We start from the raw sequence: 50,738 nt of genomic DNA, 5'->3' as shown, positions 1-50,738 counted from the left end.
AAGGAGGGGGGCGATCCAGGTTCTATGAGGAACTCGGCGGTCTCTTCCTTTCCAGCTGTAGATGAGTGAATGCTGTCCCCCGAAAGATGTGTTTATGTCCTAACTCTTGGAACGTGGGGATGGGTCCTTATTTGAAAACAGGCTCTTTGTAGCTATTGTCAGCGTGAGGTGAGATCCTACAGGAGTAGGCTGGGTCCGAATCCAAGATGACTGGTATCCTTCTAAGGCGCAGTGATGGAATGTGCAGGGGAGAAGGCCACGGGACGACAGAGACAGGGGTGGTGCGGCTACCAGCCAAGGAAGGCCAAGGCCGCCGGCCGCACCAGCAGCTGGAAGGGGCAAGGAAGGAGCGGCCCCTAGAGCCTTCGGAGGGAGCGCCGCCCTGCCGACACCTGGATTCCTGCCTTCCGGCCTCCGGAGCAAGAGGAGGGGGTAACTGTCTTGTTATTTTAGCACCCCCCGACCAGTGTGGGGTACTTCATCAACTCCTACCGGGCTTCCTCAGACTCCCAGGGTGCACCTCTGCTCCCGGGGTGCTGCTGGGTGGTGAAATGTTGGCCAAGCTTTGTGAAGGGGTGGGCGTTGTTACGCTTCCTGGCCTCAACTCATTTGGCTAAGTACCATTTTTTTTCCACAGGAACCTGTGTGATATCTGATAGCAGGAGTGGAAAAGAGTCTCCACAGGCAGAAATGAGCAATCTGGGGGGGAGGGCACCATCTCTCCATAAGGTGCCAGCTCTCTGGACATGGCGTTTGGCCCCATGTAGACTTGCTCAGCCTTCGGGTTCAAGGTGGACACACACATCAATGAAGCAAGGGCTCTTGGCTATTTGTCTGCTGTTTTCTGTTATTTGTCTTTTTGCCTTTTTTGGAAGCATGGACTCTGGTGGTTGGGAGGGAACTTAGAAGCCATTTTCCTCCTTTCTTGGCAGCTTCCCTGGAAAAGGCATCCGCTGGCGTTGCCAAGTTTGAAAGGGTGATGTGTGGAGTGGAGAAATAGAAACACAGGGGACGGAGATGTGGGTAGTCTCGGCTCTGTCCCTGTGGTAGTCATTTGCAAGGTTTGGCCCAGAGCTCCCTCTGGGCTGCGGAGCACTGATGCCCCCCCTACAGGTGCTCAAGGACGCCCAGTGTGCGAAGGAACGGATAGGGGGATGACCCGGCGAGCAAGTGAATGACTGAAATAATGGGTTTTCTTTCCCCCGCTTTGGCTTAAAGAGGAAGTCTGTGATTACAACCCTTGTGCGCTGCTGGGGGCAAATTTAAAATGGTGCAGCCGCTTTGGAAAACAGTTTGGCAGCTCCTCAAAAAATTAAACCTAGCATTACCAAATGACCTGGCTATCCCACTTCTGGATGTAGACCCAAGAAGACTGAAAGCAGGGACTCCAACAGATGTTTGCACACCCATGTTCAGAGCAGCATGACTCACAGCAGCCAAAAGGTAGACGCAACCCAAGTGTTCCCTGACGGATGAGTGGATAAAGAAAATATGGTCTAGCCATACAACGGAATGTTACTCAGCTTTAAAAAGGCAGGAACTTCTGACACAGAGAGACAGAAAGGACGGCAGGCACCAGGGGCTGGGGGGCACGCGATGAGGAATTAGGGTCTAACGCGAACGGATTTCAGTTTGGGGAGATAAAAATGTTCTGGAGACAGATGGTGGGGATGACTGCACAGCACTGTGAAAGTACTTAATGTCATCGGACTGTTTGCTTAAAATTGGAGAGTGACTTCTATGTTGTATATATTCTGCCACAATAAAAAAAAAAAAAAGAGGGAGTCTGCATGCGTGCATTTGGGTTGGTGGCCCCTGCCTTCACCTTCCTTTGAGGATGCCGGCCTGGGCCTTCAGGCGAGGCCCCTCCAGGTCCAGACAGTTCGAGGACCAGCATGCAAACCTCTGCTAGCATGCCTCTGACCCCATGGGGCAGGCGAGCCCTTTCTTCCTTCCATAAGGACTGGACAGGTGGCTGCACACCCGGGGGGAGCTTGGGCATTCCTGGGGCTCTCAGCCTGGTTAAGTGGATGAAGACACCTCCTTTTCATTCCAATTCATTCAGAATTCACCAACTAATAAATCACACATGTTACCCAGACTGGGACTGTAGGAGCCTTTCAATTTTTTTTTTTTTTAATACACAGAAATTTTGGTCTATTCTTTAAATTAGGAAATTCAACTACAGACTTTAAATTATTATGCATCTGGTCTTCCTCATTAAGATAATTTTTGTTCATCTTTATAACAGGCAGATAAAAATGTAAAACATATTTCATAACTGAACACAGTTGACCAAGCCATTCCGTATAATATGCTTTATAGAGGGGGCTTCCTCACAAGACAGGTCCCTCGGCCTGAAGACTGTACAGAAACCAGAGCGACAATCTGAGGTCACGGCGCCCCTTTCTGAACCCCACACCCCGAGGAAGGGCAACAATGGACACACACAGTAGGCAACTTCGTACGGCAGCAGTGAGGGTTTTTGTTTAATCTATACGGACCGTTTGTTCTACCAAGGTGTCTCTAACAGAGAATGAAAAGAAGCCCATGAGCAGAGCATATGCAGCTTACCTTCTTCAATTTGAAAGATTTCCAATTTTATTTCTAGTTTAAGAACACACAGACCCTCAACAAATTGAGTTGCCCTTTTTGTTGTTTAAACAAGGACATTAGGGAACAATTCACAAATGGGTAACATTCTCAGTGTGCCCTTTGGAATAAAGGGATGGCTTTAAGTTATCTGTAGCTGGCATCTTAAGTGGGATTTTCTTGTCTAACTGGAATTCCTTCGCCCGAGATTTGACTACTCCTGCTCAGGGGTGACATGGCCTTCAGGTTAGCGGTAGGAACTGAGCATGTTTTGGATGTCGACCCAGATGCTCACAGAGGCAGGTGGGCTTGGGCGAGTCCCCTGCCAGTGGGGGTAGCACAGGGGACATGACGGGTGAGCCGGCCTTGCTGCTCACCCACACCTGCATTTCCATTCTGACCCGTGTCCCTCAGCTCCCAGCTGTCCCTCAGTGGCTCAGCCTCAGGCCCAAGTGATAGGCACATGTTCACGCTGCGGTCGGACTTCAACTGCGTCTCTGCAAAATGCGACAGATGAATTCAGAAGGTAAAGGAAACTCTGCTTTTGCTGCATTTCCCTCCCTGGTCAGCGTGCATTCAGGGGAAACTGAGGCTTGGCACAACGGGTGCCCATACGGCAAGGAGAGGTCCCCGAGGGAACCGTCTGGGGAGCCCAGGCCCAGCTCTCCCTCCTGCAGACAGGGTGCTCAGCCGGCACGGCGAAGCTGACCTCCTCAGCCTCCCGGGCTCGTGAGACAGAGCCACAGCTGTGACCGGAGCGACGGCGGCGAGGTGCCATCGCTCCCAGGGGCTTTGCTCCTGCGCCTGCTTCCCCCATGTCACCGTAGGTGGCTGCAGACACAAATCCATGCCTTTGTGGGTCATAGTTGTCCTTGAACGAGAAGCCCCGGGTCGGAAGAGTGCTTTGGCGGGTGGTGACTGAGACCTGGCCCCAGTCACTCGGCAGACCCCTCAGCCCAACTTCTCGGTTGCGGTCACGTCAGCTCCTCTTGGGTTTGGAGGGTACCTCTTCCTCCGCCACGTTCTGCCTGACTCTTGGTGGTCTCCCCACCCCCAGCCCCACCCCCACCTCCAGACCTGGCTCTCCTGGGGCTGCTCCCGGGTTCTGGGTGTTTCCAAGGGGTCGGCGTGGCAGGGGGCGGCAGCGCTTCATGCTGTTGAAGTTGGGGCGTGGACAAAGAAAGCCCACCAGCCAGAATTCAGGACTTGGAGTTGAAACCGAAGGAAACTGAAAGCAAAACTCCCCTTTCCACCTACTGGAGGGGATCATTCTTATCAATACTTTGGTATTTTCCTTTTAAATAAAAAAATTCCATTGAAAGGTTTTTGTTTTTTTTGTTTGTTTGTTTTTTTCCCTCTATAGGCAGGGGTCTCAAAGTGCAAAAGTTCTAATTCTAACCGCTCCGGCCTCGTGTCTCTCTCCCCGACCTTCTCAGGAATCTCCACAGCAACATTCCCAGGAACTGTGCGGGGAGGAGGACCGGGATGGAGAACGGAGGCTGGGCAGAAGGTGGGGGGCAGCGGTGGGGGGCGGGCAAGCAACCAAAAAGATATTCTTGCAGTCTCGTTCCCTGAAAAAAAACCCTGCCACAATAAATAATGAAATTTCAAAATGAAAACACCTGATAAGAGGAATGGAAATATCATGCTGATAAATAGCTCCTTATTCTTTAAATACGCATCTGGTCATATATGTACGTACATGTCTATACGCACACGCATATCTATGCACACACGCACACACATACAGACCGCACATGTGTCCTGGGGGAGGGGCGCTCGGCGGCGCAGGTACATTTGCAGGCGGCTCCCAGCGACAGGCTGTCCGGCGGGGCATCCTTCCGGGCGCTGCCGAGCCACGGTCATCTTTTTTCTCTCTGTATGAACCTGTCGGGCCAGCTGCTCTCCGGCAGGTGCAGGGAAACGCCCAGTCAGCTGAAACCAGCCCCCCGCCCCACCGCACAGCCCGAACAGCGAACGTGCGGAGGAACTGTAGTGTTCGTTAAAAAAATGCTTCGATAGAAAAAAGGGAAACACGGCTCTTCTCACGCTCTAGTTTCTCCCTCGTCCTCCTCAGTCCCAGATAAGAAGCCTTGGGTGGAGTGGCTTCTTGCTAGTGCCGTGCGAGCACCATCTTCAGCCGCCTTGGCCGTGCTCTCCTTGCAGGCCTGTGCCATCCGGGCCGAGTGCGCGTGTGTGCGGTGTGCGTGTGCCCGGAGCCCTTCCCTTAGAGGGACGTCTCCACGCTGTGGAGCGGGCTCCCGGGTCTGGAAGAAAACACTGACGAGGTAGCTGACTTGGTGCCGTGCGTGGTCAGGTAGATACCGCTGTCTATGGCGTTGTTGTTCTGGTTGGGGGACGGGGGTGGGGGGGCCCGCAGGCGCTCCTCGTTCTCATCCACGTCCGTGTCATCGATGAGTGGGATGTTGTGGGTGTAGTCATTGATCAGAAACTCGGGCGTTGCCATGAAGTTATGAATGGAGGTCTTGGATTCCGGTTTCTCCAGGCCTTCATAGAGCGAGCTACGGAATGCTTTCACCACCCGGATCTGGAGCAAGACATGGAAGGACAGGGGCCCAAGGTGGGAGGAGGGAGGGAGGGAGGGAGAAAGGAAGGAAAGGAGGAAGAAGGGAAGGAGGGAAGCCAGGAAGGAAGGAAAGAAGGAGGGAAGGACATAGTCAATGGCTGGCTGGTGCTGGCAAGTTCCACCCACATCAACAGCACCAGGTTACTGCGTGACAAACGTTCGTCCATTGGAATGGAGCAACTGGGACAGCTCTGCCTGGTTGCGCTAAGGGTTTTCAGGATTGGGTCTGTGTCTCATCAACTGGGCCCTCTGCCAAATCTGAATTCCAATTCGATAGAACAGAAAGATGATTCCAAAAAGGGAGAATGCTAGAGAGGGGACTCTCTGCTTCCTCTTACCACAAAGTCTGCATAACTTTCGGACAAGAGCAAGTCCCCAGCCTATGGGCACATTGCCGGCCTTTCTCAAGTGGGTCTCCCTCCCTGGCTTCTCTATAGACCTTGTCTCCGTCCCACCAGCTCTCGTGCCTGTAACCAGCACCTGCCATGCCCAGACCCACATGGCCATCAGTCTTCCTGCTGCGAAGTCCAGTGGCGACTTCTGTGTCTCCATCTTATTTGATTTCTCCGGGGCCCCCAACACAGCTGACTGTCCCTCTTTCTGGAAACTCCTCTTGATTTCCCTGACATCACCACTGCCTGGCCCTCCTCCTACCTGGCCCTGTCTCCTGCACTTCTCCTTCCTCTGGCCCATGGTGCCCCAGAGCCCTGGCCTGGCACTGGTCCTCCTCCTCTCTGTTCGTACGCCCAGGCCCACCTCCTAGCCCTGACCGCCACCTTGGGGCTCATCTGGCTGTAATCGGGGGCCTGAGAGCTGGCCACTCTCCCATCTGGAGGCATCCCACACTGAAAATGGCCCCACTTTTGATTTGCACCCAGTAAGCCTGTCCTGCTTGGATGCCCTGCTCCAACGCAATGGTTCCTCTCGCCTCCTGCAGGCCCCCTGGCCCGCAGCTCGGTGCCTCTGATCGGTTGGCATTTCCCTTCGCAGACCCTTTTGCCATCGTGTCTCCTGCCATCACAGGCATTTTGCCCCTCCAGCCTTTCGCACCCTGCACTCTCCTCCTCCTCTTCAGTTTCCAAGCCAGATGACTTCTTTTGGTCAGTGGAATCTGCCGTATCCTTCCTCTACTCAGGCTTTTCTAGATCTTGTTCCCCGGCTGCTCCACTGGCATTGGCAGACCGCAGGGAAGAGCTTCCCACAGTGCCCTGGATCCCCGGCTCTGGTGGCCCTTGGCCCCAGCCGAGCTCAGGCACCCTCTGACCCCCATACCTCCTGCAGGATCTTGCTCCCAGAACTAGCCCCTTGGTCTCTTCGATCCCACCTTCACTTACACGAGTGCTCAAATGTCATCAGGTTTATGAGCCACAGAGCTGCTGCCTCACTTTGTTCCCTCCCTGGTCCCCTACCACCTGGGCTCCCTCTTGGTTCTAGAAGCTCGAGTCCATGGGAAGGCCTTTGCTGGGCCCCGCATGAGCCAGCTGGCCTTGTGCTGAGATGGGGAAGTCAGCTCTTCCCTATGTGAGTGGGTGGACATAGCATCAGTTCTAAAGTCATTTCCAGGTCAAAGCTTCTAGGACTTGGTTTTCTTGGTTTAGACTGGGTGTTGGCAAACTGTGGCCCAAGGGCTAACACTGGCCCTCAGCTTGGTTTTACAAATAAAGTTTTATTGCCACACAGCCACGCCCATTCATTTCTGCTTCGTCTATGCCTGTCTTCAAGGTGCCGGAGCAGAGTTGGGTAGTTGTGGCAGAGACCTGGCCTGCAAAGCTAAAAATAATTACTCTAAGGTCCTTTATAGGAGAAGTTTGCTGTCCCCTAGTTTAGACCATGAATCACACTGCGGACAATGAGTCCTTTTCGAGCCTCCAGGGTCTGGAACCCCGGGACAGTCAGTGCGTGGCCAAGCACAGTGCTCGTAAATCAGTTTAAGCCAGGTGAACCTCACAGCCACTCGAGGGCAAAAACAGTCAGCCAAAGAGCTCCGTAAAATTGGAATTCCCTAACTCCAAATCTTAAATCTGGCTAGGATTTTCTCTGAATTTGGTGAAGTCACGTCTTCTGGATTACAGATGGCCAACTATTTGCCCTCAGTTCCTTGACTCCCCCAGACTGGCTCCTGAGAAAGGGGTAACCCAGAAATTGAGGGGAGAATCATTTGATATTTTTAACGAAAAGAAATAGAAATCACTTTTTGTAGTCATTGAAGATGTGGCCTCATTCTTTGGGCCTTTTCTGGTGCCAGAACTGGGGGGGAGGTACTGGGACAAGTCACAGAAAGGAAAGTAAGCTGGACCCTGCAGCCCTTGACCCTAGGCGCCTTCGTGGTAAGTTTGGCAGCAATGATCCGATGACCCTGGCTACACCCTTTCCTCTGGCTGAGCTGGTCCCCTCACTTGGATCTGGGTCACATGCTGAAACCCACCTTCAGGTCTCCCTGTGCCTGGCTGAACTCCAAAGTCTTTGCCCAAAACGGGCAGCCAGCCCTTCTTCTCCAGCTTCTGCAGCTCCGGAACTTTCCTTCAGGGTGCTTGCTCCTCCCAAGTATAATCAGACTTACTTTAATGACTGTCTTGTCACTGGTCTGGTTTGCTGCCTATCGACAGAGTGTGGCACAGAGTAGTTGCTCAATCACCAACGGGGCGGGTGGGGGGGGGGCGGGCTGCTCACGCAGACATGCGATTTTGGGCTCTAAGCTAGGCTTGTGTCATCCCTAGTCTCGTCCACGTCCCAATTCCCCGCATTCAAACCTTGGGCTGTTAACAAATTGCTTGGTATTGCTGTCATGATGGGGTGTTTTCAGGCCACCCGACACTGAAGAGCACAGCGACTTCCTGGGACACGGGTTTGGTGAGAACCGGCAAACGTTTCGAGAAGAGAGGCCTGCTCTAGAGAGCCGAGCTCATGCACGGGGGCTTCAGAACATCCCCACGGCAGAGTTCAGTGTGTCCCAGCAAAAGAGTGACCAAGGCTGAGCGGAAACAGTGCCCTTCTCCATCTCTGCCACTCCCCGAGGGACCTTGCCACCCTCAAGGCTGTCAGTGTCACCGAAAGCCCACAGACTCCAGGGACACCATATAAAGGGTGTATATATATATATACACCTCCACCTATGCCTGCAGCCAGCACGCACTGCTTCCCAGCATGCACTGCTGCTCCCTCACCTCCCCTTGGATGGCTGAAGGATCTATCAAACTGAAGGAGGCTGAGGGTCAGCCCTGGTCTTCCGGTCCTAGTGCAGGGCTCTGGCCAAACCACAGAGGCACCTCGGTCCCCGACCCCAGTGCCCTGCATCAGCATGTGCCCCAGCCCCGAATTCCCCAACCTCTTCTCAGCGGAGCCCTCTCTACCTCCACGGCTGCTGCCGTATCTGCCAGGGCCCTGGAGGCCCCTGGGACTCAGAGCCTGACTGCCTGGTCTCTTGATCCTCCCTGGCTCCCACCTCTGTGGCTGACATCGCTGGGGTCCCTCGCAGCCTCCCTCCTCTCTGATTATTGAATCAGGCCCGGCCCTCCCCAACCTAGCTGGTGGGGACGCCAAACATTCTAGCAGGTGAAGGAGCTGCCCTGGGTCCACTCTGTGCAGTGTGGGAACTCACCGAACTGAGCCCCTGCCCGCCAAAAGTCCATTTTACTGTGGGATAACTTAAAAGTAAAAGAAAGACATGAAAAGCACTTTCCAATAAAGCTGCCTCTTAGCGTTGTAGCCAGGGTGTCTGGGAAGGCCGAGGAGGATCAGGTCAGGCTGGGGCTGGAGGGCTCTCCCATAGCTTCCTGTCTCGCCCCAAGTGAGGCCGGCTGTGCCCCCCATTTCCTGATGTCCGAGAGGCAGCCCTGCTTGTTCCCGCACTGCCTGGGGGCCCCACCCTGGCCTCTGCACCCACTCAAGGATGTTGCCCCCCCTCCCTTGCCTAGCCTACTCATTTGTCTTGTCTTACAAGAGACTCTCTCTTGGGGCCACAGTCCCCTCTAGCTGCTGTCAGTGGCCGGTTCTTTCCTGACCCCCTGCTCCCCAAGGACCTCCCCAGCTGGGCACTCACTGCTCCCCACGCCACACCCCTGATTCCTGGCTGTAGACAGGTCTCCAGGTTCTCTGTCCTCTCACCATCCGCTCACATCCGAGGGCCCCAGGGCTCATCTTTCGACCTTTTCTCTTCTTCATCTACACCCACACGTTTCCCAGCTGCTCTTATCTGCTGTGGTCCTAAATACCATCTGTCTGCTGACGAGTCCAACACCTCTATCTCCAGACTCGGGGCTCTGCCTGCCACTTTAACTTCACCCCCACCCTACGCCTCCTCCCTGGTCTCACAGCTGCTGCCCTTTACCTCTGCTGTCCAGTCTCTGCAGGGCAGCCCAAGCAGTCCTTTCAAACAAAAGCCAGAGCATGTCACAGTCTCCACTGGTCTAAACCCTTCAATAGCTGCGTCTCCTGCAAAGTCAGGGCCCGCCTCAGACCATTTTCTTTCTCAAGCCTCTTTACTGTCTCCAGCCTCAGCTTCCTGGCTTTTCCCGAATACTGGCACACTCCTGCCTCAGGGCCTTTGCACAAGCCGTTCCCTCTGCCGGGAAGCCTCTTCCCCAGTGAACCTCATGGCCCCCCCTCACCTTTTCTGTTTACAGTCTCAGCCCCCCCGTCTCCCTCAGCAACCCTGTGCCTCTTCTTCATTTTCTTCCCAGCATGGCTCACCTTCAGTTCACCCCACCCCTGCCATTATTCTCTCCTCTGTCTCCTTTCGATAGGCCCCTGAAGACTGGGGTCTGTCTGATTCGCTGACCTCCCCAGCTCCCAGCACCCAGCACAGTGCCTGCACCCAGCAAGGGCTCAGTGGGCGGCTGCCGAAAGTACCTCTAATCAGCTAGCTTGAGGCTCCCTCAGCAACATTACACCTGCCCTTTCCCCTGTCTAGACTGTTCTTCTGCCAGATTGTCCCATGCTAGCTTTTTCTCTTTATTCAGAACTCGGCTCACATATCCATCCTTCGAGAGGCCGTCTCAGACAACCTTTACCCAAGATAGCACCCCCAACATTTCTCTTACTCTGCTTTCTTCTCCTCTGAGGCTTGTGACCATCTACACTTAACATGAGCTTACTTCTCTGTTCTTTGCTGTCCGCCGTCTGCTCCCACAGGTAAGCGCTGGCCTGCCTTCACCGCAGCCCTGAGCTTCGAAGCCTCACCCACCCTGTCCGCCCTGACGGAGCAGAGGGGCTGAAGGTCACGGCTGAAAGTGGGTGTGCTCCACTTTTGTTCTGACCTCCAATCGCTCAAGTTTGCATTGCAGGTGTGATGGGGGTGGGGAGGGGATGTAAACACCGGGAGGCAAGGGAAGGACAGAGGGAACACCCACCCAAGTAAAGAAACGCAAAAAGGGAATGAAAAGAGAAGAGAAGAGAAAAAGCAAAGCAAAGGCTCCCGAACAATGATGACAACAGTGACCACAGAAACTGGCCTTTTCTCCTCTGTACCGTGGGACAAGCAGGCTGTGGATGGGGAGGGGTCGTCACGCTTTCCGCCCTCTGCTTCTGTCTCACTGCTGCTCCCTCAAAGCCCCCTCATGCTTGATGGGCATGCCTGTCTCTGTGCCAGCCACTAATCCAGAATCTTCTGCGGGAGGGAGGGGACTTTTCGGCTCTCCTGGCATTCGGGCTTTGGGTTTACAGCAAATTCTGAACATAGCAGCTGGGGAGAGCCAGGGGAACTGCTTTCCAGGAACTTTGGGGTTCCCAGGTCCCAAACCGTCCCTGTAGGCATGAGGGTGGATCAGGGCTTGCAGGCGACACAAAGAGGTGTGGGGTGACTTACCCACAATCAAAGAGGAAGGTTCCCTTTCCTCACCATGGAATTAGGAAATGTGAAAATGCAACTCCAGAGCCGGCCCCTTTCACTGAGGGAGGGCTCGAACCCCAGACCAACGAAAGACAGGGCTCCGTGCGTGTTGGCCGGTCAAAAATGCTAACGGTTGGCAAGTTCTGTGAAGATTACCTCCCATCCTGTGTGCATGCATCTGTGCCCAGGACTGGGAGAGTCCAGACTCATGCTGCTGATGTCAACAAGCAGTTGCACTGAGCTGACCCAGGCATGGGGTGAGTCCTGGGCCTTTCAGGCGGTCGGCCTTGCTTTGCATCCTGGCCAGGTCCAGCTGCAGGGCCTCGAATAAGTCTTGAGCTTCCTGGGCTCCGGCTCCCAGCCCTGGGAGTCAGCCTGGAAGTGCCTACTGGGGGAGGGCTCGGAGCAGGGGTTCTGGGGTCTGCCTTAGGCTGCGAGCTGGCATGTGCTTTAGGAATTGGCTGGACGGTCCTTCCCTGTGGTAAGGCCCATGGTTGCAGGAAGGCTCGGGCCGGGCAGGGCTGATACTAGTCCTAATGTGGAAACAAAGCTGTCAAATAGCTGAGAAGAAATGCCAGCACACTGTTCGCAGAAACCCAAGTGGAGAGACTTGGCTTGAAATCAACGAACTTCCTGAGAAAGGCGCTTTCACTTTGCAAAGCTCCTTCCTCCGCGGGCTTGGCTTAATCGTGGGAGCTGCCGCCCTGCAAGTGTGTGATGAGCTTGTTTCCCCAGGCTCCAGGAGGGTGTGTCCGAGGAAATCGTTGGGGCCTACCTGGCATTGGCTTTGCCAAGTTGGATGGAAGGCTTTCACGTTGGCAATTAAAATAGAGCAACTGCTACGATCTGCTTCTGGCACGGTCAGTCAGAACTAAACAGCCCTGAGGGAGCCTCTCTGGCCACATCTGACCAGATTTGCTGCCCGCCCCTGCCCGTCGCCTGGCTGGGTTAGGAGCCCTCTCTGAGTACGGAGGCCCAGTGCTGCTGCCTGATGAGATGGGGGAGCCATCGGGGCACGCTGGTGGGGAGCAGGCTTTGGAAGTGTGGGTGGGGAGGGGGTGCTGGGGCGTGTCTGTGTGTCTCCGCTCACCCCCGGGGGCAGCCATCTATCTGGCACCCAGCTTGCTGCTTGGGAGTAAACCTGCGTGCACACAATAGCCCATCTCTGGCCACACGTTTGGATCCTCGCGCCCAGCCTGGGGAGCGGGGCCAAACATGGGTGAGAGTGTGACTGGGGCAGGGGCAGGGCTAACTGGCATAGCAGCGGTGGAGCGGGGGGGATAGGCTTGCGCTCCGTTAGTTTCCATCAGACGGAGAGTGCTGATTAATCGAGCCACTCACAGGGGCTGGTCTCCGGGCGATGGCAGCCGTGAAGGGCAGGTGCGACACCCCAGCTGAGAATGCAAAGGCTGAGTGAACCATTCTGGGGCTGCAAGGTCATTGTGTGTGGCCAGAGGAGTGGGTGCTGTGTGGGGCTCCCAAATCCAGAAGCAGCAGACATGTGGGTGTGGGAAGCCTGGGGGGTCAGGTTGGCTGGAAAGGGTAGGTGGGTGTGAGTGGGGGTGTGCTGAGCCCCAAAGACCTCTCATCTCTAACCCTCCCTGGTCACCCCTCCAGGGAGCTCTCCTCTCCCTCCTGCCCCGAGGATATCCTCCGGCCACCTCCTGGCATTGGCACTACGTGCTGGAACCTACGTTGGTGAGCGACGTCACCCACCCCTCTGGCCCTGAGGCTCCTTGTATGCACCCTGCTCGGGGCCTTCCACCCGGAGAGAATGTCAGGCATTCTCGGCGGAAGGGATGTCAGATCAGAGGCCCTGGCGTGCTGGAGAGACTTGTTCCAGCATGGGGGTTAGGGCCAGACTGGCTGGACCGTGGGGAAAGAGGACAGGAACCTTCTCATAAGAGCTGGGGTTTTCCTTAGGAAAACCTCATGGCCTGTAACCATTGCACCCTCTACGACGCGGCCTCTCGGCTAGGCTTAGAGCTCTGTTGTGATCTGCACCTTGCCTTCCTTCTGGTAAGTTCCAAGAGAGGGTGAGAGCCTTCTTCTGCTTTGTACAATGAGGGTGCTGGGCTTAATGATTTCTCTAGGTCCTCACAGCTTGGACTGGGGGGCCAGTCCAGAGTTCCAAACAAATCTGCCCCACAGTGGTTTTGGTTGGTGGCTTCCAGAAGCAGGCGTGTCCCCTGGTCTTGCCCGGTCCTCCAACCAGCTCCTTCCTCCACAGTTCGGGAGGTTCCTTTCTGAGGTGGGTCCCTGCTACCACACCAGCACCCTCCTCAGACAGAAGGTGCTCAGCTCTCACTGGGCTCCTGTCACCTGTTCCTCACCCAGCACCATGGGGTGTGGACGGGACAGCGGCCCCCCTTTTTTTGGCCAGGCACTAGTTCTATCCCCCTGGAGTGGCTCGTGACCAGTGGAAGGGGTGGTATGTCTCCAACTGTTCTTACCAGGCACTGCTGGGCTCCCAAAAGTGGGAAGTGGGGTGACAGATGGCTGCAGAAGGAAGGAAGGTGCTAGGAAGAGAGGAGAGAAAGAGGCTACTGCCAGGGAGCAAGCCCAAGGAAGCCAAAAGGAACCAAGAGACAGCAGGCCTCACCACGTTCCCAGAGGGGAGGCCCGGGCTGGCCCTGGAGGGGAGAAGGCCTGAGGGGCGTGAGGAGTGGGGGCTCTGCCAGCTGCCTCTCCCCGTTCAAGTCAACAGACAGATGGACAGACAGACAGGAAGTGCAGCGAGAGATGGCGAAGAAACACGTGGAAAAAGTCAAGGGAGAGGGAGGGACGGGGCAGGGCAGACCCACGCCCCGTCTTGTCCCTTCGTTTCCAGGACGGAAGGTGCTGCTGCCTTAGCCAGGCCCTAGCTGAGGCGCCGCTGGGAGGCCGCGTACCATTTCTGTCCTCAATTGACTGTAGCTGAGCCTCCTGCAGACCTCTCTGGGTGGTGGCAAGACCCTCTGAGACGAGGCCGGGCCTTTCCAGCCGATCTGTGGTGGCTGACGGTCAGGATTTGTGGCCCAGGTGGGGAGGCCCAGTGAGTGTGCAAGGGAGCTGGAGGGGTGTGCGGCCTGTGGTTTGGGGAAGGGGTGTGTGTGTGTGTGTGTGTGCACACATGTACATGCTGTTTCCGAAGGGGACAGGGTGGTCCAGCGGGGACTGGTGCGGCCCACATCCCTTCCTTAAAGGGCAGAGTGGCCTGAAACGACAGTGTAAGCAAGAGGTGGGATGCCCCCCACTGGGGACCTCTCACCAGTTCCTAAAAAAAGAAAAAGAAAAAAAAAGACGAAGAAAAATTAAAAAAAGAGGGTGGGGGAGAAGACAAGACAAAAGAAAAAAGGGAAAGAGAAGAAATCAAGAGAAAAGAAAATCCGAGTCTGGTGAGGGAAAAAGGCATAGTTAACGGCTCCCGTCTGTGGGGAAGTCATGTGTTCACGGAGGTGAGAGTTGCCGGGTTTCACTGGAAGGAAAGGAAAGAGGTAGCAGCGAAGCAACCCAGCAAGGGCTCTGGGCTCATACTTGAAGGTTTACTGTTTGGTCTTTGAAATCTCGAGTTTGTTACAAGAAGCAGGAGGTGCTGGGAGGGAGCAGGGCCCACACCGTTCCCTGCGTTCTCGCTCGTTAGGGAAGCCATGGGGTGGCGGGTTCAGGGCTCTAGTAGCTTTCCTTTTGTTTTTGTAAAAAGATGTGAGCAATCATGGAAGTTTCTACCTCTTTTAGGACAGCCCTTGGGTTCTCTTTAAAATGTGACCAACATGGTGGGAAGTTTTCATTGGAACATATAGAAGGAAATGTACTTCTCCCAGCTTCTCAGAGGAAGGAAGAGAGAGAATGTGGACCGGATCAGGCTAAGACCTTCCAATCCTGAGGCCTGTTCAGAAAAGAGCAAAGGTGCTTTGGGAACAAGTGGAAACGTGGCAGAGTGCAGGCTCCGGGTGTGAGGGGGACTCCAGTTCGAGGCACACCTCGGACCCCTCTAACACCGTGGGCTCAGGGCAAAGGCCTACGGGGCAGGTAGCCCCTGAGCAGAAGCAACTGGCCACCACCGAGCCCACCTGGGGACGTGTGATCGTGGCTTCCCGAAGCCTCCTGCCTCTGGAGACCACCTCCAGGGGAGTTCTGGAAGCTGCCACTTGGTCCCAAGTAGGCGGGCTGGATTATTCTGCTGTGAATGATGCCGGAAAGGCACTTGCCCCCCCGCCCCCCCCCGCCCCTGCCCTGGAAGGCAGCCCTGAGTCTGCATGCCTCCCCTTGGCTGCCCCACAGAACACCGACCAAAGCCCCTCCCTGACACCAGACACCACCAGAAGCAGCCCAAGTTCATGAAGAACCATCGGCAGAGGCAGACAAGTTCAAGAAAAGAAAACCAATGACAGAAGGAGTGCTAAATGAAAACCAAAAAAACCAAACAAAGAAAAGAACAGAAGGTCCAGCAGTGCCATGGATTCAATACATTTCGTAAGAGAATATGGCTCTGGAGAGACACACCGTCTGGGCGGGAAGGACTGGACAGGGCAGTAAGGGAAGAACGGAAAAGCCACGGTGAGCAGAGGATGCAAGACTGGAAAAAAGAGAAGGAAGAGGCGGGGAGGCTTTTTCTCCCCGAGAGATGCCATTTATGAGAGAAAAGGGGACTCAAGACTCACTCCCAGCGGCACTGGTGGGATTGGCAGCAGAGAGAATTACGTGAGTAGGGGTAGAAAGATTGGTTACGTCATGGAGCTGGCTGAGGACCGAAGACCGCCGGCGCACAGCACCCTGAAATGAACCGCTTCTCTTGAAGGTACTCACTACCTCCATCTGTGGGAGAGAAAATGAGATAAAGTTTGGCTTGCACTGTTGTCCCGGCTACCGCACGGGGGTGGGGTTGGGTGAGGACAGGGGCCACGCTGGGGACATATTGTGACAGCAAAGCCTCATCTAGGTGGCCCCGCTCCCCGGGAGCTGACAGTGCTTCTGACGGGGCCGTGGTCGTGGCTGAGGCCAGCCTCTCTGTCACCACCAAGAGAGGGAGGGTTTGCTGAGTGAATGATCAGCACTCAGAAGACCAGGAGGGCGGGGGGGGGGGGGCGGTGAACCATCTGCTCATGGCAAGCCACTTGTCATCTAATACCTGAGGCTGGCAATGCTTTGTTATCCTAGGTCAGTAGTTCTCCACCCCGTTTTCTGCCCCAGTAGACCGGAGGGATAGGACACGCTCCCATGAGGACGAGGCTCCCTGCGGCTGTGCTCGCCGAGGATGTGGGTACGGGGGCCCTTCCCCAGCCTGTCCTTGGTTTACATCGCTCTAAGCAACAGACGTCCACTGCTTCTCACTACGCCGGCCTGCCCTGCCTTGCGCGGAGGTGTAGACATCACTCTCCTTCTGTGGCTCATCCAAGTGATGGAGGGGGCGCCCCTGTGGGCAGCCTCAGTGAAAGAATGGACTTAAAAAGAGAGAGGGGAGATTTTGCAAAAGCACCTGCCTTGTCTTATCAGGCTCCCTTCTACGGAGCCACGGGCACGGCAGGGGGGAGAGCGGAGAGATCGGAGGGTCCTGGGGGCAAAGATGGATTTGCTTTGTCTCCCACCCTTGAAGCTTCCCAGGTGTCAAAAGGGACGTGGGTCTATGGGAAGTGAGACCCATGTGGTGAACTTGCTAGGAGTCCCATTGTCTTCTGACTTCCTGACCCCATCTTTCCCTGGCCTGGACGTCTGGGGGGTGAATCAGACCTGTGGCCGAGTGGCCGCACTGAATGTTTTCCCCCTCGGAGACTGTGTGCCTAGGTTCTAGGAGGCCAGCCCAGCGTGGCACCCTTTTGGCTGCCTCTTTGGGAATGCCTTCCAGGGGTGGGGTGGGGCGGAATCTTTTGGCCTTAGAAGGCGGATCTGATTTCTGGGAAGTGCCATATGGTTCACTGGATGACATGAGCAGCAAAGCAGATATGCCATTCTGGAGCCTGATGCCCACTGGCTACCTACTCTCGGCCCAGAGCGAGGGGCCCCGTGCCACCCCCAAGCCCTGCAGTGTCTGACACGGGGCCAGGCTTCTTGGAAGCAGGCAGCTTGAGTGCCCGGACCCCCTTCACCCCAACCAAAATGAAGATGTGCATCATTTCAACTCCTAGACGCACGGTGGAAAAGACTTTTGCCATGTACTCTGCCGTCGAGCTCCCTTCCACCAACACAAGCCGCTCTTCAGCAAGGGACTGAGACCCACGTGTAAGGCACACTGAGCGGCCACAGGGGGCTGCCCCAACGCACTGAAGGAAGATGACCCATGCCGCATGCCACCCTCTCTCCGGGGGGCCTCTCCTCCCTAGATTGCCAAGAGGTTTCTAAGATCTGTCTCGAGAGGGCACTCATCAGGCAGCAAAGGCAACAAGGGAAGGAAAAGATGCTTTTTCTGCCTCTCATTTGACCTCTCCTCATGGTGTCCCAATGGGATGACGGTATCAGTCAAAATACCTCCAAATTGCCCCCCCACCCCCCAAAAGCCCAGTTGCTGCTGAAGCTTCTCATTGGTTCATAACGGAATGGGGGGTAGACCGCATCATGGCTGCTTCGCAAAGCTCCGCGTTCACAGTTCTAAGGACTCTTTTTTTTTTTAATTCTGGAATGACGCCCCCTAAGTCTTTGGTGTATTGATATGTTAGTGTGGAATGGTGGTGAGAGCAGGCAGCAGGTTACAAAATGCCTTCACTTAGCTACGTGAAAAGCTGTGCTGGGGAGCAGTGTGGGGAGCAACTTTGTTGTTCGCAGAATCCAGAAATCCAGGGCCAGCTGCCTAGGGCAGGTTTCCCTTGGCTTGGGGTATTACATGCAAGCTGGGGGACTTTAGTTCTGCTTTTCAAGCAGGTATTTTGAATCAAAAAGAACAGATGCTCTTAAATTAGCTAAAGTAGCCAACTGGCTCAGCATTCTTGAGGAGCGTGAATCTGATGTGACAATGTGACGGTCCTGTGGAGGGAAGCGTGCCTCTATGGAGAGGACAAGGCATATGCTAGCGGATCAGGGGACGGAGACTCTCAGTGGGTGACCTGGGGCAAGGCCCCTTTTCTCTGGGCCCCATTTCATCATGTACAAAGTAGGGACCTGACTGGCCAGGGTCTATGGGGGTGTGATAATCAGAACGGCCTGGAACTCCAAGACTCTGACTGAGGAGACCCGTTCTACTAGCCAGGCTGCTGGGCAGGCCCAAGAGCCCCCAGGCACACAGAAGACTCGGACACACAGCCCCCAGATGCCTCACACTGGGCAGGGCTGCCGTCTCAGCTGCTAGAAAAGTGACCACCATCTAGGGCTGGCTCTGGGCTCTGCAGCTGAACTGGGGCATGACAGACAAGAGCCCATGGGGCCAGGATGGGGTGCGCAGGGGCTCAGAGTTGGGTGTGAGGCAGTGAGGGGAGACCGGGACCTCTGGCTACAAAGTTATTCCTGCTCCTCCCCTGAGCGCTCAGCGTTCCACTCAGACCTAAGACACTCTTCCCTGGCCATGCTGGCCTAGGTGCTTGGGCCGTGAAGAGGAATGAGCCAGAGACCTGGCCTCCTGCTTCTCCACTGGAGAAGCTCCTTGCATCCCTGGGGAGCTCCTTAAACATGGACTTATTGGGGACCACCTCACCCAGCCCTACAGTATCGCAAGCGCTGGGAGCAGCCCAGGACTCTGCCGCTTTGGAAAGTTGCCTGGCGTACTCTGCTCCTCCCTGATTCCAGCGCCCTGGGCTGAGAACCCGGACAGCTGCCTGGGGCCTACAGGGGCGGGAGGGAGTGGACTCTGAGAAGGCTTCACGAGGTGGTGCTGCGGGAGGAGGAGGTGCCCCCAGGGAACACAGTGGGAGCTGGGGCGTCCTGGGGCCCGGGAAGTGGCCAGCATGGAGGCAGAGCGAATGCATGTCTGGAAAAGCAGCAGGGGTTATAGGGCCACAGTGGGATGACGCTAAGAGGCAGGGGCTTGAAGGCCACGGTCAGGACTCTGGACTTGACCCTAGGACAGGAAGAGAAGCTGGACGGGGTCGTTAGAGGGCCCAGCTCAACAAAGGCTGGAGGAGCAGGCGGGAGGCTGAGAGCTTGTGGTTGAAGCTGAGGCTGGGGCATGGGGAGGAAAGAAGTGGGGGGCCCTGAGCCTGAGCCCCATGAGACTTCCAGGGACTGTGTGGCAGTAGGTGCGTGTGCAGGAGCGTCAGACCCCGGGCAGGGTAGGCACCGGCTGCTGAGGGCGCTTTGGGCGAGTTGTGTAAAAGATTCTTTGGGATGAGCCTTTGGTGCTGTGTGACAGGCTGGAGGCGGATACTGGGGAGAGCTGTGCTCGCTGGTCATGCCCTCAGCAGGCATCTGGGGCCCTCAGCAGGCATCTGGAGGAGGGCGGGGCTAAGTGCATGGTAGTGTTCTTCCCACGGGTGCGACCCCCAGGAGGAAAAGCAACTGGAGCTAGGTCAGGGGCATGGGGGCTGGGGATCCTGGACAGAACATGGAGAAAGACTGGAGGTGGGGCTTTGGGAAGCACAGGAGGGGCGGAGAGTGACAGGTGTCACTGGGGGCTAAGGAGGCAGCAGGGAGACTTGATCCAGGCAGAGACACTGGTGGCTAGGCCAGGAGGATGGGGGGCAGGGGTGGCTGGATTGGGGGCAGAGCTCAGCTGATGGGTCATGCTGCTGTGGGGGGACAGGGAGAGAGTCTGGGGCTCTGGCTTGCTCAGTGGAGGTGACAGAGCCATCGGTCAGGTGCTGTGGGGCTGGAAGGAGGTGGGCTCAGGGACTGTGGTCTGGCCCAAGCCCACTGTGGGCATCTCGGTTCAGGTGTGGCACTCTGGGGATTTCCGGTTGGGCACAGAAGGAGATGGGGAGAGAGGGGGGCACTGGGTCGCCATCTGAAGGCTCCAAGGGAAGGAGCAGGCAGTGGGGAATTGGCCAAGAAGTGTCCATGGGGCTGAAGGAGAGGCTACAGGAGATGCTGAAGGAAGGGGGCGCTGCAGTTGAGAGGGACCTAGGGCTGGGGCTCAGCTCTCACCTGCTCTTCCTTCCTTCCTTCCGTACACAGTCCAGTGCCCCCAGGTCTGTGGGATTTTCAGCATGTGAGGGCCACAGCAGGGTGGACCAAGGTGTCAGTGGGAAGTGGGGGAGCCAGGCAAGCAAGGCTGAGGAGCAGACACTGGGATGGAGGGGACAGCAAGCCACCAGAGAGAGCAGGTGCTTATGCCCTTATGACTGACTGCCCTTATGGAAGGGTGCTGGGAAGAAGGGACAGCACGAGTCCAGGAGCTAGGGGTCTTACAGGCCTTGGTGACAACTGCCTCTGGGACGTTGAAGGCAGAGGCCAGGCTGTGGTGGGATCACAAGTGAGTGTGAGGAAAGGATGTGGAGAGACAGTGAATATGGAACATTCTGGCAAGAAGGCTAACTGGGGAGGGTTGGAGGCAAAGAACAGGGTTTGCTCTGGCAGGCGAGTCTCGTGAAGCCTTGGAAAGTGCCCATGGCCGAGTGGTCATTGTGACCATCTGACCTTATGGGGGTCTTGGTCCCCACCAGTTCTGATACGTGGCCATTGAGATGAGCAGAAAGGCCCAGCTCTGTGGCCCGAGTCTGCTTCCATAGAATACCCAATATAACCCATGAACGGTGAGCTCACCAAAGGCTATTTGTAATGGGCATCTGTCTCATCCCAAGAACGTCACCTCCCTGTGACTGGGCTGTTTCCAGCGAATCAGGCAAGGCCCAGCAGCTACGCAGACAGTGGGCGGTCTGTGCCCCCCAAGAGACAACTACTGGTCACAACACACACCAGCACGGAGGGGGGGGGCTGGGCTCTGAGGGAGGTGGCAGAGATAGGCCACCTGGCAACAGGCGCACCTGGGGATGGCCCGTGTCACCGCGGCAGCGAGACCCAAGGGTTTCCCTGTTGGTAGGGGGCTCACCTCGCCCACTCTCTGCCTCTTGCTTGCTTGCCACCCTCTCAAGGCGGGAAAGCCAGAGTAGCCAAGTGGCCCGGCGGCTTACCTGCGTCTGAATCCGATTGAGGCCCCGGAACCAGAGGATCTGGCCTCTGCGGAGCTCCCGCTCGGCGTGGTCAATCTCTTCCTCCCCCTCGGCCAGCTCCTCGTCAGTCATCTCATCCTTCCCGGGCCCGTGCCCTGCTTCCTTCAGGCACTTGAGCTGGCTGGTGGGGATGGTGGCGATGACCTGGGGGGCCAGAGGTGAGGGACAGCAGAGACAGGTGGCTGTCAGAGCAGGGCTGGTCCTCTCAGGGCGGGAGCTCTGCTGGGGCCGGCAAGGGACCCAGACCACCCCCCTTCCTCTGACACGGGCAGACCCGGGGATGGGACGTCCTTTTCTGCTCCCCGAGGCTGCATGCCTGGGCCACCTCTGCCTGGTGCCAAATCCTGCTCTCCAGAGAGAGATGCCAGCCTCTTTCCCCTGACTGGGAGCAGTCCCTGGGGAGCAGGGTGTGGAGGCCGTTGGGAGCAAGGAGTGTTTTCTAGCGAGGGGAGGTCTGGCCTTGGCCCCCAGCTCCTGAGAGGGGGCCTCTAGGCCCCTGGCCCATCCTGCCTGATGAGAGGGTCTCAGTCTCCCTGGGGCCGAGCTGGGAGCTTCACGTCCCGGGGTGGGGGTGGGGCGGTGCAGGTGCAGAGACTGAGTTTCCGAGCTCAGCCCCGCGGGAGCTCCAGGCCCACGGGACCGACCCCGCACTGAAGTCCCCGGACAGCGCCGCGCAGGGAGGCTTCCCTGGTGGCCGTGCCCGGTGCGGGTTGTCACACAAGGCTGCGGGAGAAACGGCACTGCCGCACCCCTCCGCCGGCCAGGGACCTGGAAGCTCACGCCTGGTCTCCCCCGGGCCTGGTCCTGCGTAGGCTCAGTCTTGGACTTCCAGCTTCCAGAGTGTGAGAGAATAACACCTGCTGTTTAAGCCCCCCAGTCTGTGGTACTTTGTTGTGTCTCAGGTGACTGAGACACAGGGCAAAGTGGATCCTGGACTTGGCCTCCCACAGCAATGTTCTAGAACTGCAGAGCAATGCTTTCAGAAGCCTCTTGTGTGCCTATGGCTTGGGCTGTTTCCTCCTAACATAATCTTTGGGTGCCACAAGCCTCCCTCTGCACGTGGCTTTAACTGCCAAGGCCTCGAAGGGTCCGACTTCCGCTTTCTATCATCTCAAAGTATGTCTTCATTTTCCTTCACGCTTTCTCTGTGCCCCTCGGAGGATTTAGCAGGGTGTTGTTCAGTTTTAGCTATATGGGGATTCTCTAAGCCACCCCGTTTTAGGGGATGATTTTTGGCTCCTATCATGAAAAGGGGAGTGCTGGGTGATTTTGCTGGGGCTTCGTGACATCCCAGCCATGGCCCTTTGTCTTTTCTCTGCTGACACTGTCACCTGAGTGGTGACATGGCCCAGGCCTGAGCCCTGACGCGCCCCGATCCCCCCACCTCATGCCCATCTCTGGTGCTGCTGTAGAGGAGACAGCTAAGGGGTGGGGCCGCGGACGGTGACCAGGCAGCCACTCACCTGTCCCCAGACCAGCTCCCCAACGCCAACGAACAGGCACCAGAGCCACTGCTCCGTGGACAGGGGGGAGCAGCTGAAGGGCTTTCCGCCGAACTGCACGATGATGATCTGCAGGGGTGCGGTGGGAAGGAGGCAGGCACAGCTACTGAGGCCCCTCCTCCAGCCCTCAGGGTCCACATTTCCAGCTTCTGTCAACTTAATGCTTTAACAGCTGCCTGGCGTGTCTGTGCTGGACGCCCCAGCGACATGCCCGACGCGCCTTGCCTGGGCCTCCTGCTGGCTTGTTGCCCCTTCCTAGGGAAGAACCTCCCTCCCTGGGGTGAGCTTTGTCCATACAGGCCAACCACCCCCGTTACCATGCTCTCCTTTCCAGGCCACTGCCCCCGCCTTAACCACCCAGGGCCAGGACCCAGACAACCAGAGACAATCTTATGTCCCCCAGAACCCTGAAATTACTCATACTAGTGAATCCTCAGCCAGCTCACCCCCCCTCAGTTTCTCCCCCAGAAACCACAGTGAGGGCTCCCTGCTCCCCCTCTGTCTCCTGACTGCCCCAGAGGCTTCCCTGGTTGGTCCCCCCGAGGTGTGGCAGGTCCCTCCTTCGAGAACTGGAAGGAGAAACTATCTTGGCCTGTTGCCATCACTATACGTCATATTTTCTATCAATACACCCTAGTTTTGCAGTCAAATGCTCTACCCCTGAGCTATACCCCCAATACACCCTAGTTTTGAATGCTCAGCCTCTCCTGAAGAGTTCACTGACCAGCCTGTCCACAGCATGGTGGCAGGCAGAGGCCGGTTTGTCAGCACTGGGGATAGAAAACTTGTCCAAAGGAACCTTCTGGAGTTTTGGTGGCTTCCCACCAGGGAATCAAGTGCTGGAAATGGGACTCAGAGGGAACTATGAGGAGGTTCGTTCTCAGTAAGGCACACTAAGGCTCTCTGGAACCCAGCAGGTGAAGCCAGGGCAACGCCATGATGTTTTGAAGATGGGGACAGAGGACACAGGTTACAGGGAATGCCAGCAGGGGCTGGGAAAGCAGGAGGGGCAGAGCCGCCTCTGAGCGGGACAGGCAGGCCACTAGTGGGGGCGGGGCACGGTCCCCTGCCTCCCCAACTGTTGTAAGAGTGGGGTCAGCGCTCCTACCTGAATTGCAAAGGTGCCCAGGACGATGGTGCAGAAGATGGGGTTGCTGAAGATGCCATGGAAGACGTTTCGCTCACCGTGGATCTTGCGGGCATTGATCTCATTGAAGAGCTGCATCATGACGAAGGTGTTGAAGATGATGGTGTAGTGCTCTGAGGGTGGAGAATGCAGGGGTGCGTTCCTCCCGCTGTCAATGTCGAAGAAGAGCTCCCCTGCAGGCCAAGGGGCACATGAGGGAGTGGAACCCTGAGCGGACATGGCTCCCGGCCAATGTCGCCTGAGGGGTGCTGGGGGGGGTGTCTGTGGTGAGACGGCCGAGGGAAAGGAGCTCATAGCCAAGGCCTGGCCCACGGCTCTGGTGCAGAAACCCCAGGGCAGGAAGGAAGAAGCCAAGACAAACTGTGTGTGCCAGGGTGAGCTGGGGGTGGGCTGGGGAGGGATTGGAGGCTGCTGGCTGCCCTCCTCGGCCCTGTCCCTAAGCCAGGGCAGCCAGGCAGAGGCCCTCAGGCCGGGCACGAGAAGCTTCTGCTCCCAAGATATCAGAGAAGGGCCCGCTGAGGAACCCTCTCCCCACCCCGGATCCTGACATTTGTGGTCCCCCCCACACTGACTCCTGTCTCTCAGCAAACACTGTCCTGGAGGATGGCATCGGTGGCCTGCCGAGAGTGCCCTGACCTAAGGGAGAGGGGCCACAAACACCAACAAACCCAGCCCCGGTCCCTCCCCCCCCCACTCCTCCTGCAACTGCCTTCTCTTCCTGCCCAGGCCTCCTTCTTGCTTCCTGACCCTCAGTCCTCCTCCCCGCTCCTCCTCTCTCCATCTTCCCCTCCCTTCCTCTATCCCCCTTCTTCTTCCTCCTCCTCCTCCTCTTCCCCTTCCCTCCTCCCCCTTCAGCTCTCCCTCCTCCTCCCTTTCTTTCCTCCTTCTCTCCCCCTTCTCCCTTCTTTCCTCCGGCCTCTCCTTCCTCTCCTCTGCTTTACCTCCTACTGCCTCGCTTTCTCCTACCCCTCGTCTTCCCTCCTTCTCCCCCCACTTCTCTCCTGATCATGGTTGTTGTCCCCTGGAGAAATGGTCATGGGGTGCATGGACGGATGGGTGCGATCTGGGTCTGGGAGCATGGACAGTTTCTCAGCTGCTTGGGGGGGGCACACACAGAGAGGGACAGCAGGGAGGGGAGGGCAGAGGGGTCCTCACGGGGAACTGGGTTCCTAGTGCTCATCCGTCCCTTCCACCGCCGGACAGGGTCTGAGCCTGCGAGGCCGGCAGCCGTGCAGTGTGCCCCAGGGCGGACCTACCGACGAACAGCAGTGTGAAGATGATGGTGAGCTGGTACACCGCGTGGCCCAGGATGTTCTTCATCATGGTGCGCGAGATCAGGGGCTTGTCCCGGCCGTACGGTTTCCGCAGCAGCAGCGCCTCGGTGGGTGGCTCTGTCGCCAGGGCCAGAGAGGCAAATGTGTCCATGATCAAGTTCACCCACAACATCTGCACGGCTTTGAGAGGAGAGTCCTGTGGAGAGGAGGCAGTCATCCTCACACGGGGCCAGGAATCCCCGGCGGAAACTCAGCTTGGGGGCGGTGTCACTGGCAGGACATGCAGCGAACCCGCCCTTCCCAGAAAACTGTGACATCCCCCATCCCTGTTGTTAAGGTTACCAGCGAGCTTTCGCGGCACTTTCAGATTCCTGCTCTTAAAGTGTTGCCAGTCTCCCTTCTCTCACCTGGTGGCAGTGATCTAGAAGGTGTGGTCCCAATTGTCAGCAGGAGGTTCACAAGCCCGCGTGTTGCCCCAGACTGCGATGGGTGCTCTCCTGACCTCCCACACCCAGGGGGTCTGCCCTGCACCTTCCTTCTCCTCATCGCCTCTGAGTCGGTTAGAAATCAGCCTCACAAAAGGCAGACACAAAGGGCCACATACTGTATGATTCCGTTCCTATGAAACTTCCAGAACTGACAGATCCAGAACTGACAGAGAGCAGGTGAGTGGGTGTCAGGAGCTGGGGGAAGGCAAGGGGGCACAACATTGTGAATGTACTGAGTGTCACTGAGCTATGCGCTTTCAAATGGCTATTGTGATGTGAATTTTATCTCCATTAAAAAAACCGTTCAAAGGGAGACAAATCCTGGACACTCACTAAGGGGGAGAGTTGGACTATTGAAAACGGGGATGAGGCTCCTCGAAAGGAGCAGCACTTCCCCGCACAAAGACTTGTACACGCATGTTCACAGCAGTGTTATTCAGTCACCAAAAGGTGGAAATGACCCAAATGCCCATCGATGGAGGAAGGGACAAATGAAAGGGGCTCTCTCCATACAATGGCGCATTATTCTGCCACCCAGAGGAACGAAGTCCCGATCCATGCTGTAACATGGATGGACCTTGGAAACACGATGCTGAGTGAAAGGTGCCAGGCACAAAAGACCACATGTTATTTGATTCCATCTGTATGGAATGTTCCAGAATGGGTAAGTTTGTAAAGACAGAAAGCAGATCCGTGGGTGCCAGGGACTGGGGAAGGGGGACGGGGAGTGGCTGCTACTGGGGATGGGGCCTTCTTAGGGGCGATGAAAATGTTCAGAAACGAATGTATGAAATGCCACTGAAGTGTGTCTACTCTCAAATGGCGAAGGTTTTGGTATGTGATTTTTATTTCAATTAAAAATAAAACAAAACATGCAACAAAGTAAAGACCTGGCTCTCACAGCCGAGCCCTCGGGCGGGCGCTCATCGGCCCACACAGTCATGGGAGTGGGGTCTCCTGGGCTTGCTCTCCACACCGGGCTCCGAGTGCATGAGGCAGGAGGGGCCCCGGAAACCGGCTGCCTCCTGCAGGCCCCATGGCTTGCGGGAGGGAGAGCCCGGGGTCTTCCTCGGGCACAGCGGTCCCCAGTGCCCACCTGAGTAATGCAGGCACCCGTGAAGGCCACGATCACGGCCACCACGTTGACGGTCAGCTGGAACTGCAGGAACTTGGAGATGCTATCGTAGACATTGCGGCCCCACATGACCGCCTTGACGATGCTGGTGAAGTTGTCATCGGTCAGGATGATGTCTGAGGCCTCCTTGGCCACGTCAGTCCCTGCGATGCCCTGGGGGGGGGCACACACACAGTGTCCACGGGCCCGTTCCCCAGCCCCCTTGAAGACTCAACCCACTGGGGCTTACCGCCCAGGTTGCCTTCCAAACAGAGGCTCCCCACCAGCTAGAAACAGACCTTGTTTCATCCGGCGTGACCTCCTACTCCAGGTGGCAGGTTGTCTCAGGGCAAGCTAAGGGTCTTTGCTCATAGACAAAGAGGGGGCCACCACCATGGCCACCAATGTGGCCTCATGTACAAGGCCCGGCTGCCACCACGTGGCCACCACCAGGCTTCTGTCCAGTGCCAGCACGCTAGAGTCCGGGGTGGGGGGGGATGCCTTCGGCAGAGCAAGCACACGTCTTCCGGGCCCACACACGGGTGCCTGGAGGAGGCCCTCCTCCATCCTCGGTGCTCAAAGCCCCTGCTGCAGGGACAGCCACAGCCGCGCAAAGCTGCACACCCCGTCTGCTGCCCTGAGGCTGGGTCCCATGCAGCTCTGCCCGGTGCTTCCAGTGCTTACCCCTTCGGGGTCCCAGCTTCTGGGCAGGACTGGCCTGGGCCCCTGGCGCCTGCCCGTGGTGGGCTACCGTCACTGCGGCAGCGCGCGGGTGCTCCTTAGTGGAAGGTGGGGAAAGGGGCTCACTGGGTTTCTGCGTAGCTCACTCTAGAAGGCTGCAGGGTCAGGGTTTACAGAAAGAACTCGCTCCATATAAGCAACAGGAGAGAAACACAGAGGACAAGCTCACTGGGGGGCTCCAGTCATCACACTTGGGGCTGTGGTTCGCTGAGACTGGACCGGGACTGGCTGAGGCAGGTGCACAACAAGGCCCACTGTCACCAAATGCCTTTGAACAAATCACACGTATGTCCCCTGGCCAGCAGGGCCTGTGGAGGCCCGAGAGGCCAGGACGTGAGAGAAAGAGGCCTCAACACTAGCTCCCACCTTTCTGCACGGAGCTGATGTCCTTGAGACGCGAGGTCCTACATGGTGTGCCGAGCCAGGTCGGCCCCGGGTGGCTTACCATGGCAAAGCCCACATCTGCCTTCTTGAGGGCTGGCCCGTCGTTGGTGCCGTCCCCGGTCACGGCCACCACCTGCCGCTGCTCGCCAGTGCTGCTGTCGATGATCCCTGGAATGCAGAGTGGGGCGCCTGTGCCCTGGGCTCCTGCCTGGGGGCTGTGGGTGACTGCTTGACTCAGGAAACCCTTCGGGATTGCGACTGCGCCCACTGCCCCCAACCCCCTTGTGCTTCGGTCACCTTTGCAGCGAAGTCCCCGCTCCCCTCCTCCTGCCCTGGCCCATCACCCAGCGAGATGACACAGGGTGGTGGGTGATTGGGTGGAAGGCAGGGGCTCAGCACTGTGTGACTCGGAGGCCTCAGTTTCCCCGTCTGTTACAACGAGAGGCGTCTCCCACTCGGGTCGTTAGCCCGGAGATGCGGAGGAGTGGGCCCTGGCATGTCGGCCATCATCGCCCGCATTTTCCTGAAGTTCCCGTTCAGGACCATGTCCACCCGCAGCACATCTACAGCCCGGGACCCCACTTCCTAGGCAGGCCCTGGAGCTTGGCATCGGGAGTCTGGGGGCAGCCCACACCCAGCCAGTGGCATGGCACCCCGGGCAGCGGCGAGCAGCAGTGGGCGAGCTCCATTACCTTTGACCAGAGTATGTTTGTCGGTGGGAGACGATCGGGCGAGGACCCTCAGCTTGGGCCACACCTTGTCCAGACGCTCCTGTTCTATCTGGGAGGGGGAAGCACACAGATGCTGCAGAGCCTGGATGGGGGCTGCTGAGCAGAGGTGGGGTGGGGGGAGAAACCGCCAGAACCCCGGACTGAGGTGGGAGGGCAGCGGAGCCCAGGCCTACCTCGCCTTTCTCATTGCGGATGCGCCGGTTGAACTCCTTCCCCTCCAGGCACAAGAAGTCCTCCCCGGGCTGGATGATGCCACACTTGGCCGCGATGGCCCTGGCTGTGTTGATGTTGTCCCCGGTCACCATGCGCACTGTGATGCCAGCACGCTGGCATTTGCGGATAGCTTCAGGGACCTGGAAGAGACGAGAGAGACGGGTGCGGCCACTGAGGCAAGGCGCATTTCCTGCATCCAGATCTGCAGCACCCTCCCCCCACTGTGATCCCTGGGGGGGAAAGTGGCTGGTCTGCTTTACTGCCTGGTCTGCAGTGGGCAGGCTGCCTCCTTCATCCCCTCAGCACCCCTCCCCACCCCTGGGTGCCTCCTTCCTTGTGCTGGGCCCCAGGACCAGCGAGGACTCAGCCCCAGGCCCCAACGCCACGAGTAAGGCTGGGAGAAGGCACTGGTCACTTGGGCGCCACTGCAGTCGTGTCTGGAAAGGTGACCATAGAAATCACCCAGCTCCATCAACCTCATTTTCCACTGCGAGACGGAGCTCCAGAGCTGCTGAGCCAGGGGCGGCCCTGCTTACCAGGCTGTGTCAGTGAGGTCTGGAAAAATGAGAAAGGAACCTGTGTCCCCAGCTACCCTGCCAGATGGCAAAGCTGACGGCAGGCTTGTCCCTTTGGGGCAGGCTCCTGGCCATCAGCGGGCTTGTGGCCAAGCTCTGGGCACCTCTCACGTGTCCCCCCGTGCCCCGCTCCTGTTTACAACCATCTAAAACCCAAGACACGTAGAGCCGTAGGTTTCACATGAGAAGGCACTCTGCCTACTCATTGGGGGAAATGGAACAAGTGGGCCAGTAGCTGAGGTGGAAGCGGGGGCAGGCGCAGGGTCCTGGGAGTACAGGGACGCTGCCCTCCTGGGTCCGTGAGACCTTCTCAGAGCAGCATCGAACGCCAGCCAGCTTTATGACTCGGCTTCACTGGGTGGACACAGGCCTCCTCCTCTGTGCCTCAGTTTCTTCCTGGTCCGACGAAGGGAACGGTCCAGACCCTGTGTCCACTGGGGTGGCCCCGTCACCCATAGTAGCATCCTCTCCCCTTGCCCTCCTAGGCTGCTTCTCCCGCTGTCCACCTTAGCTAGACCTGTCCCTCTGGCTGGGAGTCTCTCCCTTCCCCTCTGCTGCCACCTGCGTCCTCCCAGGCAGGCTTCCAGGCTCCTCAGAACATAGGGGTGCACTGTCACGGACGGCCCACGGCCACTGTCTGGATGTAGCAAGCACTGACTTTTCAATCGACGGTCTTTGGTGCCTGATCCAGTGTGTGAATGAAGACCCGTCTCCTGAAGGAGGGCCCAGAAGCGTCTCCTTCCTCATGTCAGCAACCCTAAGGGCAGCTCACACACATACATGTCTCCAGGCTAATCAGCAGGATCAGGGCGGCCCTGCTTCTGACACGAGGTGGGTGCCACTGGAGAGGCCCTGGGAGGAGACAGAGGATCCCTCCCTGCCTCTGGCAAGCTGCGGCCCCTGCGCCTCGCATTCTTCCTGTGGGGCCTGGCATCCTGTAGCTGTCACTGGCGCTCCGCTCCAGGGCTCTTCCATCTTTATGGACCAACAAGCCTCCCCTTTGCTCCTTCGCTCTGCAGTCTGTTCAGCTTCTGCCCAGTTTCTCTGTTACCTCTGCAGAAAAGCTCTTGGTAAAGCCATCTACACATGCTAGCTCCCTGCCTGGACCCTTCCTTCAAGTCTCTTTGAAGGCTCCTCCCACATCTGTCCTAGCTGGACACTCACCCTGTGACATCACTCATATAAGGATGCTTCTGGAATCTCTCCTGCCAGGACCTTCCGCTTTGAGCACTCCACTCCTACAGCTACCTACCCACTTGACATCTCTATGGGGAGGTCCCGAACCTCACTCAGCCCCAACCAAACCCTTGACAGAGGACTGCCCCCCGCCCCCCAAACCTGGGTCCCCTCGGACTCCCAGCCCGGTGATGGAACTGCCATCCACCCGCATCTCCGAACCAGAGCCCTGGGGGCGGTGCCTGACTCTTCCCTCTCCCTTGCCCCTCCCTCCAGTCCATCAGTCCTGCGGGGGTCACAGCCGTCGAGGTTCTACTGACGCCGTCTCTCACCTGGTGGAGGCAGAGCATGAGCCAGGCCTGGAGGCCCCACGCGGGTGCAAGGGCGGGAGGGCAAGGGGGATCAAGTGTGCCGGGGAGGTCAGATCCGAAGGACCCCAAGGCCCTGCCCTTGCCCACCTTTCCTGACCTTTCTGGACTCCGGCAGGAAGTAGTGTGGTAGCAGGGAAGGCAGGAGAAAGGGGCCATGCTGTGGAGGCCGGATGGGAAGCAGGGCTGCCCCTTGACCCAGCCAACAACCTGGGCTGCTCACGGACAAGTGGGTGGCTACCTCGGGCCGCACGGGGTCCTCGATGCCCACGACAGCTATGCAGGTGAGGTCGCCCACGACCTCGTTCTCATTGTCCCAGTCGGGCTCCTGAGCGGCAGAGAAATCCCGGTAGGCAATACATATGGTGCGGAGGCCGTCGCACGCCATGGGCTCGATGATCTTCTTCACCATGTCGTCCCGGTCCCGAGGCCGAAAGCCACGCAGCTCGCCGAAGCTGTTTATGATGTTGCTGCACCTGGGGCGGGGACAGAGAGAACCAGCAGGCATGGGGTGAGCCCTCCATCCTGTGTGGCGGAGGGGCTTCTCGGGGAGGAAGGCGTTCTGCTTCTGCGGGGCCCAAACAGTGTCTGCGCCCCGCCCCCACCCCCCCGCCGCTTCACGTTCTTCCCAGAACCTCAGATTGTGACTTGATTTGGAAATAGGGTTGTTGCAAAGTTAAGATGGGGTCATACCGGTTTACAGTGGGCCCTTAATCCAATGACTGGTGTCCTTCTAAAAAGAGAAGAGGACACATCGAGACATAGACACACACGAGGACAGGGCAATGTGAGGATGCCAGCAGAGATGGGGGTGACCCATCTACAAGCCAAGGGACTCAAACGACTGCTGGCAATCAATCACCAGAAGCTGCAAGAGACAAGGAAGGAGCCTCCTCTGGCGGCTCCGAAGGGAGCATGGACCTGCCCACACCTTCACTGTGGACTTCTGGACTCCAGAACTGTGAGAAAACAGGTTTCTCAGTTTTTAAGCCATCAGGTTTATGGTCCTTTGTCCTGGCAGCCCCAGGAGCCGGAAACTCACAGACTTGTGTAGGCGAGGAGAGCGCCTTTTTGTGGATTCACTCATGTAAGTCTCACAACATTCCTAGGAGGTAAGTGTTTGTGTTGTCTCCATGTAGGAGGAAACTGAGGCTCCGGCAGGGGAGTAACTTGACGTTCACATGCCAGCAAAGAGCAGAGCCACAGGCCTACTACAGAACTCGGGCTTTTAGCCAGAGGAGAAGGGAAGCTCGAAAAGAGGGCTGAGGCCCCCCAATCCAGCCAGGATGTGGCAGGACAGCTTCAGGGAAGAGGTGGCCTTTGCACCCGGGGAGTCTGTGCCCGGGCAGAGTTTGGGGGGAGAACATTCGTGTCTTAGAAGGTGGCTCTGCAGGAAGTGAGGAGCCAGGTGGGCAAGGCAGGAGGATGGGGACTTGGGGGATGGGTGCTTGGAGGTGGAGCTGCATGCTCCCCCCATCAGTTTTTATAACAGCTTTATTGGGATATAATTCACACACCACACAATTTGTCCAATTAAAATGTACAGAGGTGTGCAACTGTCACCACAGTCAATTTTAAAACATTTTCATCACCTCTAACAGGAACCCCACACAAGCAACACAAGAAATAAAGGGATAAACTGGACTTCATCATTGGAAGACACTTGTGCATCCAGGGATGAATCAAGAGGGTGAAAAGAAAAAAAAAAACAACAAAAACAATCAACAGAGTGAAAAGACAGCCCACAGGGAGGGAGAAGATATTTACAAATCAGGTGCGTTAAGGTTCTAGTATCTGGCATACAGCGAGAGTTCTTACAGCTCAGCAACAAAAAACCCCCAAACCAACAAAACAACTCAAATCAAAGATGAGCAAAGGACTTGAATAGCCTTTTCTCCAAAGAAGACACACAAATGGCCAGTGAGGACATGGAAAGGTGCAAACATCACTAGTCGTCAGGGAAGTGCAAACACAACCACTGTGAGATCCCAGTTTGCATCTCCTGGGATGGCTATAACCATCATCATCATCGTCATCGTAATAATAAACAGATTAACGCATGCTGGTGAGAATGAGGAGAAGCAGGAGCCCTCGTGCCTTGAAAACGTGAGACTACGCTCCCATAGGACCCAGCACTTCTGCTCCTAGGAATATGCCCAAGAGTACTGAGAACATGTATTCAAACAAAAACGTGCACACCCATGTTCATGGCAGCATGATTCACAGGAGCCAAAAGGTGGGAACAAGCCAAGGGACTGTCAAAGGATGAACAGATACAGAAAGCGTGGTCTGTTCACACAGTGGAATATTATTCTGCCACAAGAAGGAATGAAGCACCAATCTGCGCTACGACGTGGATGAGCCTGGACAACGTTATGCTCAGTAAAAGCCATCCGTTGTATGATTCCATGACAGGCACATCCACGGAGAAAGGAGATGAGTAGCTGTCAGGGGCTGGGGAAGGGAGGTGGGAGTGGCTGTTTAATGGGGACAGGGTTTCCTTTGCGGGGTGATGAGAACGTTCTGCAAGCGCGGCACGGTACGTTTTCGAGGGATTAACGTGGCCAATTTGACGTTACGTCTACTTTACTGCTGGCCCTTGTGGCCCGCTCACTTTTTCAGCAGGATCTCCGAGGCGCCCTTGCTGAAGAGGCGGAAGCCGCCGTCAGGCATGCGGATGACCGTGCTCATGGACTTGCGGACCGAGTTGAAGGTGTAGACTTTGTAAAGCTTATCTTCTGGAATCTGCTCCCGCACAGGCTGGAAGTCCCGCTTCAGGTCCAGGACAAAGCCTAGCAGAGCACACTCGGTCTTGTTGCCCACTTGGCGGGGGAGACCGCCTTCCTTCTCTGGAGGCTATGAGGCAAGGAGAAGCAGCATGGCACAGGGGGCCCGAGTCTACCCTCCTTGCTGCGCCCGCCGCACCCCCCCCCCCCCCGCCTGGCTGCGGCCACCTTGTCTCTAGGGTGTGGTGGCTGGGAGCCGGGGACGGCCTCCACGGGGACTAGATGGGCAGGCTTGCCACCATGCACTGGGCTTGGAAGGGTTTCCAGAAGCTGCAGGTCCTGCCCAGCAGCCAGGACAGGAGTCCAGAGATGAGGTCGAGGCCGACCAGCATCCCAGAGACCCCTGCAGCTCTGACCAAAGGTTCTTAAGGGAGCCGAGAGAGGCCCTGGTGACAGCTCGGCGGCAATCTCCGGCCTGGCCCCCTTCCTCCATGCCGCCCCAGCTTGGCCCAGCCTGCGGCCCGCTCTCTGCTCACTAGTATTTTGGTGGTGTAGGCACTGTTGATGGAGATGGCGTGGACCAGGAGGTCGAGGATCTTGGGGGTCAGGGTGCTGGGGGCTGGAACCTCTTTGTAGTGGGTGTCCCCGAGGTAGGACTGGACCACGGTCATACGGTTGGTGGTGAGTGTGCCCGTCTTGTCCGAGCAGATGGCGGTGGCGTTTCCCATGGTCTCACAGGCATCCAGGTGACGGACCAGGTTGTTGTCCCTCATCATTTTCTGTGAAGGGCAGGGATGGGGGCTTGGGTCACCAGCTGTCCTCGGAAAGCTTGGCCCACGGGGTAGGGGAGCAAGAGGTCGTCAGCATGTCACGTGCGACTCTGCTCGGCCTTGCCAGAGGCGCCGCTGGGAGGGGCTGCAGGGTGGGAGCACTCTCATCAGGCGCGCCAAGCGGTCGACTCTGGGCAGCCGCTCTCCCCGGAGCTCACCTGGGGCCTCCCGTGGCCCCCTCTCAGATCAGCCCCAGTGTCAGCCACCTGCCACCCACTGTCTCCCAGTGTCCTCAGCCCTCTCCTGATCACCCATTTGCCCCCTGCACCCACTTCTGCAAGTGACGCCAGCACCCTCAACCGACCGCCCTCATCCTGCAGATGCGGGGTCTATCCCACCGCCTGCCTGCTTTCCAGCTCATCTCACTGCTCCCCTGCTCAGCAGCCCCTCCCCCCCGCCACTTCCGTGACTGCTCCCAGATTTTCTCCGGCGCTTGTCACGCCAAGTTGCTTAATGGCTTCGAAGTCCAGTTTCCGGGTCTGTATCCTGCTATCAAGGGATTCTCCTTCGTATCGCGTGTATTATTATTACCTTGACAGAGTAAGCTAAGGAGATGGTGACAGCCAGAGGCAGGCCCTCCGGGACGGCCACAACCAGCACAGTGACGCCGATGATGAAAAACTTCACAAAGTACTGCACATAGACGGGCGTGCACTCCGCCAGCCACACCCGGCCGTCGACGACGAAGGTCTCAATCACAAAGTAGAGGACCAGGATGATGACAGTGATGGCAGACATGACCAGGCCTGCCGGGGCCACAGGAGCCACAGACGGTGGGGGCGGGATGGGGAGTGAGCGGGGTGCGGGAGGGAGAGAGCAAGAGCGAGGCAGACGTAAGGGAGGCTGAGGCAGGGGCGCCACTCCCCTGGCCCAGCCTGGGGGACATTTGGAACCTGTGCTCCCTGACTGGGGACTGCACCAGACCCTGATGGCCGCTGCCGGCCCCGGGGGCGGGGGGGGGGGGCCCTGGCTGCCTGGCCCACACGGCCTGTAACAGCCCTTTCCCACTCCCGCTTGCTTTCCAGAGCCCGGCCCGGCGCCCGGGAGCCCAGCGTCTGCGCCCAGTGGTGGCCCCACCTGCCTTCCCAATCTGCACGGCCAGTTTGGTGAGCTTGCCCTGCAGGACCGACTTCTCCTTCTTGGGCACGCTGGCTTTCTTCTTCTCCCGTTCCTCCATCTCCCCGCCCTCCGCGCTCTTCAGGGGCTGCATTTCCATGGCAACTGCCCCGTCCTGCTTCTTAGCTGCACACAGAGGAACCGCACGGCCAAGGTTAGGGCTCTATGAGAAGGAACAGGGCTCTGCGGGGTTCTCTGACTTCCGCGGGGCCCTCTCCTCCCCCTCCCCTCCCCTCAGCAGGCCCAGGCCCTCCTGATATGGGTGGGAGGCTGCAGTGCCGTCCTGGCCAGGGCAGACACGGTTCTCTCGGGGCCTCTCAGGGGAGAGGAGGACAGACACAAGCACGAGTAACTCGGGCACACAGACAGGGCGGCCAGTCCCATAAGGCTCCAAATCTTGATACCTGACAGCAGAGGCCTGGGGCCCAGGGAACGTTCCAGAACCTTGAGCTGACCCACTGGCCCACGGGTGTCCTAGACGCCTCCCTGCTCTCCTCAGGAGGCCTAGGAGCCCCTGCACTCTTCTCCCCTGCTCCCTGCTTGGGCTGTCTGCTCTCCCGGCTGCCTCCCGAGCGGGTGCCTTGACTTCCATCAGGGCCCCAGCTCACCATGTGCGCGCCCCTGGGCAAGCCTGGCACCTCTCTCTCCTCATGGGGCCTTCGCTACTCTCCTCTAGCTGCCTCTTCGCTTTCGGTCTGGAACAGGTGGCCCCCTCACGGCTCCCCCAGTGGGTCCGGCACCCTTCATGCTGCCCCGACGTGGTCGTGGCATACCCCCCACCCCTCTTCTGTCACTTGTCACCTCACACACTCCGGAGACTGTGGAGTCTCCAACTGCACCCTGTGTAATCCTGTCCATCCCCCACGTGGAGGGGGCACCCAACCCCACCACTCATCCTTCTCCGTCACCCGAGCCTTCTCCCCCCGGCTGCCTGAGACCACTCACCGCTGGCTTCTTTTCCCCAGGGGCCTCAAGCCAGAACCCACTGCCTCAGTGGTCCTCAATCCCCCGCCCAGCTGGGCCACTCCAGCCGTGCGCCCCCGCGGTTGCCTGGGACCACAGCCATCGGGCCGGCCCCCTGACCCCACCTTAGCTGTCCTCTGAACTCCAGTTGCCTTGTCTGAGCCTGTCTTGGTCTCTGGGTCCCCGGGTCCCACACTGCACTTGAGTCTTGCCCCTGGGTCTGTGTCTCTGCACTGTGACCTTCCTGACAGCCGGGACCACACTTTATCTACCTTTGCAGCCCCAGCACCTGCGTCTGACCACTGACAACCCTCAGCCCATCACCGAGTAACAGCACCTACCAGGCATTCGGGCTGAGAGGAGAGCAGGCGTCAGGTGGCCACCCAGTCACCCTGCCTCAAAGGTCCAGCTGAACTGGGACACCCATGGGCCTGAGCCTCAGTCTCCTCACCAGGAAGCCCGCTCACCGGTGATCTCTGCGGACTGCTGGCAGGGTCTGCAGATGAGCACCCCCGGCCCCACTCTCCTGCAACTGAGGCAGGCGGCCCCCCACCCTTGCCACACCCTCTGCCACCGCACCCTGAGCACAGGGCGTGCATTACCTTTGGTCTGGCTACTCTCCATCGCCCCATCCTGCTGCTTGCCTACAACGGAAGAGGAATGACACAGCGAGGCCAGAGAGCACGGTGGAAAGCGGGGAGCAGGGGAGGGCTCCAGACCCCCCAGGCATCCTCTGATGCCCTGTGACCACCTTTTGGCAAATGGGCGCCACACTCTGGGCTTCCGGACCGAGGCCCCAGCCCTCCAGCGAACCCTCAAAGCCAGCCCTGGACAAACCGTGGGTCATGCATGGCCAGCAGTGGGAGGTTTCCAAAAAGGCTACCACCATGGGGAGTTAGAGCGGCCAGGTGTCTGGTCCCAGCTCTGCCACCTTGAGCAGGGCCCCCAAGCTGCGATGTGCATTGTCCCCAGAAGCAGCACCAGCCGTTTACCTCGGTGGTCCCTCGCCCCCCTGGCCTAGAGGTCAGCTCTCTGCCGCACAGCCAGCAGTTAGCTCTGTGAGGGCTTTGGAGGGACAGAGCGAGACTCTAGAAACCTGCCAGCTTCCGGTGCCCACCTGGGTGCTGGGCACCTAGCACTGGAGGGAGGACAGGGGCGCGGAATGTGCTGGGCCCCAGGTGGACCTGTGGGGGGTGGTCATTCATGAACGTGCAGCCGGGTGTTGGGGACTGTGGCAGTGAGTGGCTTCCAAGGCGGTGAGTCCAGCACTGTGCTCAGGGTCAGGCTCTGCCCCCAGCTCCTCTGGCCTCATCTTTCCCAGGGCATCATGGGTGGGGCATCAGGTCAAGGAGCTCTTTTCGGAGCCACACCACTGCTGGCCCAGGATCCAGAAATGACTGACCTGGGGCAGGAGGGGGCTTGTGTGCTGACTTGTCAGCTCACGTCACTGGGGGTCCAGGAACGCAGACAGGGTGCCAGCTGGCTCCTAGGCAGTGGGGTCTAGTCTGGGGGTCCCAGGGAGGGGGGAGGGGGTCCCCTCCAGCTGGGGTGGGGTGTAGGTTGGTCCCTCTGTGAGGGTGGGGAGGTTCAGAGGGGAAGGAGATTTCTGGGGGCAGAGGAGACACCCGTAGACGGCACAGTGAGGAGTCACTGCTGAAAACTCTGGGGACAGAGGCTGCAGACAGGGCCCAGGGAGGCCCCCGGAGGAGGGAGGGAGGTGTGGGATGAGCACTACAGGAAGAGGAAGACAGAAGCCGAGGGAGGGGAAGGGGGGAAGGAGGACACCCCAAGTAGAGAGATGACTAGGAGTTAAGGCCAAAGGCAAGAAACAGGTCGGAGGGCAGCAGGTGGACTGGGAGCACTGGGCTGACAGACGGGGTTGAGAGGCAGTGAGGGTGAGGACGAGGGCTGGGGTGAGGCGCTGGGTGTGGCCACTGCAGTGACTGGGCCTTGGGCTGAGACCTTGGTGGGGAATTGTGGGTGCTGCTGCCCCTCCCCAGAGCCTTGCCAGCTCTGCTCCCCTCCGGGGCCCCCCTCAGGGTTCCCCTCCTCCAGGAAGCCCACTGGTGAAGGTGCCCCCTCTGACTCCTAAGTAGCTCAGCCTAGTAGAGGGGGAGCCAGAGCCGGGGAGGGACCGGGGGTGGGGGGGCACTGGCGGGGTTTTGTCCAGGTTGGAGAGGAGGAGCCCAGAACCCAGTCCTGAAGACCACCGACATTTAAGGGACAGAGCTGGAGGGGAGAAGGAGCACCCTGCCAACCAGCCGTCACGGTGGAGGAACACCAGGCAGTCAGCTAGGCTTCCCCGGAGAGAGGGCTGGGGACTCCGGCCCAGCCCCGACGGAGGCCCAGGGCTGACCTACCCACCCGCACGCCTGCCTAGGGACCCTACTGTGCTCACCGTGGACAGCAATTAGGCTGAGCCCTGCAGGGAGAGGAGACTTGGTGTGGCAAAGGTGGACAGGGCCAATGGAAGCTTCTAGGCAATAGCCTGGGGCTGGGGACACTAGCACATCCTTCCTTATGCTGACCTGCCCCCTTGTTGCCTGTTCTCTGGGTCTAGGGGCCCTGACTGAGGTGGGGCTGGTGGCTGCAGGCTTTCAGCACACGCTTTCCCCACACATGTGCGGGTTCTCTGTACTTCTAGTGGACCCGAGTGAGTTCTCTCAGAGGCACACATCTAGAAAATTCTGCTCCCAGCTGATTGGACTGCAGGAGCAGCCTGAGGGGAGACCCAGGTTAGTGCGAGGTGAGTCGTGAGCTGGTGCAGGCCTGAATCAAAGAAGATAATGGGGTCCTGACTCTGGGACCGGGACTCTGGTGTGGGGGTGGCGCCGAGGACTGCTCCGTAGCTTTGTAAGACCTGCCCTGAGGACTGGAGGAGACACTGGCCGTGCCTGGGGCTCAGAGCAGTGGCAAGAGGAGGCAGCAGGATGGCCACGTGCCGGGGAGGCCGGGGTGGCTACAGAGCTGGGCTCTCAGAACACATCTGTCCCTTGACCCTGTTTTCCTTTGGGGTGAGGGCCCCCATCCCATCCCAGCTTCCTCTGGCCCTGGACATCCTCTGGGGAGTCCAGTCCATTCTGCCTGGGAGCCCTCTACCCCTGGCTGTATGACCCACATTTCCCTGGCTGCCACGTTGGTGGGGCCCTCAGTACCTTACCATGGGGAATGAGCGCACCCAAGGGTGGGCACAAGGTCCCCGAAGCACTCTCCCAAGCCAAGGTGGCCTGTCCCTGTCCCTCCAACCCCATTCCTACCCAGGCAGGGCACTTCCCCCACCCTGGCACACACTTCCCAAAGCCTTCGGGGAATGGCTGCCCGAGGGAGGCTGGCCTTACACAGAAATGAGGGGCCCCCGACCTGCTGGCCCCAGAAGAGGGGTCCCCGAAAGGAATCAGAAGAGAGGGTATAGCCTCCCACCCCCGAGGGCTGGCTCTCCCTGGAGCTGGAGCTGGAGTAGGGGATTAGGGCACCAGGGGATGAAAGAAGGAAGAGCGGGCTGCACAGAGACAGGGTCAGCCCCTCGTTGGCGCTGGGAACTGGAGGTCACTGTTTCCTTACCTTTCTTATCTTTCTTCTCCTCTTCCTCTCCACCGGCTCCGAGCAAGGTAAAGATGATGCCTGTCTGGGAGTTCACACCAACGGCAGTCACCACCATTCTTCCAGAACCTTCCATGACATGAGTACCTGGCAACACAGAGGAACCAAGACGGAGATTTGCACCTCTGGTGGGAGGCATGCTGAACACCTACAGGTTCTCTCGCAGGAATCCCAGAAGCAGGGACTCAGTGTCTGGAGGCCCCTGGAGGCTATGTTGACCCTAAGCCTAGGCTGAGGCCTCACAGGGCCCACCTGGGGCCTCCAGCCTCTCTGTCCTGTTGCATGCTGCATTTGCCACTGGGATAAACACTGGGCTGAGCCAAAACCTTCTGGAAAGGGAACACTACCCCACTGGCTCTTCTTGAGTGTCTGGGCTGGGGCGGAGCACAGCACTATGCTGACCCCTCTGGGGGCTTTCGGCAGGACATCAGGGGCCCTTTGGGGCTTGGAGTACCCATTTCCTTTCCCAGTGGCTGAGCTACCACTGTCATGCCTCCCACAGGCCGCTCTGGCCTCTGGCGGGGCAAAATCTTCAGACTCTCTGACCAGAAGGGCTACTCAGGAGGCCCCTGGTTGAGGGGATGGCCAGCCCAAGTGGCCTCCAAGGCTCTTCAGTGCTAAGCTGGTCCAGGGGGCAGTGTCAGCCTGCGTCCTGGCCTCCCCACAGCCTGGCCAGTGCCCAGAGGCCTCACCTGAGAGCAGCATGGGGTCTTTGTCAGCTGATTTGCGCACGTGGTCTGACTCGCCTGTCAGGGAGCTCTCATCGATCTTGAGGTCATTGCCTTGGATGAGCACGCCATCAGCAGGCAGCAGGTCTCCTAAGGCCAGCCAGGCAGCCGGAACCACAGGCTGTGGGTCCAGGTAGCCTTCCTCCCTGCTGCCTCCCCCCTGCCCCAGGAGAGGTCTCGAACCTAGGGTGTGGGGCCTTCTTCTTTCAGTCTCCTCCTTTCTGGGGAGGACTCACCCACCCCAGCCCTGTCATCCTGCCCTCCTGGGGCTCTGTCTCCAGCCTGAGCCCCCCCCTTCAGCCCCTGCAACCCCCCCCCCCCCCCCCGCCCCGCCGTAGGTGAAGCCCCACATGCTCCTGGGGCGAGGCAGGGGCAGGCCTGCACTGCGTGCACTCACCGTACTTGACCTGGGCAATGTCTCCCACCACGAGTGCGGCCACGGGGACCTGCAGCAGCTGGCCATCCCGGATGACCGAGAACCTCTGTTCCTGCTCGATGCGGCTCTGCAGGCCCCGGAACTGCCTCTCCTTGCTCCAGTCATTGAAGGCCGTGACCAGAACCACGCAGGTGACCGACAACAGGATGGCGGCTCCCTCGATCCAGCCTGCCTCGGCCTCCCCTTCGTCTTCTGCCCCAGCTGACACATTCCCGCATGCTGTGCCCGAGGACAGCAGGGAAGGATGGGGTGGCAGGAGAGTCACGCCGTTGCCCCTCGGCTCAGGTCCCGTTCCGTCCCTCCTGTCGGGCCCTCCCCTGCTCACCTTCGCTCTCCTCCCCCGGCGGCGCATAGAATGAAAGGCCCAGGGAGACAATGGCAGCCACCTCCAGGATGATCAGGGTCACGTCCTGCAGGGCCTCCCACACCAGCTGCAGGAAGGTCTTGGGCTGCTTGGGAGGGATAAAGTTCTGCCCGTAGATCTGCCTGCGCTTCTCTAAGTCATTGGCATTGTTGGCCAGGCCTGTGTGGTGCAGGGACGGAGAGCAGGGACACGGACGAGGATGGGAGACCAGCCGCGCGAGGCCCTGCCCCTTCCTGCCCTGCTCGGCCACAGCGCCCGCCCCGCCCTCCAGCCTGAAAGCCCCTGGAAGGCCGACCTGCACTGGCCTGGAACACTCTGCCACCACACAGCGCACAGCCATGTGGGGCCGGGTCCTCCCCCGGATAGGCCCGGGGACGTCCATGGGCTATGATGGGTCCCCTCAAAGGGCAGATGGGGAGGAATGCAGTAACACCCAACATGGGGGGTGGGCAGAGGGGACCCAGCTGGGCCAGGGATGGCCAAGGGTCATCTGGACACAGGGGAAGAGACTGCCAAGGCTCTCCCAGGGGTGCAGGGCTTGGTACGAGACTGGGCTGGAGGGCACAGGGGCTGTGAGCGGGCCGACGTGCTCATACCATCCCTCCAGGGTCCAGAGGAGGAAACTGAGGCCAAGGAGGGAAAGGGCCTCGCACCCATGAGTTGGAGCTCTTGTGGGCAGCCCAGGACTCCTCTGCTTCCCTGTGCACCTGACCCCAGGTCAGGATGACAGCAGCCTCACAGACGCTAAGCCACCAAGAGGGGGGCGTGGTCAAACTGTGTGTGCGGGACACAGAGCCTTCATCATCTGCCAGGACCTGGGGAGAGTCGGCTCTAGCAGCCCAAAGACCTGAGCATGGGCCTGGCACCCACGGCACTTAGGAGGTGCACAGGAACCATCCCCAGCCCTGTGTTCTCATGGCCAGCCCTCCGGAGACAGCCGGCTCCTTCCTAATGCTTTCCCTAGACCCCACAGCGGTGCCAACCTTGAGCTCTGAGCTGGGGGTCACACTGAAGGGCAGGGATGGGACGTGGGCTCCTATGGGGCTGCATACATGGCAGTTGGTGAACCATCTATAAGGTTAATGAGATTGTCAGTGATTCATGCTGATGCAGAGGACAAGAAGGGGAAAGGATGAGGAAGCCAGTCCCCGTGGGGACCCCTCGTGGCCGGAGCAGATGAAGCCCGGTGAAGGAGGGCTGAGGGGTTGACAGGGGCCTGACCAATAGTTTCAGAGCCCTGGGAGGCCCCCTCCACATCCCAGACAAGCTACTGTGTTGGGGCTGGGATGAAGGACTCAGAATCAACACCCACAGAGGGGTGAGCTCTGGCATTTGGAAGCTGGGCCCTTACCTTACTTCTCATTCTTGGGGCAACCCACTTCCTACCCAGGCCTGCACCGAGCCTGCTGGGCCTCCGCCTCTAGAGCGTGAGTCCCCTCAGGCCCATGCCTGAAGCTACCAGAAGCTTCTATGTGGGACTGACATCCAGGCCACCTCCTTCCAAGGCCAGATACCCACTTGGCCCCCTACCCCTGAGCCTGGCAGACGGGACACAGTCCCCTGGGCCCGCCCTCAGCCCTCAGGCCTCAGGATGCTGCTTCCTTCTAGGCCTGTCCCTCACGTGTCCAGCCCCACACTGACACCTAGTGGACAGATGGTGGCTTGCAGTTCCCAGTCGCGGCCAACTCCTTTGGCCTCCTGAGGGGGCAGGGAGCAAGCCGGCAGGGCAGATGGGGGGTCGGGGTCCCCAGCCTATGGGGTGCTCCCAGCTGGCTTGGGAAGGCACACAGGACCTGGCCCCCAGGCGACTTGAGAGCAAGGAAGTGCTAAGTGGAGCGCAGAAGGACTTGGGAGGAAGGACAGTGGGTGTCCACTAGGCAGGGAAATATGGCTTTGGGGGAGGGGCAGGGGGGCCCACCTGAGGTGGAGGGCCTGACAAGAGCCAAAGTCCGCAGCCGGCACAGCCCTGGCCCATCTCCCCAGCTGGGCGATGATCATACGCTGTGCCCCCCACCTAGCCGAGCTGCAGCTGTCCCTGCCCTTCTCCCCGGGGCCTCATGGTGCCTGGGCCCTGCCGGGGCTCAAGTTTCTGGAGGCTGCAACTTTCCAGTGGGGTGCCTGCGAGAAGCTCAGGGCCTCGGGTCCTAGGGGCTGGGGTCCTAGCTGAGGGCTTGTGCCCCACTCCTGACCGAGGCCTGGGTCTTTAAGCTGTAAGACATATGACGTGTGGGGTCAGTACTAGGGAGGCTCTCCTGACACCCAGGGTTTCCATGATCCCTGCCTGAGAAAGGGCAAGGGTCCCCACGGCACCCTAAGTCTGCATCCTGCCTGCCTCACCCCCACATGCCAGCTTATCCCCAACAGAAGCCAGGCCCTTGGGGCCCCTTCCCCAGGAGTGAGCTGGCTCCATTCCTTCCCCCCCTCTCTCCTCCCTCTCTCCCTCCCCCCCACCGTCAGCCTGTTCCTTGGCCTTGAGTTGCCCTTGATGCTCTAGCAATGCTTCTCTCTCCCTTGCCCTACACCAGCCCGAGGCTGTGGCCTTCCCGTCAGGCTCTGGGGTCTCGACAGCTGCTCAGGTACTCATGTGGGGGCCAGAAGGTAGCTGCAGCCCCTCTCGTTTCAAGCATGTGCCTGACCAGCAGGCCCCCAACAGTGGCCCAGGTCCAAAGTGCTGGGGCAGGGGCCGGCTGGTTGGCATGGACACAGATGAGCACCCTACCCAGAGCAGAGGCCAAATGCCATCAGAATTGGATTAGGACCACATCGTGTGGTTCCTGGATAATCCGCGCTCTCCTTTCCATGACTCCTGGTAAAGGCCAGACAGGGGAAGGGCTGGGACCTGGGTCCCTCCAGTGGGTTTACCACTGAGCTTGGCCCAAGACCCAGGTTCCCTGGCTTCTGGAATCCTCTTGGATAGCTACAAAGGCTGGACCCATTGATGTGCTTCTTGCCAGGAACAGGCAAAATCTCCTCCCCCAGTACACCATGCACCTCCCCAGACTCCCCACCCTCCCCAAAGCACCAATCTGCCAGCACACCTTGCCAGGGGATTGATGTGGGGCCTGGGGTGCAGCTTTGAGAGGGGTCCAAAGCTGAGGCCACCGTGTCTGGGCAGGAGTGGGGCCATCTGGGTGAGCACTCCAGGGCCAAGTCAGCAGGTGTGCTGGGGGCCAGGGCTCCTGGGCTTGGAAAGGGGAGGGGTAGTCCTCACAGTGCTCATTCTTCAGGAGGCAGATCAGGCCTGGCTGGCTCTCTCTCTTGCGGCCTGGCCACCCACCTGGGCACTTGCCTTTCTCCATGCCCGCCCCTCCACAGGCACCGGGCAAGCTCCAGAGCCGCTGTGGCCGAATCAGGCAGGTTCCCAGGGGCCTTGACATTTTAAATATTTAACAAGGCCTGACAGGCAGAGGAAAGAACTGCCAGCTGAAGCCCATCTGCTTCCTTTTATCTGGGAGAGGCCAGAGCCCTTGTGGCTAAATGGCCCTCCACCCCAGCCTCCCCCCTAGCCCCAAATCCTGGTGGGGGAGGGTAAGGAGGAGGGAAGGAGAGAGAGCCCTCTGGCCCTGAGCCAAGCCATCTGCCCCGATAACGCAACACAGCAGGCTGGGTCCTTTTAGAGCACAGAGCAAGAGAGACCCAGGTAACCCTGGGAAGGCCACTTAGGCTTGGAGTTCCTGACCTGGCTGGGTGGGCACCCTCTCACTCAGCCCTTGGGCCCACCACGTCCTGGGTGGGCCATCTCCACCCCCTGCTCCAGCCCATGTGCCCCCCACAGATGGATGGGGCCAGGGAGCTGGGGACAAGGGTGATGGCCAGAGCCCTGGGTAGATGAAGGTGTGACAGCTCAGATGCGAGCTGATGAGATCAATCAGCGCTGGCTGAGAACAGGCCTGGCACCAGGCTGGGACGGCCCTCGCGGTCCTGCCGGGGAGGTGCCAGCTGGGCCAGAAAACACTCGAACTCCTGGAATCTGGGGCCAAGCCTGGCTCCTGGTGGTCCCAGCCTCCCAGCAGACCCAGCAGACAGGACTGAGGAAGGCAGGTGCAGGGTAGGGCAGAGTTTTGCCTCCAGAGCGGGGGGGAAGGGCTATAGGGCAGAGGCAGGGACCCAAAACGGCAGTCGGGCCTCTACCTCTGGAGCCTTCTAGAGACGTTCCTCAGCCTCCCTAAGGCTCCCTGCAGCAGCTCTCCTCAGATCTATACTGCCTCGGGCTTGTACTTCTCTGGGACGGCCTGTGGCCAGTGGCACCTCCACTCAGCACTCTGCTCCCCTCGCTTTCCAGAGAGAGGCTCCCTGCAACCCAAGCCCTCCGAGGGCCGGTGTCCTGCACACCTGCCTCCTCTTCCTGGACATAGGGCTGAGCACACACGGAACCTGGGACATACCGACAGGGGCCCTGCCTTCCTCCTCCTCTGTGCTGGGAGGCTGTCCCACCCGGTTGCTCAGAAGAGCTTCTTGGGCTTCAGGTGGCGGCCCAGCCCGCATGTGCATGCCGACACCGCGCTGTCCCCTTCCTTCCCCTTCTCTGTCACTCCATTTCTGTTTAATCCGAAGAGGCGAGAGCAGGGAGCTGCTGATTATGGAGGGGATCGGGCCACAGCTCCTCGAGGACCCAAGGTTACCCAGAGGATGACCTCCTCACCGCACGCAGAGCATCTCCTGCTGGGGGTGGGGGGGCGGGGGGCGGGATGGCTACCATGGTCATGAGCACGGTCAGGGTCAAGAGTGCCTCTAGGAAGCGGCTGCAGTAGCGCCAGCCAGCCCTTGACCAGGCCTTCCCTGGGGGGGACGGAACATCCTCAGGATGCCCCTTGAAGACTGGGGGGGGCTGTCAGATGGCCCATGACCCTACGTCCCTGGAGCACATGTGGCCTTACCCTCTGTGGGCGAGGTCTTCAGCCTCCTGCAGAGCCCACTGACATCCCCGTAGGCCTCCTGGACCTTCTGCAGCGCCTCAGCTCCTCGGAGCTCCATGAGGGCACGCAGCTCAGCCAGTGTGCACCCAAAGCCGCCCGCGTGGGGGGCCTCCCGCTGCTGCTGGGGCTTGGGGTGGAACTCGATGGAACTGTTGGCCATGTCGCCCATCCTGCCTGCCGTGCCGGGAGGACAGGCTGCCCAGCCTCTTCACAGGTGCAGCCTCGGCTCGGGGCAGGCGGCCACCGGAGGTCCCAGTGCCTGGGTGAGGTGTAGTGGAGGGAGCTGCGGCGGGGAAGTGGCTGAGCACGGACACCTGGGGAGAGGTGAGAAGAAGCCAGGGGCAAAGTTGAGACAAAACCGAGGTCCGCTCTTCCAGAACATTCTCTGCAGATCTGCACTCAGTCTGAGCCATGAGCTGCTGATGGCAAAACTCACCTCCGAGCCTGGGCCAGTCAGTGGCCCTCATGCCCTGCCAGGCCCACCTGCCAGGCCATCTCCTAGTCCTGCCCAGCATGAGCACCCAAGGCAGGAGGACTTGCCGAGGTGGGGAAGGGGGAAGCGTTACTGTCTCCTGGAAGGGATCGGCTGCCGCCAGCACCAGCAATCTGTCTCGGAACCCACACCGAAGCAGAGGCGATGTGTCGGGGTTGAACGGTGGCACGGGTGGGTGGGTCCTCTGTGCCACAATTCTCCCCATGTCCGAGCCCCACCTTGAGTGCAAGCTCGTCCACTCCATCGTGCTCCCTGCTCTTGCCTGATTAGGACCGGCCCACCGGTCTTCTGGCTCAGCCTCTGTGGCTCACGGTTTCAGGCTCGGGCTGCAGGGGGGCCCGGGGAGCAGGCCAAGCCATGGACAGGGCCAGCTGGGAGCCAGGTCAAGGCTTAGTGTGCAGGGTGTCTCTGCTGCCCTGAGGGCACCTGGGGGGCTGGGGCAAGGAAGGGAGGTGGCCTGGAGGGAGGGAGTAAGGAGGGAGAAGGAGGGCAGGAGCGGGAAGGGAGAGAGGGAATGGGGGGAAGGAGGGGATAAAGGGAGGAGAAGGGGAGAGGTGGCGGGGGGGGCACATAGGAGAAAGCAGAAAGCAGCCACAGGTCGCTGGCGACTCCCCATCACCCTGCCCCACAGCACGGTGCCATCCGCTCTCCCTCCAGATGATGGATTCAGGAGCTGCCCAGCACATACACACATCCTGAGAGCATGAGTGGAAGCACCCCCAAAGGTCAAACTCCCACGACTGAACTAGTCTCGGTGCACATGGCCTGGGCCTTCATGGCAGCAAGAGGCTTCCTGATGGCATGGCTCAATTGGGCCCAGTCCTTCACCTTTGGGGAGGCTTTGGGCTCAGAAGGATCTTCTTGGAAGCAGGACTTGGCCGCTGATCCAGGTTTCTGGTTAGAACTGTCCATGGGAACACAATAGCCCCGAGCCCTGTGGCCTTTGCTCTCAGGAGAGCGCCCACCTCTTCCTCGGAGCCCAGCAGACTCGGCAGCAGGGCTGTGCCACGGCCCTCAGGGGACAAGACCAGGGCCTCTGGGAGAAAAGGGCCATTCCCCTATGCCCACAGCCCCGAGGGGCCTCAGAACACGTAGGCCTCAGAACACTTAGTTCCTCTGGACGCTGGCCCTGTGTTGTCAAGAAAAAGCACACGTACCTAGGGCAGTTCCCGCCCGTGAAGTCTGAGACACAGAGAGGCACCCCAGAAAATGCCCATCCAAAGCGGTCCACGTTTTATAAGTTTGGGCACCTAAGTGTTAATCCTCTAGACTCTTTCCACATGGAGCAGCCTTCACTACCGGAAGATGTGGGAACAAAATGGTAGACAAGAGAATGCACTGTCCTCCCCACTCCCACGCATCTTCCCACTGCCCGTCCTTCCAGTTTGCCATCTGACAAATCCTTACTGAGCATCTACTATGTGTCCGCACTGGCCGTCCGTGCTGGGGACAGAGAGGTGACGGGACTGAATGGATTCTTGTGCTCTCTGGCTGGGAGACGTGTACCCAGCAGGTGAGAGAGTTGATGGAGAATGTGGTTTCACTGGGGGTGGGGGTCAGGGAAGGCCTCTTGGAAGGGGCACATTTGAGAAAAGTGAGCCATTCTTCTGGAGGGAAGAAGGCAGGTAACGGGACAGGCTGGTGGGAGCGAGGGGCTGCAGATCCCATGGGGCGCCAAGTGACATGGGCCATCACCAAGCAGAAGGCTGCTGGGTGAGGACAGACTGGAGGGGCAGAAGCCAGGACGTGAGGGAGGGGCCGCAATCAGTCGGTGGGCCATCCTGTCCGTGGGGGTGAGGGCAGAGGCGACGCAGGCCAGCCCTGAGCTCAGGGATGTGTGGGGCCGCAGAGTGCCCAGAACTTGAAGGAAGTGAAGCTTTCATTTTCATGGCGTGTAAGGCAGAGTGGGCTCTTTCTGGGGTGCTCTGCGAAAGCACCCTACTCACCTGGGTGGGCGCTGTAGGAATCACTCTCCAGTTCGCTGGCCCAGGAAACAGAGGCCATTTCAGGAGGCACTGGAGGCCGCAATGGCCTTGCCTGTTGCCCCCACCCCATGCCTTTGTTCCCGCCAGGTTCTTTCCCCCACTCCAGACTGTTACTCAGGACAGTGCCCCGGCAGGGCGCACCTTCTCCCCTCCTTTCTCTCACCCTGCTACCATGCCTCTCCCTTCCCAATATGTGGCAACCTGGGGGAAAGTCGCAGCGTTGGGCTCCGTGTCCCCAGCCCTCTAAGCCCATTGGCCGCTGGGCAGGAGGGACAGGGTCTGGTTCATCTGTGTAAGCATTGGTTTCAGCCCCCCAGTAGGCACAGATCCGTCTGTGAGTAGGCCCCAGGCAGACAGGGCTGCTGAGAGAAGACCAACCAATGGGCTGTGTGAGGTGTGAGTGCAGGTGGGGATGGGGGGGCATGGGGGGCATTTAGCAAAACTGTGAGGCAATTGTCCCTGAGCAGAGTCCCCATGCCATGTCAGCCCCAGCCAGTGGGCCCCTCCTCCCAGGCTGAGGGGAATGGCCCGGCACCTACGCCAGGCTCTGATGTCTCTGGCAGGGAGGCCACTGGCCTGCATTCCAGACCTTCCACTTCGGTCCCAGGGCCCCAGGGACCGGCTATGTGCCTGTATGGCCCCCACAGAGCTGCCTAGGGACTCCCCGGGGTTCCTTCTAAAAGGGAAGCCAGATGAATGATTTTGTTCCTTTGGAACCTTTTATCTTTTTGGCCTCTACCACCCACTTGGAGAAGGCTTGTTTGGAAGGTGCCCAACTCCACCCAGGTGGCATTCGAGGGCTCCAGGGGGTGACAGAGTGAATGGTCCAGAGTTGGGCGGGCTCAGGGGCAGATGCTGGGAGACAGCAGTGCATCCTGGTGGAGGTGACACCTTCATACACCTGCTCACACCCGAGGCACAGCCCTCTCCCCCCCCCCCCCCCACAAAACAGGGCCCACTGAAGGTGAGCTCTGTCCCCCGCTCCTGTTCCCTCCTCCTGCCCCCAGTGTGGCCCTGCCCTCGATTAAGCAACAGCAGTGGCCCAGACAGCCACACAAGGTCCTTGAGCTGCTCCTAACTGGGCCTGTGGTGACTCATGGGAAGGGAACTGGGCAGGGAGGCAAGGCCCGACCTTCTGCGGGACACAGAGCACGCCTGCCCTCGCCACTGCCTCTCAGCTGGCCCTGCCGCTCCTCTGCACTTCTGCACCCCGCCCGCAGCTGGGGCCTGCTCCCTCCAGCTCGGCCCCCGCCAAACAGGCCCCACGTCTCCATCTACCACCTCATCGGCTTCCGTCCAGTTGGGCAGCTTGTCACCACCCTGCTCTGGGTCACCACTTCCCCTGGTTCAGGTGCCGCCGCTCTCTCTGCCTCCAAACTGCAGTGGCTTCTGGGAAGCCACACGTCCTGTTTCCGCCGGCACCTCACACTGGTGCGCCCGCGGCACCAGGCGCCTTGCCCCAGCGCACGGCCTTGCCAGCCCCAAGCGCGCCAGTCCTGCCCTGGCCCGCACACCCTTCTGTCCTCTCTCCACCTGATGACCTCTGACAAATTTGAGTGGCAATTCAAGTGGACCTTTCTCCACAAAGTCTCTGCCAGAATTGATCGCTGCTGAGTCTGTAATCTGGCGACTGTCCCTATTCCACTCTGCTCAGCATTGCAGTGACCTGTGAGCATGTCTTCCCCACTCTCGGGGTCGCAAGCTTTTTGAGATACGTGGCTATTGAACTGGCAAGCAGTCCACCACACGGTCAGCCCTGGGTGGGGATGGGGGTCTGGAGGAGTGAGTGAACAGAGGCCTGGCTGGCCAAGGAAGAGCTGGGAGCCATTTTTTTTTTTTTTAATGGGGGATC

General features: G+C 58.9%; 1 protein-coding gene across 1 annotated transcript; it reads right to left on the bottom strand.

Annotated features, from left to right (window-relative positions):
• Positions 1 to 2,222: 2,222 nt before the first annotated feature.
• Positions 2,223 to 46,717, bottom strand: ATP2B3 (ATPase plasma membrane Ca2+ transporting 3). Its single transcript, XM_045883910.3, has 21 exons — positions 46,370 to 46,717; positions 41,454 to 41,651; positions 41,090 to 41,347; positions 40,657 to 40,782; positions 39,926 to 40,051; positions 36,967 to 37,008; positions 35,363 to 35,527; positions 34,817 to 35,031; positions 33,992 to 34,234; positions 33,344 to 33,585; positions 30,971 to 31,205; positions 28,571 to 28,750; positions 28,359 to 28,446; positions 27,728 to 27,834; positions 26,524 to 26,715; positions 24,922 to 25,135; positions 23,627 to 23,838; positions 22,480 to 22,587; positions 20,978 to 21,160; positions 15,690 to 15,803; positions 2,223 to 5,140 (listed from the first exon to the last, which is right to left on the bottom strand). Exons 1-21 carry the CDS (start codon positions 46,575 to 46,577, stop codon positions 4,820 to 4,822), a joined length of 3,777 nt encoding a protein of 1,258 aa, XP_045739866.1. The 5' UTR covers positions 46,578 to 46,717; the 3' UTR covers positions 2,223 to 4,819.
• Positions 46,718 to 50,738: the final 4,021 nt, after the last annotated feature.

Source organism: Mirounga angustirostris, unplaced genomic scaffold, assembly GCF_029215605.1.
Source record: "Mirounga angustirostris isolate CCGP_5_RB_7025 unplaced genomic scaffold, mMirAng1.0.hap1 SCAF_11, whole genome shotgun sequence".
Classification (NCBI taxonomy): Eukaryota; Metazoa; Chordata; class Mammalia; order Carnivora; family Phocidae; genus Mirounga; species Mirounga angustirostris.
This window is presented reverse-complemented; position numbering and strand designations above follow the sequence as displayed.

What these genes read in the sequence shown, in the direction of transcription:
- ATP2B3 (XM_045883910.3), bottom strand. Translation starts at nt 46,577, where the DNA reads ATGGGCGACATGGCCAACAGTTCCATCGAGTTCCACCCCAAGCCCCAG. An exon ending in AGGACCCCGTGCGGCCCGAG is followed by an intron (nt 28,751 to 30,970) that starts GTAGCCACCCAC and finishes CGTCTCTTCCAG; the next exon opens with GTCCCTGAAGCTATCCGCAA. An exon ending in CAGATGTGGGCTTTGCCATG is followed by an intron (nt 26,716 to 27,727) that starts GTAAGCCACCCG and finishes GCCCCCCCCCAG; the next exon opens with GGCATCGCAGGGACTGACGT.